The 72,089-nt window shown below is 45.3% G+C and overlaps 2 protein-coding genes across 2 annotated transcripts in view; both read right to left on the bottom strand.

Moving 5' to 3' along the window:
- Positions 1-24,512: 24,512 nt before the first annotated feature.
- On the bottom strand, positions 24,513-41,579 carry UNC119B (unc-119 lipid binding chaperone B). The gene is made up of 5 exons (XM_073582765.1): positions 41,299-41,579; positions 41,120-41,230; positions 35,961-36,069; positions 32,418-32,590; positions 24,513-29,589 (listed from the first exon to the last, which is right to left on the bottom strand). The coding sequence occupies exons 1-5, from the start codon at positions 41,495-41,497 to the stop codon at positions 29,477-29,479; spliced, it is 705 nt and encodes a 234-aa protein (XP_073438866.1). The 5' UTR covers positions 41,498-41,579; the 3' UTR covers positions 24,513-29,476.
- Positions 41,580-68,764: 27,185 nt separating this feature from the next.
- Positions 68,765-72,089, bottom strand: part of MLEC (malectin) — a 6,534-nt gene continuing 3,209 nt past the window's right edge. The window contains exon 5 of the mRNA XM_073582764.1: positions 68,765-72,032. Within this exon, the coding sequence (XP_073438865.1) occupies positions 71,809-72,032 (224 nt within the window). The 3' untranslated portion in view covers positions 68,765-71,808. The remainder of the gene's footprint in view (positions 72,033-72,089) is intronic.

Genomic DNA, 72,089 nt, shown 5'->3' with positions numbered 1-72,089 from the left:
CTAAAAGTCAATGTCGACCCTTTAACGAGCCTTGTTACATGACGTAGGATAAAAGCCAAGCCAGAATCTCAATTTGCAGACACTGTGTTTCGGGGTACTGCCCCTCGTCAGTGCAAAGTGTGAGATCTGGTTTGGCGGTGAGAGAGGCATCTGACCGATATCCAAGAAGTATCATTTCTCCCTGCGGTGAATAGACAATCTGCATAATTAGCATATTTCCCAGAGGAGCATTGCGGCTTTAAGTCTCCTCATCTCAACATACTTAGCATGTCATTCTCCGCAAGGAGAAATGATACTTCTTGGATACCATAGACACAGTAACGGGTATGCGACACTCTAAGAACGCAGTTGCGTCTCCGTTAAGCGGCCATGTTGTGGGCTCCCTTCGAGGACGCTGTTGCGTCACCGTTAAGCGGCCATGTTGGCTTCCGTAGAGGACGCTGTTGCGTCACCAATGGCGATGCACGGACGTCATGACGTCACAACGCTCTTGTGGGTGTCGTTGATGCGGCGTGGAGCACATAGGAGGAAGTATGGCAGCGATCATCACCATGGGGGGAGGCCGAAATGCGGTATCTGGTTCAGGAGATGGAGAGGCGGGATTATGGCTGTGAGCAAGTTCATCCGCATCCTTTGCGCCACAAGCGGGCTGTGTTGCGGAGGATCCGGCGCAGCTTGTCCCGCCGTTTTGGAGTGGAGCGAACAACTATGCAAATCAGAAAAAACTGGCGGAACTGCACTTCCGCTCCAGAGACTGCCTCGCCAGCCTCCAAGAACAAGTCAGAAGGGATCGTGGTGAGTGTTGTTGATTGTCTTTAATGAAGTTATTTTCATATTAGATGTGCATTATGTAAAAATACATTTTTATACCATTTTTTTTTATTTTTTTTGGCTGTAGTCAGGCTATACTGGTGGCGAAAAAAAAAAAAAATGTAAAAAATTTTTCCTTGGGAACATGAACATACAGGACCACTAAAAAAAAAAAAAAAAAAAACCTGCTCACCATTCTGTAACAATTTTTTTTTTTTTCTTTTGTTATCAGGCCCCTTTTTGTTTTTTTCAACTTTTACATGTGGACTCCAGCCAATAAAGTTCATTGTGACATTCAGCAAACCGCATAACACCAAACAGTTGAGCACGCTTATTAAAAATTTGCCCTTGGCCCATGTGAAAAAGCCCAACTCAAGATGAAGTAGTATTGCGCTCAATAATATTTGTTTTCACCAGGACCAATGGCTTCCTGCAGCACCACCAGCCCCAGCAGAACAGCCAAGTCCGCCCTCAGGACCATTGCCTGAACCAGGCCTCGCAAGGAACCCCTCGCCAGCTGCAACACCTCCACCTCAAATAGGCTCCTCAACATCTTCCCCCAAGGGATGCCTTCTCTCCGGCGTCACTCCGTGCAGACTCGACGAACATTATCTAAGTTTCCTACATGTTGGAAAGGATACTTGGTTGGATGGAGGGCTGTCGTGTAATATTAAATTTTTTTTTTCCCTAGTCGGTGGTGCCATAGGATCCGGCAGGGCTGTAATCGCCTCATCTGAGGAGCCAGAGGCGCCACAAAACCATAAGTGTTTGACCACTAACAAGTACCTTTTGTTCAATGTTGCAACAGAATTTGGCTATGTGCACACGCTGCGTATTCACCTGCGGATTTTCCTGTGCGGATCCGCAGGTAAAGTAAACTGTGGATTGGTCAGCGGGTTTGGCACCAGGACAATGGAATAGGTGTCAAACCGCAGCGGAATCCGCAGAAAGAATTGACATGTCAATTCTTTCTGCGGATTCTAAACCGCAGCTTTTCCGCAGTGAAAAACCGCAGCATGTGCACAGCGGATTGTAAATCCCATAGACTTAGGGTATGTGCACACGCTTAAGATTCTGCTGCGGATTTGTCCTCTATGGATCCGCAGCAGTTCTGCAGACAGTGTATAGTACCATGTAAGTCTATGGGATTTACAATCCGCTGTGCATATGCTGCGGTTTTTTCACTGCGGAAAAGCTGCGGTTTTGAATCCACACAAAGAATTGACATGTCAATTCTTTCTGCGGATGTCACTGCGGTTTGACACCTATTCCATTGTCCTGGTGCCAAACCGCAGGGGAAAACCGCTGGTCAATACGCAGATAAACCGCAGGTCAAATTCGCTGGTGAATCTGCAGCGTGTGCACCTAGCCTAACATGGTACTGTACACTGCAGAACTGCTGCGGATCCGCAGAGGCCAAACTCGCAGCGGATCCGCAGCAGAATTCGCAGCGTGTGCACATACACTTACAATGGATTTACTATTACCATTCCCTCAACAGAAATCCCAACCTTACCGAACCTGCTGGCAGCACACAGGAGGGCGATGGCTGCATTTAACACCTTTGGAGTGATGCTGGAGAGATTTGTGGCGGCCCAACCACAGGGTGACATGCCATAATAATTTTTATTTTATTTTTTGTATTTTTTTCTTATGTCTTTTTTTTTTATTATGTTTTATATAAAACATATTTTGACAAAAATGTTATTAAAAAAAAAAAAGTTTGAGAATGTGTGAGAATTCGGACCTCTTTGCCAGCCATACTCTGGTCCATTTAAAAAAAAAGGTTTTAAAACTATACAACTGCTGGTGTGTGTCACCTTTTTTAGATCTTAAGATATTAGATATTAATGTAATAAAACGACAATTTTATTAGGGCAGCTTTTGCGGCAGTTAAGCCCAAATGGCATCCTTTCCATGACAAAACCCCAGCCCATTAACCCCGCCTTTGTAGCCCTGCTAATAGCTTTTCCCAGTCCCAGAATAAATGGAAACAGGCATCAAGTTTAATTTAAAAATGACAATTTTATTACAGTATTTAAAAGTAACACCAAACCCAAAAAAGGGCATAAGTAATTAAACTAAAAAAAGAAAAAAAACCATAATTGTGTATAATAATAGAATCATTAAGTAGTTGCCTTGCTGGATTAAAGAATTGGGAAGCCTGATACTGGGGGGGCCCAAGGTTCATGTTTTGTGTAGGCTCAATCCCCCTTCTTGGTGTGCTCGTAACATGCTCTTGCATCGGCGGCCATGAGTTTTTGGAAACTGAATGGACCTCAAATACAGCCGACATGTCTGTCAGTCTACCGACTGCCGCTTTATTTAAAGTCTCAACCGCATGCAACCTTTGAGTTTGAACAAGTGCGAAGTCGGTCATCGACCATGTGTGCAAACCCGCCAATGGGTGGTTTGTCCTGCTGGATCAAAATTTTCTTAGCCAAATCCACAAAATCAGATAACGGCGGGGTGGTGGCCTTTCGTTTGCGACTAGATGTGAGTCGCCGAGGTACAGTGGAAGGTCCAGCTGGTTCACTGGCCTCCTCAGTACTGATTGGCATCCTAGGGATGTCCTGACTGCCACATGTTGGTGACAGATCTTCACTACGATCCTGCAAGAACAGAAAATGCATGTTAAAGCACAGAAAATAAACTTGTTTTCTATAAATCGATCACATAGAAAATAATGTGAGGGTGGGACTAGCGCTACAGGATATGAAATGGAATTCACCTTTGTTTAAAAAAGGGTGGGACAAAACAATTAAAGGTGTATACTTATCTGTAGTGGAAGGGATAAGTTTTTGAACCTGGAAAATGAATCATGTACTCATTTCTATTCAACTATGCCATGTACATAGTAATGTTAAATGCAATTTTGAGGGACGCAAAAAATACACTTACATCGGCGACAGGGGATTCAGGCTGTATCGCTGTTTCTTCTTCCTCTGGCTGCGACATCGAACTATACATCGGTCGTGGTACTTCTTGGTCGCGGGTGAACTCCATCAAGTGGTAGTACCACAACTTTGGTACATAGACGTCTTCGGTACCGGCCCCAGACATCGTTGACTTTTCAACCTTGTTAAGTTCTTTTTTGTACACAGTCCGTAGGGCCTGAATTTTTTTCTTAACAACTGTCTCATCAAACGTGTCACTGAGATTATGTTGCACAAGTAGCACAAGTTTTTCATAAGCCTCTTTTTTATCGGTCGTCCATGACAGCACCACCTGAGAGAGGGGATCCGCCCTTCAGGAACAGGAAACCTACAGATACAAAAGGGCGGCACCTCTCCCACGCATCAGTTGGTTTCCTGTTCCTAGAGGACGGGACTTCCTTCAGATCGTCCATCATGGAGTCGTCGAGGGATTCCCAGGCCGGCTGACCGACTCAGGTAGCGGGGGGGATCTACCTCGGTCAAGCTCGGGGTACCTGGAAGCGCCACTGTGGGGCCGGGTAGGTCGCCACGGCAGTGGTTAGAGCAGGCGGAGCAAAGGGTCCGGTGGACAGCTGTCTCCAGAATGCGGGCACCAGGTATGTATGCAGGCCCCTCCTGATGCGTCTCCCCCGGGGTCCGGTCTCAAACCCCCTCCGACCGGGTCGGCGGTTGCGTCCGGTCGGCAAGCGCAGGCTGGCGCGCATGGGGGCGGCGGGCATTCCGGAGCCGGGGGCGCCGTGCCGGCTCCTTTCCGCGCGCTCCCGCGGCCTCTGACGCGCGGAAGTGACGTGGCGGAAGGGGCGGGGCCGGGAACGCCAAAACCGGAAGTCGGGTGCCAGCCGCCTTCCTAGTGTGCGCCGCGTGTGCGCGGCGATCCGGGGGGACGCGCGGTACCCGAGGCGGTGGGGGGGGACGGATCATGCGGGGGAAGGTCGCGGGAGGGTTCCTGGGGGAGGTGCCGTGCCAGTGCCCTGCTGACCGGATACTGGGAGGCCTTAAAGGGCAGGAGGTGATGCTACCGGGGTGCTTCTGAAGGCCCAGCGATGGATATGACAGAACCCCCATAGAGCAGCAGGACGTGCAGGAGCGCCCACAGAAGGAGGCCTCGGTGAAGCCTCATACGAGTGGCCAGCAGAAAGCGGACGAGTGAGCAGAGCCGCAGAAGTTCCTCCAGTCTAAAGGATTCCCCCTGCCTCCCTCCGTGATCCGGTACCTGCCTCATCTGCATGGGTAAGAGATCTCCGTGAATGTACCCTGATGCAGTGTTCCCTTATGCTGGTTTCGCAGGGGAGGAAAGCTACGGTAAAGCAGAAGCACAGGGAATGTGCGCTCTGTAGTTGCCCCTTACCAGACGGCCACCCCAAAAGACTATGTCAGCCATGTGTGCGACAGACGGTAGGGGTTGGAAGGGGACGGGGGCCCAGGCATAGACTGACAGGCCCTTACACTCTCCCCCATCCTTACAGGGACAGAGATTAAAGCCCTATCTAAAAGGGACTCTTCTAGGGGGAGAGAATTTAGTTTCTCAGGGTCGGAGTCCTCAGCTGCCCCTAGGAACAATTACTCCTCGGATTCCCCGGCCTCCACTTCATCCTCTTCGGATGAAGACTCAAGCCGATTCTGCTTCCCATTAGACCAGATGGACAAGCTAGTTAAAGCAATAAGGTCCACCATGGCAGTAGCAGACTCAAAGCCAGAGCTTTCGGCACAGGTAATGTTCGGAGGTCTAGATCCCAGGAAACACAAAGCTTTTCCATTAAATGATAAGGTCCAGAGCCTGATAGAAAGGGAATGGAAGAGACCCGAAAAAAGGGGCTCCTTACCACCTGCCTTCAGACGGAGGTACCCATTTTATGACCCAGTGGTAAACAGATGGGATAAGGCCCCTAAGCTGGACGCGGCAGTAGCCAAAGCCTCCAAAAAGTCCTCCATACCGTTCGACGATATGGCCTCCTTAAAAGACCCGCTGGATAAAAAAGCGGATTCCTTTCTAAAGGGAACATGGGAGATGTCAGCAGGCGCCCTAAGACCAGCGATAGCTGCCACTTGTATAGCCAGATCCGTGATGGTCTGGCTAGATCAACTAGATTCCCATCTGAAGGACGGAGCCCCAAGAGCATCCATTCGGAAAACTCTACCGATCATCCAGAGTGCTGCGGCTTTCTTGGCTGATGCCTCAGCAGACTCGGCAAGGATGGCGGCTAGATCATCTGGGTTATCAAACGCAGCTCGAAGGGCCCTCTGGTTAAAATGCTGGCCAGGAGATATCCTGGCCAGGTCACGACTCTGCTCCATTCCATATGAGGGGAATATCTGTTTGGCCCCGTCCTGGATGAACTTTTAGAGAAAGCCGGGAACGATAAAAAGAAGTTCCCCAGCCTCCCTAATCCTTCTTATAGACGCCCCTTCACCAGGAAAAGATATTTCCATAGAAGGCCGTCCAGAGATCAGGGCAGATGGGACGACAAAAGAAGGAGAGGTACAGGTTTCATGTCCGGAGGAGGGGGGCGCCAGGAATGTCCATCACGTGACACTAAAAAACCGCCCCAATGACTAGATGCTGTGGGGGGAGACTAGCTGCCTTCTATCCAGCCTGGTCGCTGATCTCTAGCAGCAACTGGATACTGGGGGTGATAGCTGCGGGTTTACGACTAGAGTTCACCCGGGTTCCCCTAGATCGATTTAAGGTCACCCCTCTCAGGTCTTCCACATCAGAACAAGCTGCCCTGGAGGCCGAGGTTCATGAGCTTTGCCACAAGAAAGTCCTGACTATGGTTCCAGAGGGAGAAAGGGGGAAAGGTTTCTACTCCCCTCTGTTCCTGGTCCGCAAGCCAGACGGCTCCTTTAGGACTATAATTAATCTCAAGTCCCTCAAACGATTTCTTGGTTATACGGCCGTTCAAAATGGAAACAATCAATTCAACAATAAAGTTGTTGTTTCAAAACTGCTTTATGGTGGTGTTAGATTTAAAAGATGCATACTACCATATACCCATTCATACAGCCCATCAGCGCTTCCTCAGAGTAGCGGTTCAGTTAAATGGGTCAGTTGAACATTTCCAATATGCGGCCCTCCCCTTTGGGGTGGCAGTCGCTCCCCGGGTGTTTACTAAAGTGGTGGCGGAAGTTATGGCCCATCTACGTGAATCTAACATTCTAGTAGTCCCCTACTTAGATGACTTCCTGATTATAGGGAAAACGGCAAAACATTGTAAGGAACAGCTACAGAGGGCAATGTCGGCCCTAGAGCGGTTAGGTTGGCTGCTTAATATCAAAAAATCTCGGTTACAGCCGATGAGAATTCAGCAATTTTTAGGCCTGATTCTAGATTCTGAGAAACAGGAATGCCGTCTGCCTCCGGAGAAGCTTGTTCGCCTACACTATCAGATCCTAAACGCTGCCAATAACCCCACCATGTCCCTCAGGAAAGCCATGTCCCTTCTGGGTTCCCTTTCCTCCTGTATCCGGCAGTCCAGTGGGCCCAGTTTCATTTAAGAACACTACAGGGCGAGGTCTTACTGCATCAAAAAATCCTTGGAGGTTACTTGGAGGGCCAGCTAACCTTGTCCCGAAGCACAAGGGAGTCCCTAGAGTGGTGGCTAGAAAAGGATAATTTGTCCAGAGGGGTTCCCTGGGAGTGTGACATATCCCCCATAGTCACTACTGATGCTAGCCCTTCCGGTTGGGGGGCTCATATGGGTGAAGTCCTAGTCCAGGACCTATGGGACCATCACCAGATAAAAATGTCATCTAATTTGAAAGAACTGACAGCAGTAGAGCAGGCAGCTAAGAAGTTACTTATGTATCTGCAGGGCCATCATGTGTGAGTGTTCTCCGACAATCAGGTCACAGTGGCTTATGTCAACCACCAAGGTGGGACTCGTTCCAAACCCCTGAGGAATGTGGCAGAACGGTTGTTCCAACTAGCAGAGCAGCATTTTCTATCTTTGACAGCACTACACATAAAAGGGAAAGAAAATATGATGCCGCAACCTACTAAAACAAGGAGAATGGTCCCTAAACAATTCGATCTTCGACCTGATTATACAAAAATGGAGACAGCCAGAGGTAGATCTCTTCGCCACCAAGGAAAACAGGAAATTAAGACTATTCTCCCTAAATCCCAGAGAGAACCCCCTGGCGTTAGATGCCTTTCTGATAAAGTGGGACTTCAGGCTAGCATACGCCTTCCCTCCCCTATCGCTACTACCCTTGGTGTTGAGAAAAATCAAGAGAGACAGAGCAAGGGTCATAGTCATTGCTCCATTTTGGCCCAGGAGGGCATGGTTCTCATGCCTCAGGACCATGTCGGTGTCCGATCCTTGGGTTCTTCCGGACATCCCGGATCTCCTATCCCACGGCCCAGTCTTCCACCCTCAGGTGGCTGGCCTACATCTGACGGCGTGGAGTTTGAGCGGGCACTCTTAAAAGAAAAAGACTTCTCCCCAGACTTGATTAACACCCTACTTAAGAGTAAGAAGGCCATTACTACCAAGATCTATGCTAGAATTTGGAAGAAGTTCCTGCAGCGCTCTGAAATAGTTGCTGGGGGTTCAACTCCAATAAATCAGATCTTAGAGTTTCTTCAGAAAGGTCTGGATATGGGACTTTCCACTAGTACTCTTAAAGTACAAGTATCAGCTTTGGGGGCTCTCTTTAGCTGCAACATCGCAGGTAATTACTGGATCAGTAGGTTCATTAAGGCAGCAGGTAGGTCCAGGCCAGTAGTGAAGGATAGATTCATGCCATGGGACTTGAATCTAGTCCTTACGGCCATGACGGAAGCTCCATTCGAACCTATTTCATCAGCTTCCATTAAAAATCTGTCCCTCAAAGTAGCCTTCCTGGTAGCTCTAACCTCAGCTCGCAGAGTAAGCGACATCCAGGCATTATTTAGGCGTCCTCCTTATATACAGGTTAAGGACGGGTAATACTCAGACCTGATCCGGCGTACTTACCTAAAGTGGTTTCTAACTTTCATAGGACTCAGGAAATAGTCCTTCCATCCTTCCTCCCTAATCCAGCTAATGAGAAGGAAGAAAAACTACATACCCTGGATGTTAGGAAATGCCTCATAGAATATCTGGCAGCTACCGATCCTTGGAAGAAAGATAATGCCCTATTTATTTCCCACCAAGGCCCTAGGAAAGGTTGTAGAGTGTCAAAAAATACACTAGCCAGGTGGATTAGAGAAGCAATTCCTGTAGCATACACTTCAAAAGGCAGGTCGCCACCTGGGAAGCTGAGGGCGCATTCCACCAGAGCCATGGCGACCTCTTGAGCCGAGAGATCAGAAGTCTCCATCGACCAGATATGTAAGGCGGCTACTTGGTCCTCTCCGAGCACCTTTTATAGTCATTATAGGCTAGACCTGGGTGCTTCCACAGACCTCTCTTTTGGTATAAGGGTGCTGCAGGCTGTAGTCCCTCCCTAAATAGTTATTACTCTCTGTAATTCTCTCAGGTGGTGCTGTCATGGACGACCGATAAAGTCTTAGTTACTCACCGGTTAACGGTATTTTTCGGAGTCCATGACAGCACCCGTATATTCCCTCCCTTTTAGTCTATTTTGGGTGTGCACTTCTTCCTCTTATACGTACACGGGTAATTTAAATAGTTGTGTATAGTATTGTAGATAAGTTATGCTATTAACCATTGTGGTCCTCTGTGCTCTGTAATCCAACTGATGCGTGGGAGAGGTGCCGCCCTTTTGTATCTGTAGGTTTCCTGTTCCTGAAGGGCGGATCCCCTCTCTCAGGTGGTGCTGTCATGGACTCCGAAAAATACCGTTAACCGGTGAGTAACTAAGACTTTCTTATACTTGTTGCTATAGTCCACCGATTTGATCTTCCACAGGCATAGCATGGAGCGATACAACTATCAACTCGCGAATAAATTCTTGGCTATTGGATGACATCTTAAAAAAAAAAAAAAAAGGAAATGGTGAGAACGTTACATTACAGGCCAGAGCTAGAAAAGTAAACGCTACAAAATAGCAACAATGGGGGCGGGCGTGGCAGGAAAACTAAAATGGCTGCCCAGGCCATTGCGTATGGACACAATGTACATACAAAATGTAAAATAGAGTTATAATTGCAGATATATGATCACAGAGCTAGAAAAGTAAACGCTATAAAATAGCAACAATGGGGGCGGGCGCGGCAGGAAAACTAAAATGGCTGCCCAGGCCACTGCGTATGGACACAATGTACATACGAAATGTAAAATAGTTATAAATACAGATATATGATCGCAGAGCTAGAAAAGTAAACGCTATAAAATAGCGACAATGGGGGTGGGCGCGGCCAGAAAAATAAAATGGCTGCTAAGGCCACTGCGTATACAAAGATAATAATTTGACACACCAAACAAAGCCTACCTTAGATGGAGCCAAAAATGCAGAAGGTCTTGAGAAATAGCGCTGTTGCGTCTTCAACAGGGTCGCTGAAGAAGACAGAGTAGCAAAATCCACGAAAACTGCACTTGTGGCTCAAACGGGAACTATGCTGGTATACAAATAAACCACAGCGTTCGAGAGAAATGAACTGAAGCGCTAATACGTTCTCTTTTATGACACTGTCGACCAATGAGAGCACAGCAGTGACCACCAATTCGTGCTGGGGGCGTTGAAAAGGAAACGCTGAAGCACGCCAACCAAGGTCTGAATCGGTACAATAAAAGCAGTGTGACAAGGACCCAACGACCGAAGAGGTCGTTATACAGATCGCTGATTGTTGTTGCGTCGTTGAGATCTGACTGTTTGGAAGCTAACTAGCGACCATGTAGCGACGCACCAACGATCTTTGCCAGGTCAGATCGTTCTCGGGATCGCTGGTGCGTCGCTGTTACGTGTTACAGAACCACTCAGCACCCAGAATATGTTGTGCAGTTATATGTATGGATAATAGGTTCTATGTGAGATGCATGTCCCTAATGCATCAGCATTCCCCTTTTGTCCGCCCTCCCCCCACTTTTGGAATTCCCACAGTAAACATCGGCAGGCGCCGGCCACCTGCGGCTTTTGTAATGCATGTCTGACCTGCCGCTTTTCTATTGGCCGGCCCTCTGTATCTGTGTGATATATTCTGTGTCCTGTGAGTAAAGTGTTGTCAGACTGGAAATACATGGAGAAGCAGTGATCTTTTATATGCGCCCATGTAACCCAAGAATTCGAGCCAGCTTCATTCATTCAGACTCCAGCCAACGCAGAGCAGACCTCCAAAAACATGGGGTGGTACTGAAAGAGGTACCCCAGCTTGGTAGACCCCGTTACACTGGTGGCAGCCAGCGGGATATGATACCCCTTCTACAGGAGGAAAGGAATGAATGGAAAATAACTACCAGAAGTTAAAGAGGACTACATTAAAAGACTGGTGGAAGCCCGAGGTTTGATCGCCAGCAACAAAACAACAGCTTGTAGTTCCCAAGAAGTATAGGCAGGAGCTACTGTGAATCTCTCATGATATACCCTTGGCCGGGCACTTCGGCGTCAGTCGCACCAGGCATCGTCTGACACAAAACTTCTTTTGGCCGGGGGTAACCTATGATGTTCGTCAGTACTGCCAGACCTGTGACAGTTGTCAGCGCATTGGCAAGATGGGGGATCAATGCAAGGCCAAATTACACCCCCTCCCCATTGTGGAGGAACCATTTAGCCGAGTAGCGGTCGATCTGATAGGGCCGTTAGCCAAACCCAGTCCGTCCTGGAAAAAGTATATATTGACAGTGGTAGATTATGCCACACGATATCCAGAGGCGGTTGCGTTACCTAACATACTGGCAGAGACGGTGGCGGCTGCCCTGCTCCAGGTTTTCTCACGGGTCGGATTTCCCCGGGAGATTATCTCGGACCAGGGTACCCAGTTTACAGCAGAGGTGACCAACCAACTGTGGAAGCTGTGCGGCGTAAAGTCCATTAGAAGCGCCCCGTACCACCCGCAAACCAATGGGTTGTGTGAACGCTTTAACGGGACATTAAAACAGCTCATTGGGACTTTTACCAGGACCTACAGGGACTGGGAGAAATTCTTGCCACACCTCCTGTTTGCCTATCGGGAGGTGCCCCAAGAATCCACAGGGTTCTCCCCGTTCGAGCTGGTATACGGGAGACGGGTAAGGGGACCCCTAGACTTAGTGCTGGAACACTGGGAAGGGCCTCATAGAAGGGGTACCTATTGTACCCTATATGCTGGAATTCCGGGACCGCCTACAGGAGCTGACTCAGGCTGTACGTGAACATGCAGGCGACCCAGCGGCGCCAGCGCATATGGTACGATCGGAGGGCCAGAGAGCGCACTTTGGAAATAAGACAGAAGGTCCTGGTGTTAGAGCCCACTAAGCAGAATAAGTTTCAAGCTGCATGGCAGGGGCCCTACCAGGTAGTGGGGAAAATAGCCGACACAACCTATAATGTCGCCGATTGTGACGACCCCAGGGTTATCCGCATGTTCCACGTGAATATGCTGAAGCCCCACCGGGAGCGCCCTGAAGAGGTAGTGGCCATCTGTGCACCTGAAGCAGTGGATTTAGCCGGACTTCCCTTGCCGGATATCTTAGGGGAAAGGACTCAGTCTAAAACATGGGACCAGGTACACTTGGATGAAGACCTAGGCCCCCGGGAGAGACAGCAGGCGGAGGAGTTGTTGAGGCAGCGACAGAGGATGTTTTCGGGGAGACCAGGGTACACTCGCCTGGCACAACACAAGGTTGAGACCCAGGATCACACACCCCTACGACAAAACCCCTTCCGCGTCCCTGAGTCTGTACGAGAGGGGATGCGACAAGAGATGCTGCGTTTAGGGGTCATTGAAGAGTCAGATAGTCCCTGGGCATCCCCCGTAGTGTTAGTGCCCAAGAAGGATGGGACTACACGGTTTTGTGTAGACTATCGTAGGCTCAATGAGAAAACAGTGACGGATTCATACCCCATGCCGCGTGTGGATGAGTTGTTAGACCGGCTGGCGGGGGCAAAGTATTTGACCACCATCGATCTATGCAAAGGCTACTGGCAGATTCCCCTTAGTCCTGACGCTATTCCCAAGTCGGCATTTGTTACCCCGTTCTGCTTATTCCAGTTTCAAGTTATGCCATTCGGGATGAAGAATGCCCCGGCGACTTTCCAAAGGCTGGCTGACCAGCTTCTGGATGGTCTCCAGGACTATGCTTGTGCCTACCTGGTCGACATCGACATCTACAGTGCGACATGGGAAGAGCATCTAAATCACCTAGAGACAGTATTGGACAGGATCCACCAGGCCGGAATCACACTGAACCCAAACAAGTGTCACGTGGGCAAAGCAGAGGTTCAGTATTTAGGGCATTGGGTAGGAAGTGGGAAACAGCAACCAGAACCAGCCAAGATGGAGGCCATAGCCAAGTGGCCCATCCCACGCACTAAAACCCAGGTCATGGCGTTTCTAGGGACAGCGGGATATTACAGGAAATTCGTTCCCAATTACAGCAGCGTAGCCAAGCCCCTCACTGATCTGACCCGTAAGAACCAACCCCGCCAGGTAACCTGGACCTCAGAGTGTGAGGAAGCCTTCCGCCAACTAAAGGACGCCCTCACCAATACCCCTGTATTGGCCGCACCCGATCCAACTAAACGTTTCCTTGTTCATACAGACGCTTCTATGTTTGGATTGGGGCAGTACTGAGCCAAGTCGGGCCGGACAGCAAAGAACACCCGGTAGCTTACCTGAGTCGGAAACTACTGCCCCGTGAAGTAAGCTATGCGGCCATCGAGAAGGAGTGCCTGGCGGTAGTATGGGCACTCAAGAAGTTGCAACCATATTTGTATGGTCGACAGTCTTCCCTCCAAACGGACCATAATCCCCTAGTCTGGCTTAATCGGGTCTCCGGAGACAACGCCAGATTGCTGCGGTGGAGTTTAGCCCTACAACCTCTAGACTTCACCATCCACCACAGACCCGGCAAACAAAACGGTAACGCCGATGGACTAAGTCGACAAACGGAACTTGTACCAACCCCATGAACTTCGGTCATCCCCAAACCGATCCGTTGAGGATCAGACTGTGTATGCCGATCGCGTCGCTGAAAAGGGGAGCCATGTTACGTGTTACAGAACCACTCAGCACCCAGAATATGTTGTGCAGTTATATGTGTGGATAATAGTTTCTATGTGAGATGCATGTCCCTAATGCATCAGCATTCCCCTTTTGTCCGCCCTCCCCCCACCTTTGTAATTCCCACAGTAAACATCGGCAGGCGCCGGCCACCTGCGGCTTTTGTAATGCATGTCTGGCCTGCCGCTTTTCTATTGGCCGGCCCTCTGTATCTGTGTGATATATTCTGTGTCCTGTGAGTAAAGTGTTGTCAGACTGGAAATACATGGAGAAGCAGTGATCTTTTATATGCGCCCATGTAACCCAAGAATTCGAGCCAGCTTCATTCATTCAGACTCCAGCCAACGCAGAGCGGACCTCCGAAAACACGGGGTGGTACTGAAAGAGGTACCCCAGCTTGGTAGACCCCATTACAGTCGCTATGTGTAACGGGGCCTTTACTTGGAAGTGCTGGCAAGCCCCATGGTAAGTGTAATGTCGGAACGTGTGTTTATCACAGCGGGGGATGTAATCACACATAGGTGCATCCACCTGTTCAAAGCCAACGTGGGCACTAGGGTGACCGGATCTCATATGGGGGAAAAAATGTCAGAATCTTGTTCGTCTGGACCCCACAAAACGATTCCCCTTTCCAGATATTGAGAGAGCCAAAATTTGAGCTCGATCAAACGACGTTAACCCGTGCCGCTCGTCGCTCAAAGTTTGAAAAAAATCCAAATTGAGGTATTTTAAGATTTAGGTATTTTGCATAGTCTGTTAGACTATAAAGAATGTGACAACAACATTGCAGAAATAGCCCTGACCAAATTTTCGAACCATTTGTGGTATTTGAATGCAGAGTTGGTGGGATTATCGTTTTTTGATCCCACTATTACAGACAATGAAAAGTTGTTAATGGCTAATAAATTGCTCAGTAGCACAGATGAACCATCAGAGCACGCTAACCTACATGTGTTGATAATTTTACATAGTTATCTAATCTATTCTAGAGCTTTTGTTAAAGTAGTTTTTGAAACGTCAGAATATAATGCTCGGCATTTGCTTACAACTTGCAGGACATATTGCTTTTGTTCTTCATCTTTTGTCAGAAGGTCGTTAAAGTCGGTAACTTCCTACCTCTTTTAATTTTTCTTTCCTAACTTTTGGATTTACAACCCTAGCGTGCTCTGATGGTTCATCTGTGCTACTGAGCAATTTATTAGCCATTAACAACTTTTCATTGTCTGTAATAGTGGGATCAAAAAACGATAATCCCACCAACTCTGCATTCAAATACCACAAATGGTTCGAAAATTTGGTCAGGGCTATTTCTGCAATGTTGTTGTCACATTCTTTATAGTCTAACAGACTATGCAAAATACCTAAATCTTAAAATACCTCAATTTGGATTTTTTCAAACTTTGAGCGACGAGCGGCACGGGTTAACGTCGTTTGATCGAGCTCAAATTTTGGCTATCTCAATATCTGGAAAGGGGAATCGTTTTGTGGGGTCCAGACGGACAAAATTCCGACATCGATTTTTTGCGGTCACCCTAGTGGGCACTCTTGCATTCGTTAAAATAAACCAGGAGTGGAGCACACAGGACTTATCTGTACCTTTGGTTGACTAGACAAATGTACCATCTGCACCCAGACATTGCTATACTCTCTTTGCCATTCATTTTATTTTAGAGCCTCACCAAAAATGAAGAGAAAAAAATAAACAAAAATAATGTTGGATACCTTCTGCCCTGCCTCTTCCACCTACACCGCAATGTCCACCTACTTCTCGTCCACCTACACCACCTCCTCCTCCACTTGGACATCCGACTACTGTATCTACGTTGTTCTTTTTTATTTTATACTATGTTCTTTTAAGTGTTGTCACTAAAAGATAATTAAAAAACCCCACAAAAGCTGTGTTGGATACCTCATCCCCTGCCTCTTCCACCTTCTTCGCCACGTCCACCTCAAGCTTAGGCCTCTTTCACACTTCAGTTTTTTGCATCAGTCAAAATCCGCCAAAAGGACGGATGGCGGATCCGTTTTAGTACTGATGACAACGGATGCCACCCGTCCGTTTTTTTGTGATGGATCCGACAAATGAAGAATTTTAAAGGAATCGCAGCCTGTAAAAGGAGAGAGAGACCTTGCAAGCTCCGTTTTGAAATCTTTGAGGATGGTGACGGACAGCAACTTTTGGCGGATCCGCAAAAAAAACGGATGCAACGGACGGCAATCCATCACAATCCGCCAATAATGGAAGTCAATGGGGAAAAAAAACGGATCCTCAAAAGAAAATTGCGGATCTGTTTTTTTCAAAACCTGGCGGATTGTGACTGACTGTAAAAAACTGAAGTGTGAAAGAGGCCTTATCCACCTACTATACCTGCTCCTACATTTGGACCTACGCCACTTTTTTTCTAAATTATAATTTTTTTTCTATTCTCTTATTTTAAGAATATCCACATTTGTTTTCAGGGCTATTGTCCTGCTTACCCCCATTTTGTTCCCTTTTTCAGCTTTACCCCTTAATACCCCCATCTTACAGCACAAAAGTTCGAGACCACGTTGACTTCTATTGGCTGTGATCTGGTCTCATTATGCTGGGAATGGCCCAATAAACATGAACCTTTTCAGCCCATTAATCAGTCAACAGCTGTCTGATTTTTATTTGCTGGTTATTAAAAAAATGGATGGACTCCCCCAAAAAATTAATTAGGGTCCCCTCCATTTTTAATAAACTAAGGCAAAACAGACAACTAAGGCTAGTTTCACACTTGCTTTTTTTTGCAGCGCGTTTTTCCCGCAAAAAAACGCATTGAAAAAACGCATACAAAAGCATACAACTGCTGCGTTTTTTTCAAGCATTTTTATGAGCATGCATGAAAAAAACGCAGCGTTTTTATGCGTTTGTATGCGTTTTTAGTGCGTTTTTACCGCGTTTGCGTTTTTTTCCAACATTAGGTGGCCCCTCACACTAACCCAAACCATGACTTTACTAACCCTAACCCTGACCCTAACCCTGACCCTAACCCTGACCCTAAACCTTAACCAAACCATACTTAACCCTAACCCAAACCCTAAACCCTAACTAACCCTAACCCTGACCTTAACCCTGACCCTAACCCTTAACCAAACCATACTTAACCCTAACCCAAACCCTAAACCCTAACTAACCCTAACCCTGACCTTAACCCTGACCCTAACCCTAACCCTGACCCTAACCCTTAACCAAACTTAACCCTAACCCAAACCCTAACTAACCTTAACCCTAACCCTAACCCTTAACCAAACCATACTTAACCCTAACCCTAACTAACCTTAACCCTAACCCTAACCCTGACCCTAACCCTTAACCAAACCCTAACTAACCCTAACCCTGACCTTAACCCTTAACCAAACCATACTTAACCCTGACCCTGACCCTAAACCCCCTTAACTAACCCTAACTCTAACCCAAACCCCTAAATTCCATGGTTAACAAAAAAAAACGCATGTGCAAAAAAACGCATACATGAGCATGCCAGTGCGCACGTATGCGCATCCATAGGCTATAATGGCCATTTTTAGCGCAAAACGTGCGCATACGTGCGCATGCGCTTTTTTGCAGGGCCAAAAAATGCAACATGCTGCGTCTGGAAAATACAAACGCACACCCCAAAAAAACGCAGCGCATGAAAATCGCATACGTGCGCTTACCAGCGCGCAGGTATGCGCACCCATGTTAAATATAGGGGGAAAAACGCATGCGCACGTATGCGTTTTTTTCCAGCGCAAAAAAACGCAAATGTGAAACCAGCCTTAGGGCTGATATTAAAAAGCTGTGACAGGCCATGAATATTGGCCCCTTTCCACATTAATAAAACTAGTCTTCAGTTGCACGATAAATGGATCATCTGTTAGATGTGCTAATTCTTGTGCTTTGCCTCAGCACTTCCCGATTGCTTTTGTGCAGTGGCAATTGGGGTAATCTCCAAGTATAATTCCAGCTGTTATTTGTCAAAAATCACAGCTGACATCAAGCCCAGTGTTAGTAAGAGAGGTGTCTATGAAACACCCCGATTAATAAGACTAAGTAAAACTAAAGAAACACAAATTAAAAACATGTATTTTAAATATAAAAACAGACACCATCTTTCACCCATTTACCAAAAAAACCACCTGCAGGTCCAATGTAATACACAAGGTCTTGTGTAATCCATATCAATGTCCCAAGACAATCTCCCCGACTCCAATACATACAGAGGCCACAGAGACATCATAAAACGTGACCTCTACCCATGTCCGCCATACACACACTAAGGGTGGCATGGAAGCCGCCACCTAAGTCTGGTATTAAACTACTCCAATTGACCTGGTCCTTTAACCCAGGGTTCTCCAACTCCAGTCCTCAAGGCCCACCAACAGTTCGTGTTTTCAGGATTTCCTTAGTATTGCTCAGGTGATAATTGCTTCACCTGTGCAATACAAAGGGAATCCTGAAAACATGATCTGTTGGTGGGCCTTGACGACTTGAGTTGGGGAACCCTGCTTTAACCCACTGGGATTTGGCTTTCTCAGTGTGAGTCGGCTATTTCCAAGTGGGCAGAAGGACCAGATCCTTCTGGCCACTTGGATTTAGATTTCTCACGGTGAGCAGGCTAAATCCAAGTGGGCAGAAGAACCTGGTCTTTTAGCTTACCAAGTCTGGTATTAAACCACTCCAAGGGACCTGGTCCTTTAGCCCACTGGGATTTAGCTTTTCACAGTGAGCAGGCTAAAATCAAGTGGCCAGAGGGACCTGGTCCTTCTGCCCACTTGGAAATAGCCGACTCTCAGTGAGAACGCTAAATCCAAGTGGGCTAAAGGACCAGGTCCCTTGGAGTGGTTTAATACCAGACTTAGTGGACAAAAGGAACAGGTCCTTCTGCCCACTTGGATATAGCTTGCTCACTGAAAAAAAGCTAAATCCCAGTGGGTTAAAGGACCAGGTCCCTTAGAGTGGTTTAACACCAGACTTAGTAAGCTAAAAGACCAGGTCCTTCTGCCCTCTTGGATTTAGCCTGCTCACTGTGAGAAGGCTAAATTCAAGTGGCCAGAGGGACCTGGTCCTTCTGCCCACTTGGAAATAGCCGGCATACACTGAGAAAGCTAAATCCAAGTGGCTAGAGGGACCTGGTCCTTCGGCCCACTTGGAAATACCCGGCTCACACTGAGAAAACTAAATCCAAGTGGTTTAAAGGGCCAGGTCCCTTGGAGTGGTTTAATACTAGACTTAGTGGGCAAAAGGACCAGGTCCTTCTGCCCACTTGGATTTAGCCTGCTTACTATGAGAAAACTAAATCCAAGTGAGATAAAGGACCAGGTCCCTTGGAGTAGTATCATACAAGACTTAGTAAGCTAAAAGACCAGGTCCTTCTGCCCACTTGGATTTAGCATGCTCACTGTTGTGGCTAAATCCAAGTGGCCAGAGGGACCTGGTCCTTCTGCCCACTTGGAAATAGCTAACTCTTACTGAGAAAGCTAAATCCATGTGGGTTAAAGGACCAGGTCCCTTGGAGTGGTTTAATAACAGACTTAGTGCTTAGCGGGTCCTTCTGCCCACTTGGAAATAGCCAGCTCACACTGAAAACTAAATCCAAGTGGCCAGAGGGACCTGGTCCTTCTCCCCACTTGGAAATAGCCAGCTCACACTGAGAAAAATAAATACAAGTGGCCAGAGGGACCTAGTCCTTTAAACCACTTGGATTTAGCTTTTTCAGTGTGAGCTGGCTCTTTCCAAGTGGGCAGAAGGAACAGAGGTCCCTCTGGCCACTTGGATTTAGCTTTCTCAGTGAGGGTCGGCTATTTCCAAGTGGGCAGAAGGACCAGATCCTTTAGCTTACTAAGTCTGGTATTATACTACCCCAAGGGACTTGTTCCTTTAGCCCACTGGGATTTAGCTTTCTCACAGTGAGCAGGCTAAATCCAAGTGGATAGAAGGACCCGGTCCTTTTGCCCACCAAGTTCAGTACTAAAACACTCCTAGGGACATGGTCTTTTAGCCCACTAGTTATAGTATTAATCCATTACCGAAATATGACGCAGTTAAGTCAGATGTCAAATATATATATTATATATAATTTCAAATACACCTTTTGCGCCATTTAAAAAAAAAAAAAATCTGGTATTGCCGTGTTTAGAAATGTTCGATCCATCGAAATAGGAAATAAATCCAATTGGTAAACGGTGTAATGACAAAAAATATTGAAACGTGAGAATTACGTTTTTTTGGGCAGCCACAGCATTGCAATAAAATACAAGAGGCGATCAAATATTTGTATCTGCCCAAAATGGTGTCAGTATAACTGTTGCCCAGGGGTGAAGGAGGTGGGGGGCTGAAGGGAAAGATCTGCAGTAGTCTGATACACAAAAATGATTACTGGTAGATGAGAAAGGATTCGGATGTAACGAGTGCAGTGTATTCTACACCCTGATATCAGTTGGAAAATTTTGGTGTATAAAAGTACTAAACTTCTATCTAGTTGCTTACGCACTATTAATGCGAAAAAAAATGAACAGATTCATATATATATATTTATATACAATAAGTGTCCTATAGCCCCCTTGGAAATAGCCTGCTCACTGTGAGGCTATGTGCACACGCTGCAGATTCACCTGCGGGTTTTTCCGCGCGGATCCACAGGTAAAACCGCAGGTAAAGTTACCTGCGGTTTTCCTGCGGATTAGCCTGTGGTTTTGCCCTGCGGTTTCACACCTCTACTATATTAAAGGTGTGAAACCGCTGCGGAATCCGCCCAAACAATTGACATGCTGTGGTTTGTAAACCGCAGCAAAACCGCGCGGAAAAAAACGCAGCGTGAGCACAGCGGTTTTGAAATGCCATAGGATAACATGGTGCTGTACCATGTCTGCGGAACTGCTGCGATTCCGCAGGGCCAAAAACGCTGCAGAAACGCAACAGAATCCGCAACGTGTGCACTAGCCTGAGAAAGCTAAATCCAAATGGACAGAGGGACCTGGTCCTTTAACCCCTTCACCCCCAAGGGTGGTTTGCACGTTCATGACCGGGCCAATTTTTACAATTCTGACCACTGTACCTTTATGAGGTCATAACTCTGGAACGCTTCCATGGATCCTGGTGATTCTGACATTGTTTTCTCGTGACATATTGTACTTCATGTTAGTGGTAAAATTTCATTCAAATAACTTGCGTTTATTTGTGAGAAAAACGGAAATTTGGCGAAAATTTTGAAAATTTCGCAATTTTCCAACTTTGAATTTTTATGCCCTTAAATCACAGAGATACGGCACACAAAAAACTTGATAAGTAACATTTCCCACATGTTTACTTTACATCAGCACAATTTTGGAACCAAAATTTTTTTTTGTTAGGAAGTTATAAGGGTTAAAAGTTGACCAGCGATTTCTCATTTTTACCACACCATTTTATTTTTAGGACCACATCATATTTGAAGCCACTTTGAGGGGTCTATATGATAAAAAATACCCAAAAGTGACACCATTCTAAAAACTGCACCCCTTAAGGTGCTCAAAACCACATTCAAGAAGTTTATTAACCCTTTAGGTGCGTCACAGGAATTTTTTTGAATAGTTAAAAAAAAAAAATGAACATCTAACTTTTTTTCACAAAAAAATACTTCAGGTTCAATTTTTTTTATTTTACCAAGGGTAACAGGAGAAATTGGACTGCAAAAGTTATTGTGCAATTTGTCCTGAGTACGCTGATACCTGATATGTGGGGGGGGAAACGACTGTTTCGGCGCATGGCAGAGCTCAGAATGGAAGGAGCGCCGTTTGACTTTATCAATGCAAAATTGGCTGGAATTCAGATCGGACGCCATGTCACATTTGGAGAGTCCCTGATGTACCTAAACAGTGGAAACCCCCTACAAGTGACCCCATTTTGGAAACTAGACCCCCAAGGAACTTATCTAGATATGTGGTGAGAACTTTGAACCCACAAGGGTAACAGGACCCTAAAAGTTATTGTGCAATTTGTCCTGAGTACGCTGATACCCCACATGTGGGGGTAAACCACTATTTGGGCGCATGGCAGAGCTCGGAAGGGAAGCAGCGCCATTTGACGTTTTTGGCTGGAATTGAGATCGGACATCATGTCGCGATTGGAAAACCCCTGATGTACCTAAACAGTGGAAACCCCCCACAAATGACACTATTTTGTAAACTAGACCCCCCAAGGAACTTATCTAGATGTGTGGTGAGCACTTTGAACCCCCCCAGTGCTTCACAGAAGTTTATAATGCCAGGGCATGAAAATAAAAAAATCGTATTTTTTCCACAAACATGATCAATTAGTCCCCAATTTTTTCATTTTCCCAAGGGTAACAGGAGAAATTGGACTCCAAAAGTTGTTGTCCAATTTGTCATGAGTACGCTGACACCCCATATGTGGGAGAAAACTACTGTATGGACACACGTCTGGGCTCGGAAGGGAAGCAGTGACGTTTTGGAATGCAGACTTTGATGGAATGGTCTGCGGGTGTCATGTGCGTTTGGAGAGCCCCTGATATACCTAAGCTATTGAAACTCCCCACAAGTGACCCCATTTTGGACACTAGACCCCCCACGGAACTTATCTAGATGTGTGGTGAGCACTTTGAACCCCCAAGTGCTTCACAGAAGTTTATAACACTCGGACGTGAAAATAAAACAAAACATTTTTTTCCACAAAAATGATATTTTTGCCAATTTTTTATTTTCCTAAGGGTAACAGGAGAAATTGGACCCCAAAAATTGTTTTGCAATTTGTCCTGAGTAGGCTGATACCCTACATGTGGGGGTAAAACACTGTTTGGGCGCATGGCAGAGCTTGGAAGGGAATGCGCACCATTTGACTTTTTCAACTCAGAATTGGCTGGAATTGAGATCAGACGCCATGTTGCATTTGGAGAGCCCCTGATGTGCCCAAACAGTGGAAACCCCCAATTCTAACTCCAACCCGAACCCCAACACACCCCTAACCCTAATCTCAGCCCTAACCCTAACGGAAAAATGGAAATAAATACATTTTTTTAATTTTATTATTTTTCCCCAACTAAGGGGGTGATAACGGGGGGTTTGATTTACTATTTATGGCGGTTTTTATATTTGGCAGCTGTCGCACGCTAAAAGACGCTTTTTATTGTAAAAATAGTTTTTGCATCACCACATATTGAGAGCTATAATTTTTCCGTATTTTGACCCACCGAGTCATGTGAGGTCTTATTTTTTGCGGGACGAGTTGACGTTTTTATTGGTACCATTTTCGGGCACGTGACATTTTTTGATCGCTTTTTATTGCGATTTTTGGGACGCAGAATGAACAAAAACCAGCGTTTCATGAATTTCTTTTGGGGGGGGTGCGTTTACACCGTTCCGCGTGCGGTAAAATTGATAAAGCGGTTTTATTTTTCGGGTCAGTACGGTTACAGCGATACCTCATTTAGGTCGTTTTTTTATGTTTTGTCGGTTTTATGCAATGAAAACTATTTTATATAAAAAATTATTTTTGCATCGCTTTGTTCTGCGAGCTAGAACTTTTTTATTTTTTCGCTGATGATGCTGTGTGGTGGCTCGTTTTTTGCGGGACAAGATGACGTTTTCAGCGGTACCATGGATATTTACATGCGTCTTTTTGATCGCGCGTTATTACACTTTTTGTTTGGCGGTATGATAATCATTTTTTGCTTCGTTTTTTATTTTTATTTTTTAAGGGGTTCGCTAAAGGGGTTAACTAATGGGAGTTTTATAGGGCGGGTCGTTACGGACGCGGCGATACCTAATGTGTACTTTTTATTGTTTTTTTTTTTTTTTTTTATTTCCAAAAAATGGATTTGGGGGGGAATATTTTTTTTTTTTTTTCTAATTTATTTGGCGATTTTTTTAAAATTATTTTAACACTTTTTTTTAATCTTTATTAAATAGTCCCAGGTGGGACATCACTGTCCTGTGACAGGTCGCTGATCTGTCACATCACAGATCACTGTGACAGATCAGCGATCTGTCACAGGCAGTGCAAAAGGCTTCCTCATGCCTGCGCTTTGCAGGCACTGAGGAAGCCAGCTTCCTGCAGGCCCCCGTCGCCATCTTGGATTCGGGGGCCTGCAGGAAAGGAGCCCCCCACAGCAGCGCTGTACATTGCGCTGCCGTGGGGGGCTCAGGGAAGCACGGAGGGAGCCCCCTCCCTGCCGATGCTTCCCTTTAACCCCCGGTACACCGCGATCATGTTTGATCGCGGTGTGCAAGGGGTTAACGTGTCGGGGGCGGTCCGTGACCGCCCCTGACACATTGTGCCGGGTGTCAGCTGTGATAATCACCACGTGGGCGCCGCTGATCGCGGTAGACGTACTATCCCGTCCATGGGCATAGGGGCCCGGGTCCCATGGACGGGATAGTACGTCGGATGTCAGGAAGGGGTTAAACCACTTGGATTTACCTTTCTCAGTGTCAGCTGGCTGTTTCCAAGTGGGCAGAAGGACCAGGTCCCTCTGGCCACTTGGTTTTAGCCACAACCCCTACCAAACCTCTGACCAGCCATACCCAGGCTCCTGCCTGACGTCCCACAAGACCCCGCCTACCCCCAGACGTAGCGCATCCCAATCACGTGATGCATGTAAATACATACTGCGGGACTCGAATTCTAGGCATTCGATTGTTCAGGTCTTGCCACTTAATGAAAAGGTGACTCACAAATCAGCTTTGTTTTTCTCAAAATTACTTTATTTTTGACAAAAAAAATTACAAGTTCTTGTAACTTTACCCAAACTGTGGAAGTATCAGATGGTACAAACACACAGCTTAAAGGCACAGTGACCTCAAATAGGATTTGCATCCACTGGTTCAGTACTTTTGGCCACTTCTGTATTTGCTCCTGTAGTTGTCAGTGCTGTGGTGGCCATAGTGTCCGGATTACAGCGCAGAACCCCGCCTGTAGCCAGGACACGACACCATGCCCAATGTCACCCATGTAATGGCAGCTTGGAAATGGGACCAGACGCTGCATAGTGAAGAAATGATCACCCTCAGCACCACTGGGAGCAAAATACAGAATTAGGCTTATTTTACACTTACCGTGTCAATAGATTTCTATGGGGCCGCAAAATTAGCCCGCAAAAAAATCTACGGTGCGCCGTGTGGCTGTGACAAAAGATCAAGCTTGCTCAATCTTTTTCACGGCATACGAACACAGCCCCCATTGAAAATTAATGAGGCCGTAAAAAAAAACAAAACCCCAGAAGTTTGTTTTTACGGCACACCGTGACTTCCGGTGTTGCGGAACGCCGTTTTTTTTTATTTATTTCCAGTACTATTTCCATAGTATTGGAAAAACGTCGATCCGCAAGCTTTTTGCAGTCCGTTATTGCTACAGACCGTAAAAATTGCGGCGAATCAGCCCGCAAAAACGGGCCGCAAAAAGCGGTAAGTGTAAAAGTAGCCTTACAGTGAAAAATAATCCTTGTCCTATGTTCTACAAGACATACACAAAGGGACAATACAAAAGTACAGAGTCTCACCACCGTCAACTTTAAAGTATATATTTTAAACATTTTTTTTTTCATATCACAATGTTAAAAAACAAAACATTTTGCTATTCTCACACTGATCACTAGGGTTATTGTAGACTCCAATTCTAGTGATGATCGAGCGTAACAAACAGGCAATCCCTACAAGTGTTGTGGCTGTCTAACAGGCAATCCCTACAAGTGTTGTGCCTGTCTAACAGCCGCAGGAACCTGAGCATTTTTTTCACATACAGCAAGAACACTTGATTAGGACACAGCATGCTCGATCATCACTACCTCGTTCTGTTTTTTTTTCCCCCAGGGAATGAATACACATGTACATTAGTAGCAACACCGCAACTAACGAACAAGTAAAAAAAAATTATCATGGAAGGTGGGGGACCAGTATCAGCTTTGACACATTGTATTGTTAAAGGGAATCTGTCAGCAGGATTTTGATACGCCATTTGAGAGCAGTATAATATAGGGACACAGACTGTGATTTCGGTGATGTATCATTTACTGGGCTGCTTGCTGTCGTTTGGTAAAATCACTGCTTTATTCTCTGCAGATCTAGCAGCTCTCTGAATGTTTAGCTCTGTATAACCTCACCCACCCCACTGATTAGCCGCGTTCTGCCCATGGACAGTGTACACAGAAAACTGTCAATCAGTGGGGGGGAATACACAGCTCATGGAAATGGAGGACTTCCTGACACAGAGCTCATGAAAATGGAGGACTTCCTGGCATCAGGTTTACTAGTTCTCTAGTGATAAAGTAACTTTTATCAGCAGGAGATTATCAAAACTACAGCAAGCAGCCCAGTAAGTGACATCACTGGAATCGGGGTCTCTGCCACTTCATAATGCTGCTCTCAGATTAAGTGACAGAAACCTGCTGGCAGAATCCATTTAATAGTGGATCCTGTGTCATCACATGTATTTAGAGGCATTTCCTGTCATTGTAATCCTGTCTCTGATGATCACGAGACCGTTAAAAAGTCTTCTGTGCAGAAAGGGAAGCATAAGTCCAAAACAACCCCAGGGGCCAGCGTTAAAACCGCATGATTTCTATTGTGTTTTAATTAATATAAATTGTGATATGAAAAAAATGGAAAATTACATAACAAAAACCTGATTCAAACTATTGGTTAGTTTCTAATTATACACTTTTTTTTTTTTTTTTAAACAAAAACATTACATGTACCTGTCCCAGAGTCATAAATAAAAGGGAGCTTTAGATAAAGATTAAACTACTCATTTACAGTTTATGAATGTAATCCAGTAGATCCCAGGATTAGCAGCAGCATCTGCCGGCATCTACTAATATCCCTTTAACAACTGTAATTTGCATTTCTAACAGCCATGGCACAGAGCAAAAACCTTTTCAAGTCCATGTCACAAATTTCCCTTCAATTATCCTAGGAATTTGCTTGTGCAAAAGAGCAAGCTCAGATGGCGGGCAGCTGGGAGAAAATAAGGGTATGAGCTAGTAACAGACAAATTGATCATTTTTTATAAAACATTAAAAACAGGCAATTGCTAGCGCTCCAACATACAGCTCTAAGGACTCGGACTGAAAACACGGTTGTCTTCACGAGTGCGATTTGACAAAACATCAGATCGCACTTGTATCATTGATAGGCTGGGGTCAGACTTGCGGGAAACTCGTGCCGCACGCTACACTCCCGAGTGCCGGGTATTAACATGCGAGACTCGTCCGATTCTATGGGACTCGCATGTCGGGGAAAAAATAAAATCGCAGCATGCATGATTTGCATTAGATATTCAGATCATATGATTTGCATTTAGATCATACTCAACCATGCAAGTCAATGAGTCTGTGCAATATATCGGACTGCACTCGGATGACCTCCAAGTGGGCACAATTTTCACAGATTGAGAAAATAGAAGAAGTTTCTTTGCCCCATCTTCTCGAAACCTGAGAAAATTCCGTGGCATGAGCCTAGCCTAATAGCCAGCATTTAGGTGGGAGGGCTTCATGTGCCAGATGACAAGCTGAAAAGGACAGCTCAGACAGGAGGTGCAATCTGTTGTCAGAGGCTCTAAACTAGAATTGCTGCAAGTTTTTCCTAAAGCAGTTTACTCAACGTTCGCAGGATTACACCATTTGCTGCTTGATTGACAGTTCGGATGAGTGGTACCGCCGGCTCGAACTGTGTGCTCTCCATTGCTGCAAGCACAGCCAACTTTGTCTCTGCAGCATCAGAAGCGTACAGCTTCAAAGCTATACATATACATTACAAGCTATCTAGAAAGAACTTTAAGGCTATGTGCACACGTAGTTTGGAGAGCTGCGGATTTGTCCCCACGGATTTGTAAAAATCGCAGGTCAAAAGACCTGTGGTTTACCTGCGGTTTCACACATCACAATGGATAAGGTGTGAAACCGCAGCGGATTCCGCACAAAGAATTGACATGCTGCAGATTGTAACCCGCGGAAAAATCTGCAGCATGTGAACAGCGTTTTTGGTTTGACCACTGCAAAGAATGGTACTGTACAACGCAGCAGAAACTGCTGCGGACCCGCAGGGCCAGAAACGCTGCGGATCCGCAGCAGAATCCGCAGTGTGTGCACACAGCCTTAAGCATGGCGCTCCTGCCTAGGAGAGCAACCATGTCTGATAGAATGCGGAATGGCTGGTAACCTAGGAAACGGAGGTAAATCATAACATTAAAATCCCCTGTGCTCCAGAGAATGGAGAGGATTTTTAATATAAAGAAATTACAAAGTCACTTTTTTTTAATCATTTATGATAACCCTTTACGAAATAGTGTTTGGATGAGACAAGCTGATAGATGGAGCTATGCTCAAATCCTCCTATCGATTCTTTCAGATGAATTACAAAACGCAGAGCTTGTTCAGACGCTGCATTTTTCGTCACGGGGGAAAAACAAACGTAGGATCTGACAGTACAAGCAAAGTGAATGAGATTTCTGGAACCTTATGCACATGCTTAATTTTTTTTTCCTTTTGGATTTGAACCATCGGAGCATTTTTTTAAATCTGCATTTTTTGCACCCATTCAAATAGGGTGGGGCAAAAGTAAAAAACGCATGATTTTTCCACAGTGTTTTTCCTGAGAACGCTTTGCTTTTTACTGCAAAGAAATCTGCTGCAAATACTCAAGGTGTGCACATTCCCTAAGGGTTGTATAACGAGAAGTCTAGCCACTCGTTGCGTCACACGTTATAGAAGCAATCCCCATGTGAGAAGTTGTGATCAATGGAGTCCATAAAAATGTGGGGTTCTACCATGTACAGGGCATAGACTACATATTTCTCCTTTACACCAGTATGCCTTTTTAACAGTAAAGTTTCACATCATTGGTGCTTGTTAGTATTCAAAGACACATGAACAAGGACTGGTATGGACCCACTATCAGTATCTGAACAGTACAATCCTCAACCTGGACTCTGCAAATGGAAGACATTTATCTGTCCTGGCCCCCACTCCCTTGGTAGCAGGTAGACACAATACCTGGTATTTGGATAATAAATTATTGCTTACAGGTTTTTTTTGGAACAAATATGCCTTTAAAAGCTATTGAGGATGAAGAGAGAATAAAAATTAGACCTTACTAGCCAATCGTTAGCATAAAAAAGGACTATTTGTACATAATGATATGTTTGCGGGGTTTTTTTTTTTTAAGCAGATGCTACCGAAGCTTCCTTTGGGCAACACAGGAAACAAGATGCTATAGACATTTTACCAAACTTGATTTAAGAAATATATAAAAAAAATGTTAAGAACACTCTGTGGACTTTAAAAACAAATATCCTGAAAAAGGGGAAAAGGAGGTTATAGTATTGCACAAACTAAGAACCAAGTTATGGAAATCGCTTAACATTTCAAATATGTATATTTTCGTAACAGCGACTGTTCTTCTATAGCTTCCTCCACAGTGCAAAAGCCCAATAAAGGACGATCACACGGATATTATAAAAATAAATTAATATCTTTTGTACAAAGTCTTCAGTTCTGTATTGCAGCACAATATAAAAGGGAGAGAAAAAAAAAAAGAATGAAAATTAGAAATGTCCATAATATGTCAAGCACAGGATATATTATCCCCTAATCCTCTGCTCTTGTCAAGGAATGTTCTGTCTCAAAACAGAACAGTCCAAGGAAGCACAGCCCTACTGGCCACCATTGTAGGCATAATCCGCTTTATTGTGCATGATGAGCTTGTTATCCACGAAGTAGAAACTGTCAGATCTGGTCTCATATGGGTTATCAATCATCAAGTGAACTGTAGGAAAGAGAGAAAAAAAAATGTGAAAGTCATATAGAATTAAAAAAAAAATAAAAAAATGTCTAGATGTCTAGCATTTTTGCAATTATATCTTGCAATTTATAGTTATATTGCTGTATAGTTAAAAAAAAAAATAAAATAAAAACAAAGATAAACTACCCGTATATATTCGAGCATAAGCCAACCAGAGTATAAGCTGAGGCACCTAATTTTCCCACAGAAAACTGGGTAAGCTTATTGACTCGAGTATAAGCCAGGTATGCATTGTCCCCTCATCCATGTCCTGCTCTGTGTGGCTCCTCCCCGTCCTGTCCTGCTCTGTGTGGCTCCCCCCATCCCATCGTTGTATGCATGGCTGGGCTCCCCCCTTCCCATCCTTGTATGCATGGCTTGGCTCCCTGTTATGAGCTCATTTTCTGCTCCACCAGTTGAGAGTTCTCCTTCTGGTGGTGACAGGAGATAGTGAGGTTGGTTTAATTGGTAGTGATCTGCCACCTAAAGAGGAGGATAACTATTGGATCTCTGGAGTATCAGACTGGATATAAGACAGCCGATGCCCTATCCTGGTGCTGGTGATTTAGTCTGCTTCTCAGGTCTTGGACTCAGCTCTGTTCCAGTCTTCTCAAGTTAAGTTTGTTTTTGCTAATGTTCACACTTGCTCTTGTTGGTCAATTCAGTTTTTTGTGTGGTCAGCCAGCCTGTCTGGGCTGTGCTGAATTTCCACTCTTATTTATCTGTTTTTTCCAATTTGCTCTTTTTTTGTCCCTTATTAGATTGGCTTCTTTTTGCTCTGTCTCAGAATATTTCAGAGTGCTGATATAGTGCGAGAAGTCTAGTGACTTCAGGGTTAATTTTGCTATCGGATGTGTTGGACATTGTTTTTGGCAGATTGCAGACAGTGTCTTTCCTTTCCTGTCCTTTCTAGTTAGTTTGGCCCCATCGTTTGCTCAGCCTATTTTCCTGCCTTTGCATGTGTTTTCATCTTGTTTCACAGTCAATACATGTGGGGGGCTGTCTTTCCTTTGGGGTCTGCCCTGGGGCAGTTAATTTTCCTCTTTTCCTGCTTTAGGCTTATTTAGCTCTCCGGTTGTGACGAAGCGTCTAGGACCAACGTAGGAACGCTCCACGACTGCTGCTAGTTGTGTGGTTAGAATCAGGGATCTGCAGTCTGCATAGTTACCAACCTCTCTGGTTTGCTGAGACTTAGCTTGTGTTGTTTCTTTTCCTCGGTGACCCATTCATAACAGCTCCCCACCTTCCTCCTTGCACCGTCGCTACACGTCCCTGCATCTCTGTTGTCCCGGTGGCAGCTCTTCCTGTGCTCAGTGGTCACATGGTACCGCTCATTAAGGTAATGAATATGCGCTCCACGCCTATGGAAGTGGAGACACGTGCATATTCATTACCTTAATGAGTGGTACCATGTGAACGCTCAGCAAAGGGGAAGAGCTGCCGCACCGGGACAACAGAGATGCAGGCACGTTCAGCGATGGCGCGAGTATGATATCACAGCCACCGGCTCCTACCGCTGCTCCCCTCCCCCTCCGGCTTTCTGGACAATGACTTGTGTATAAGCTGAGGGGGGCAATTTCAGCACAAAAAAAAATGTACTGAAAATCTCGGCTTATACACGAATATATATGGTATGTACTATAAATAAAATTCTAACCAATGCGAAATAGAAAAAAAAATAAATTAAAATTCTCCATTCACATACCACATGAGTTTGGATAGCACTTCAGGAGCATTTTTTGAGGCGGAGGGGTGGAGGGTGAGAGAGTCCTTATGCAGAAATTATCTGGCACTGGATAATCCTTTTAAGGCTGTGTGCCCACGTTGCGTTTTTTTAAGCGTTTCCGCTGCGGAAACGCTTAAAAAAACTCTAATAAAACGCATCCCATGCAATCCTATGGGATTCTGCACTTGCTGTGCCAATGCTGAGGATTTTTCTGCTGCGGAATCGCATATCTGAAAAATCCACAGCATGTCCATTAATTTTGCGGAATATAGGATTGCATTGAAACCCTCACTTTACGCATGTGGCTATGCCCACCATGCGTAAAGTGAGCGCTTCATGTGCGGATGGTACCCAGGGTCTGGAGGAGAGGAGACTCTCCTCCAGGCCCTGGGTACCATATTCCTGTAAAAAATAGAATTAAAATAAAAAATAGAGATATACTTACCCTCTTTCGGCCCCCGGAGTTTTCAGCAGCGCTGCCGGCAAGTTCCTTTCCCAGGGATGCTTTACGAGAAGGCTACATCATCAGAGGTCATTCTCGCAAAGCACGCCTGGGAACGGAACTTGCCGGCAGCGATGTTGAGGACCGGGGTCGCGGCTGAGATCGGGGGCCGTCAGGAGGTGAGTATATCCATATTTTTTAAATTATTTTTAACATTGTATCTTTTACTATTGATGCTGCATAGGCAGCATCAATAGTAAAAAGTTGGTCACACTTGTCAAGCACTATGCTTGACAAGTGTGAACAACCTGTCAATCACTTTTCCAAGCGATGCTTCAAATCGCTTTGAAAAGCGCTAGCATTCTGCAAGCTAAAAACACTTGCCAATCGCTTGTTTTGCGGGAAAACGCATGCATGTTACCTGGACAATTCCGCAGCATTTTTGCAAAGTGGGCACATAGCCTTAGGCTTTCAACTTTTTCTTTCCCTTCTAAAACTTATTGCTAAGTAATGCTACATATATGTAAGAAAGCATGGAAGTAGGGGAGAAAATCAGCCCTGCAAACCATTCTTACACAACTATCATTACAGCAACTCTCAACATTGATTTCTATATTAAACTCATGTTAATAGAAAAACACTTACTCAGTTCTTCTGAAAGTTGTGGAAATTCATACATGTGTTCACATGTGTTACTACTGTTTGGAATGCAAAAGCCAAAGTCAAAATCAAAGCTTTTAAGTATTCGATCGCGGAAATAATGTCTCTCAATCATTCGGAAACTCTTCACCGGTTTATCTCCTACAGTAAACTCGACACTAAAATTTAAAAAAAAAAAAAAAAAAAAAATCAATTCAGTAAAACCTGTACAAATGCATTATTTTAGCAAAATAATTTATTTCATAGTTTATTAATTTACTACTTAGTGCCCCAAAACCAGGGCTGTGGAGTCGGAGCCCATTTTGGTGGAGTAAGAGTCGGTGTCATGGAAATTGAGAAGTGGAAGGTTTGGCTTACTGACTCCACAGCCCTGCCCAAAACCCCAACCAACTAGGCTCAGATTAATGAGTGCAGTACTTGTGTAGCTCACTGCACATGTATTTAATTAATAAAGTTCTGAAAAAAAGTCTTGGGATCCTGTGAAATTTTATTAATCAGCAGAGTGAAAGCAGACAGCTGGGGCAGATTTTTATAGCCTGGAAAGGAGGGGGGTTACCCATGGAGCTTCCCAGACTATTAATATAAACTCACAGTTGTATTCTTAGCCTTTACTGGTTATTAAGATGGGAGACCCCCTTCCTCTCCAAAAAAATGATAATGTAGGGTCTTCCATATAATAACCAGCAAAGGCTAGGCAGACAGCTGTGGGTTGATATTAACAGGCTAGGAAGGGGCCATGGATATTTGCACCATCCCAGACTTAATAACATCAGCTCACAGCCGCCCCAGAAAAGGCGCATCCATAAGATGTGCCAATTCTGGCACTTAGCCTCGCTATTCCCACTTGCTCTGGTGCATTGGCAAGTGGGATGATAGTACTGGCCGTTGACATCAAGCCCAGGGTTTAGTAATGGAGAGGCATCTATAAGACACCCTCATTACAAACCCCATAGTCGAACTGTAAAAAAAAAAAAAAAAAAACAGAATAAAGTCCTTTATTTGAAAAAATGACACAGACTCCTTTATTGAATAAAAATTAACCAAAAACACCTGCTCTTCTTTGCGTCCAATCCATTGAAGCCCATGTCCCCTTTGAGAGTAAAAAAAAAAAATATAGAGAACCATATTCCTGACCTCTCCGACAAGAATAATGCATTTGTTCTGCTACATCTAGACGGCAGGCTGAATTGTTGCATGATGCCATCCGGCAGACACTGATCTGTGCGTGCTTGTGCAACTCAGTGACATGATAAAGTTGAGCGAGGCTCGTAACCAATGAACTCCTTTCACTTCACTAACATCAACGCAAGCATGAGAAAGTTCATTGGCGTTCTGATCAAATTAACTCCTTTCACCTAAATTACGTCAGTGCAAGTGCAGTGGGAAAAGTTCTAACGGCGCTCGCGCTATTGAGATGAACGGAGTTCATTGGATATGAAGCCTGCTCATCTTTTTCCAGTCAACGCAAGGCTGCCTAGCCTTCGTTAAGTATTATATTACTTATAGGGGGACCCTACATTTTTTTTGGGTGGGTGATGATGTCCCCCATTTTAATAACCTCTAAAAGCTAAGTACACAGCTGTGAGCTGATTTTAAAAGCCTGGGGAGCTCCATGGGTATTTCCCCCTTCACAGGCTATAAACATCTGCCCCCAGCTGTCTGCTTTCCCTCTGCTGGTTAATAAAATTTTGGGGGATCCCATGCCATTTTTCTGAAATGTATTTAGTACTAAAATACATTTACATTAAGCTACACACGCAAAGAACTGATGTGACAAAAATTGCATTGTATTCGTATGACACTCATTCCACTTTTCAGGAACAATACTGGATCGTATTTTTTTTTTTTTACGGTGCTGGGTATGAGCCCACGATCAGGAAGAGCAGCGTTCTGAACGCAGCTCAACTTCGCTGTGTCCAAAACTATGCGTTCTACATTAAAAGCACAGTGGATGGGCTTTATAGAAACCCCAGGCCCACTGTGCTTTATTTAACACTGCGTAAACTCACCCCCCCCCCCGGCGTGGGTTTACAAGCAGCAGCATGTTAATTAACAGTCTGCATAGTTTCGCCCACAGCCATTGATTAGAGGTGGTAAATCGGCATAGTTCAATAAACACATGCAGATTTACTTGCGTGACTGGAACTCAATGTTTTGGAAACAGCGAAAATACGCTGCATCCAAAACGCTGCTATTTCCCGTTGCCTAAAGGTGTAAAAAAAAGTTGCAACTTTTTTTTTTTGCACAACTACGATGGTATCGCAGCCTGGTCGGTTACTTAAACAAGCTAAGTGGTGCATGTGTTTCTATTCAACTTTGCCGCTGGTTTTGGCTCACAAATACTGAGGTAGAATACGGAGAGTGTGAACGTGGCCTTATATACACCCAACAGCTAATTGTAGCTTACAGTTATAAGTAAGGCTCGCAGAAGGAGGCTAACTACTACAGATAACCAGCACCCGGTAGCAAGAAAGACACTCTGGGTGGGACCACAAGTCCCAGCCACACTAATGGAACAAATCCACAACAGCATCACCTAACGCCTCTACTCAGGAGCAACCCATTTTAACATTGCACAAGAAGCACAGCCACATTTAAAGTTGCTAAGTGATTCGAACCAGATTTGCACCAGTTTTACATACGGCGCTTAAACTTCTGGACTACACATGACATTTATTAATACTTGTAAGAAGTGCATATAAAAGGGAGCAGCATGAGTCTCGGAAATCACAAATTAAATGGATGATTTCCGACTACACTCTACTAAATAGGTCACTGATCACAACTGTGACCTTAATAGCAGCAGGGAAAGAAGTCGATCCAAAGTGAAGCACCACAACGGGGCTCCCGCCGCAATTCTGCTCTATGTTTTGTTAAAACTGATTACTTCCAACAGTTAGGGAGAAACATTCAATGGAATATATTGCTTTATTATGAGATTATACTGTGGGTTACAATTATAAAAAACATGGCATGCCCAGCGTGTGTAAAACTGTATGCTGTCATAAGGGTCCGAGGAGAAATGCCTGGCATGACACGAGTCCTACGTCAACTCCTGAAGGAATTTGCTCCGATTACGTACTGTACTTTAAATGGTGTGCCGATTTTTTATTTTAATTCACAAACTTTTTTTTTTTTTGAGGGGCAAGGGGGTAGCAGAATAACTTCATTGTAACAGATGAGGTATTATAGCGTCTCCTTAAATAGTGCATGCGTGCCGCAATAACGTCTACATGCAAAGATGATTTCAACCTGTTACAAAATTCTAGTTTGTCTTTTTTGTCAACCGCAATCTACAGCGGTCAGGCAAATTCTTGTGAAAGCAGAATAAAGGCTCCTGGCAGAACCACGGACTGAAAAATAGTCTATCAAACCCAGACCTCAGATTTCTAACAAAAAACATCAGGATCCTCCCATACCCATTATGTATGCCGCTATCGATCTAATGAGCCGCTTACAAAGAACAGCGACCAGGTCCATAAAGATGCCTGAGACGAGCTGTAGGAAGGGTTGCACTGGACTACTCACGTAGCTCCTACTTTTCGAAGTCTAAGAAACGCTGGTGTGAACTGATATCGGACAAACCGACCAGCGCTACTATCCCCGTGCCCTGCGTCTTCATCCTCATCGTCTTGGTCTATTACAAACCCAAAAGAAAGCACAAGAGAGAAACATTTAGAATTTCAGATTTATTTCATATTTAGAAGTTCATTCTGACTGTAAAAACATCCAGAGACCCCATGTGAGACACGACTATGGCCTTCATGGTTGGTTTGTTAAAGGGAACACTGATCATGTGGTTATTAATAAGCGAATTTCCGAATAATGGAAGGGCTGTGGGTGCAGTTGTACCACTAGTTCGATAGGATATGAAACCAATGTCCTTTGTTTAAAAAGATTTCTAGCAGTAAGTTTTCCTTCATGTACGTTTGGTGGTCAGTAACTATACAATAAAACAGACGGGAAGATCTGCTGCTCCGAGTGGGGCAAACTATTGTGGACATTTTCAGCAGATTTTCCCCTTTGCATGGACAAGAGTGTAATCCCTGATGAAAATCTGCAGCGCAAATGGACATGCTGTGGATATCTAAGGCTACTTTCACATTAGCGGTTTTTAGCGCAGTGCTTCGTGCGCAATAGAAACGCATGCAAAAAACGCATCATGCCTTTTGCATGTGGTTTTTTTTTTAGGTACATGCATTTTAACCAGTTTCTAGCCATGTTAACTCTTAAAACACGTGTTTTGTAACGCAGGCGTGCGCCTACCCTTGCGCACGCCTGCGTTCCCATAGACTGTAATGCGTTATTTTGTCGCATTCCGTGCGCAAGTGGTTTTTTTTTACGCCGTTGGACAGACCCAAAAATGCAACAGGTTGCATCTGGCGCGCCTAGGCGCACCCCTTAAAAAAACGCATGCGCACGAAAACGCATACGAACGCGTGAAGACGCTAGACCATGCGCACGCCATGTTAAACATAGGTGCGCATGACGCATACGATGCACAAAAAAACACTAATGTGAAACCAGCCTAACCTGCAGCACTGAACATGCCCTTTAAGCGTTGTCTGTGAAGAGGTACATTTAAATGAGTTATTCAGAACTCATATACTGAGGACATAGCCCAAGTATAGGTCATTAATATGGGGGTCTGACACTATATGATGCTACCACGATGGCTGGATGTAAACCGTGTATGGAGCATTACAGCACTGTACTCTGATCACTAGTCATTCTTTGGTACAGCAGATCAGCTCCTATTCACTTCAGTAAATGATGATCTGCAACGCCCCCCCACTCCTCCAAGAACCACTACACCACATATGTCAAGCTCTGGCCCACGGGCCGAGTTTGGCCAGCGACGCTGACATTGCACCTTCTTGGATGCCGATACAGATGAAGAAATTATGGATGGGGGGGGGGGGAGCCTGTCAGCTGACATTCCCTTTCGCCATCATTCTCCCTCTGTGTGTGATGTGTCAGCGTAGCGGGCATGATGATGCCACTATTTCGCATCCACTGTGTCGAGCAGTGAAGAGCCGCAGAAGACACATTGCAGAGACCAGTGCAGCGGGGGACTGGGGTAGGTTTTTTTTTTTTTTTTAAATGTGGGGCCCATTATTCTGTATGGAGGACTATGCTGGGCCCATTATACTGTATAGAGGAATATGTGTGGACGGTTATTCTGTAGAGAACTATGTGGGGCCCATTATTCTGTAAGCAGGATTAGGTGGGGCTCATTTTTCTGTATGCAGTGCTATGTAAGGGCCCATTATTCAGTATACAGGGATATGTAGGGCCCATTATTCTGTATGCAGGGCTATGTAGGGCCCATTATACTGTATGGAAGGCTATGTGGGGCCCATTATTCTGTATGGAGGACTATATGGGGCCCACTATACTGTATAAAGCACTATATGGGGCCCACTATACTGTATAAAGCACTATATGGGGCCCATTATACTGTATGGAGCACTATGTGGGGCAATTACTCTGTAAGGAAGGAGAAAAAACTTCCTGAATTGTAGACACGTTTTTTAATAAATATCAAAGGTCGGCCCTAGACTTTGTCCAAGTTTTTAGTTTTATCCCTGTGGGTATTTGAGTTTGACATTCTTGCACTACACCGTGTACAGCACAGTACTGTTCCGCTCTATACACTCTTCACACCTAGACACTGAGGAAGCTGGAAATAGTGGATCGTCGAGAGTGCCGGGTGTTGGCCTTGCACCATTCTGAGAAGTTATGGCAATATATAAAAGTATCACGTGGAGCACTGGATGGCATTCTCCCAGGTGGCTCTGTGCTTATATGATGCCTCTATGATGACGCGTTTGGAGGTGACAATTTAGTTTATATTTGGTGGTACTCATTGTATGACTATTATGGCACTGTATGCTGGTATTCATTATAATCATTTTATTTCTATAACGCTAACATATTTCTTACCACTTTTCAAATGAGAAGGGGGTGTGTGACAGTATTGTTGAATCATATTGGTGGTATTCATTATACACTTCAGAACAGTGAAATTACACCAAGAATGAGGAGTTGTGCAATTATGAAAATCAGAGGATCAAGAGACACGTTAGCGATAAGCAAATGATGAAACAAATTTTGTAAAAATATCTTGACTTATTCAGTATCAAGTGGCCTACAGCGATTTGGTGGTAGAACCTGTGGTACGCAATGTCTCCAGTGTCCCAGGAGCCAGATCACATGTGAGCAGTCTGTACGGCTGAACACGATACCATAGCCTGCTGTGGTTCCGGCCTTGTCTCTAATCGGGCACATCTGGGATGTTGTGGGTCGGCAATTACAAAGGGAGCTGCTGGCAGCGGATCTTGATGATTTGTCCAAGTGCATTCAGCGTGGCAAAACAACCATCAATAACCTGATAGCAGCCAAGGTGTGTAAACCTGTGTGTGGCGCTCATACTTCATACTGAATAAATTGAGACATTTGCATATGATTAGCATGTCTATCGATGCTGCGATTTCCATTATGCATTGGCATTTACTTATTGATTGTTGGAATCTCAATGCTGAGAAGAGTATGGCGGCATTGTCTTTGTGTGACGGCATTGTGGAACCTCCAATATGGCAGTATCGTGGCAGCGCCAGTGTGTGGCGGCATTGTGGCACCATTGGTGTGTGGTGGCATCATGGCACTACCAGTATGGCAGCACTGCCTGTGTGTGATGGCATCATAGCACCTCCAATATGGAGGCATCGTGGCATTGCCTGTGTGTGATGGCATTGTGGCACCTCCGATATGGAGGCATCGTGGCATTGCCTGTGTGTGATGGCATCGTGGCATTGCCTGTGTGTGATGGCATCGTGGCACCTCCGATATGGAGGCATCGTCTGTGTGGTGGCATTGTGGCACCTCCGATATGGAGGCATCGTCTGTGTGTGGTGGCATTGTGGCACCTCCGATATGGAGGCATCGTCTGTGTGTGGTGGCATTGTGGCACCTCCGATATGGAAGCATCGTCTGTGTGTGGTGGCATTGTGGTACCTCTGATACGGCGGCATCGTGGCATTGCCTGTGTGTGATGGCATTGTGGCACCTCCGTTATGGAGGCATCGTGGCATTGCCTGTGTGTGATGGCATCGTGGCATTGCCTGTATGTGATGGCATCGTGGCACCTCTGTTATGGAGGCATCGTCTGTGTGTGGTGGCATTGTGGCACCTCCGATATGGAGGCATCATCTGTGTGTGGTGGCATCGGGGCACCTCCGATATGGAGGCATCATCTGTGTGTGGTGGCATTGGGGCACCTCCGATATGGAGGCATCGTCTGTGTGTGGTGGCATTGGGGCACCTCCGATATGGAGGCATCGTCTGTGTGTGGTGGCATTGGGGCACCTCTGATACGGCGGCATCGTGGCATTGCCTGTGTGTGATGGCATTGTGGCACCTCCGTTATGGAGGCATCGTGGCATTGCCTGTGTGTGATGGCATCGTGGCACCTCCGTTATGGAGGAATCGTGGCATTGCCTGTGTGTGATGGCATCGTGGCACCTCTGATATGGCGGCATCGTGGCATTGCCTGTGTGTGTGATGGCATTGTGGCACCTCTGATATGGTGGCATTGCCTGTGTGTGATGGCATTGTGGCACCTCCGATATGAAGGCATCGTGGCATTGCCTGTGTGTGATGGCATCGTGGCACCTCTGTTATGGAGGCATCGTTTGTGTGTGGTGGCATTGTGGCACCTCCGATATGGAGGCATCATCTGTGTGTGGTGGCATCCGGGCACCTCCGATATGGAGGCATCATCTGTGTGTGGTGGCATCCGGGCACCTCCGATATGGAGGCATCGTGGCATTGCCTGTGTGTGATGGCATTGTGGCACCTCCGTTATGGAGGCATCGTGGCATTGCCTGTGTGTGATGGCATCGTGGCACCTCCGTTATGGAGGAATCGTGGCATTGCCTGTGTGTGATGGCATTGTGGCACCTCTGATATGGCGGCATCGTGGCATTGCCTGTTTGTGATGGCATCGTGGCACCTCTGATATGGCGGCATCGTGGCATTGCCTGTGTGTGATGGCATCGTGGCACCTCTGATATGGTGGCATTGCCTGTGTGTGATGGCATCGTGGCACCTCTGATATGGTGGCATTGCCTGTGTGTGATGGCATCGTGGCACCTCTGATATGGTGGCATTGCCTGTGTGTGATGGCATCGTGGCACCTCTGATATGGCGGCATCGTGGCATTGCCTGTGTGTGATGGCATCGTGGCACCTCTGATATGGTGGCATTGCCTGTGTGTGATGTCATCGTGGCACCTCTGATATGGTGGCATTGCCTGTGTGTGATGGCATCGTGGCACCTCTGATATGGTGGCATTGCCTGTGTGATGGCATCGTGGCACCTCTGATATGGCGGCATCGTGGCATTGCCTGTGTGTGATGGCATCGTGGCACCTCTGATATGGTGGCATTGCCTGTGTGTGATGTCATCGTGGCACCTCTGATATGGTGGCATTGCCTGTGTGTGATGGCATCGTGGCACCTCTGATATGGTGGCATTGCCTGTGTGATGGCATCGTGGCACCTCTGATATAGCGGCATCGTGGCATTGCCTGTGTGTGATGGCATCGTGGCACCTGGCCTGCACACCAGTTAGCTAGCACTGCCTCCATAGACCCACAGGCGCCAGGCAGCCGCCGCAGTCACTACCTGGGCACGGCTTGGAGATCTCGAACAGCACGGTGCCAGTCTCCAGGTCCCGGATCTTGAAGCGGGTGAAGTCAATGCCATAGACGTTCTCGTCCGGCTTACACAGATAATCTAGAGACGAGACCAAGAGCAATGAGAGGAGCCGTTACCGAGGAGGCGCCCGCCGCCCCCCAACTTACTGTCTGTGACTCTGCTCAGGCCCAGGACGTGCTCCGGTCTCAGCTCCTTGAGGCCCAACAACTCGTGCTCGGTGACCGGAGTCACACCCCGGTGGTCGGAGTCGCTGACTTCCCGGCCCTGCACCCTCCGAGCTTTCAGCCGGTTGATCACTCCGCCTCCGGCTTTTTTGCGTTCTGCCTCTCGGTTCGACCCGCTCATTTCTACAACAAGATGGCGGCTGCCACCTCCGCTAGTGCCGTAACTATGGAGAGTAGGCGGGCCCTACGGTTTCCAAGCAACATCGGGCACGTAAACGCATGAGGCGGGTCTCCACTGATGCTTCCACCAATGAGAACGCAGGGTTCCAGTGACGCGTGATGTGAGAGGACGGCGCAGAGCAGAGTCCTCAGTCTAGTAGTCGTGCATTCGCTGGGGCAGCGGCTTTGTTGAGTGGTGGCCTCTTCTTCCTGAGGGCGGTAGGGCAGCCCCCTCACTCACACGCTGGCCCCTCTGCCCTGCTGCTGATATATAGAACAGGGAGTGACACATCAAAACCAGGTCTCCCCAGCCTGGCCCAAATGAGTTCTGGGCACCAGAACTGGCATCAAAGTGGGCACACAGCTGATATTTCACAGATTCGAATATGTAACTGATGTTTTTAAGTGACTTTGGGCCACTGCTCTCACACATCTATAAGGCCGGGGTCACACTAACCGACGCAAAATACGGTCAGTATTTTACATGCGTAATACGGATGAATGGCCCCTAAACAGTGCTCCGTATGTCATCCGTAATCAAGGTGTGGTCGCGTATTTTGCGCATGTCAGCATCCGTATGTAATCCGTATGGCATCCGTATGGCGAGATTTTCTCGCAGGCTTGCAAAATGGACATATAATGGAGCCCTATGACAGGGTTTCTAACAGAAACCAAAGAATAGATATAGACACCTAGAATGCATATATATATATATATATATATGTGTATTCTATGTGTATATATCTATTCTTTCGTTTCTTTATTAAACCTGTCAGTGTGAGTTTACTGTATAGCGCACTGAATTGCCGGCTTTGCTAAAAGACACCGGGTGCGTATTTCTCGCAAGTCACATGTGTGGTCCGTGTGTAATCCGTATTTTTTACGCACCCATAGACTTGCATTGGCGTACTACGGGCGTAGTACGCTGACAATCGCAGCATGCTGCGATTGGCACGGACCGTAGAATACAGATGAGAAATATACGGCTGGTGAGAGGGACCCCATAGAGAATCATTGGTCCGTGTCTAATGCGGGCTTTTAGCGCCTCTCAATCGGCCGTATTCCTCGCCAGTGTGACCCCGGCCTTACATGCATACTCAGGGTCTGACTGGGGCCCACCAGGGGAATGGACTCTAGGGGCCCACCCTACAGCTATATGCAAATACCTGTCAGTCGTTATCCCCATTATAGTGGAGCTTTGGCTGTAAAACACAGGCGGCTCCTGCACATCTACTGTGCACCCCATAACTGGGATGTATAATTACGGTAGTTTACATTAATGGGGTTCTTTGGTTAAAACAAGTTATCACCGATCCATGGGCTCCACAGGATATGTGATCACTTAGGTCCGACCATTAGAAACTGCACCGATCGGAAGAATGAGGAAGTTTTATCCTTGATAGGACACATCCTCATTTTAAAATGGAACGGAAGGTGGGATATCTGACCGCAGCTCCATTCATTCTCTTTGGGGCTTCTAGAAAAAAACAAGTGCAGCCATGGAGGGAATGAATGGATCAGTGATCAAGTCAGACATGCCACTCCAGTCTAATGGGGATAAAAAGTTCCACATTTTGCCGAATGGATCCCAGCAGTCAGACCCCCCACCAATCAATACGTTATCACTTATCCTGTGGAGAGGTCATTACTTTTTTCACAGGAAAACCCCTGTAAGTGCATCTCTACCGCTGTATGCCAAGTATTTAATTATTAGAGAGAACAAATGACCACCATACACAACACAATCCACTATACCAAGACCAATAATACCACATACAGGGAACAAATTCCACCACACCATGACCAGACCACATAGTGACCAAATATTACCAGCATAGAGCGACCAAATAATACCACATACAAGGAGAAATACCACCGCACCATAACTAGACTACATATTCCACCACATGGTGACTGAATAATACCACATACTGAAAAGAAATACTACCACACCATGACCAGACCACTTAGTGACTGAATAATACTACATACAAGGGACAAATACCGCCACACCATGATCAGACCATATAGTGACTCAATCAGTAGCGTAGCTACCGTGGGGGGGGGGCCCGGGCCCCACACTCTGAGGGGGCCCACCGGAGCTACACTACACTACACCACACCACTAATCTGCGGCAGAGCAGGGAGAATCGATCTCCCTACTCTGCAGCCCCTGAGAAGGCGGTGGGGGGCCCCCACCTCTCAGCCAGCAATGTCATCCTGGGCTATTCTGTGCGCACATGACTTGTGATGAGGTCATAGGAGGGGCGGAGTCAGCGGTCACATGACCAGAGGCCTTCAGTGGCTGCAGGACTCTGCTGTGCTGGTTGTCATGGTGCTGACTGGATGAGGTGAAGTTTCTGTGTGGGGTCAGGAGGGGTTTACAGGGTGGATGTAGCAGAGCTATGTGTGTATGAGGTGTACAGAGCGGAGCCGTGTGTGTAGAAGGTGTACGGAGCAGAGCTATGCATGTATGAGGTGTACGGAGGAGCGGAGCCATGTGTGTAGAAGGTGTACGGAGCAGAGATATGCATGAATGAGGTGTATGGAGGAGCGGAGCCGTGTGTGTATGGGGTGAGCGGAGACGTTTGTGTACAAGGTGTACGCAACGGAGCTGTTTGTGTACAAGGTGTACGGAGCGGAGCCGTGTGTGTACGAGGTGTACAGAGACAGAGCGGAGCCGCGTGTGTACGGGGTGTACGGAGCGGAGCCGCGTGTGGGCGAGGTGTACGGAGCGGAGCCGCGTGTGTGCGAGGTGTACAGAGCGGAGCCGCGTGTGTGCGAGGTGTACAGAGCGGAGCCGTGTGTGTATGGGGTGTACGGCGTGGAGCAGAGTGTGTACGGATCGGAGCCGCGTGTGAACGGGGTGTACGGAGCAGAGCCGCGTGTGTACGGGGTGTACGGAGCGGAGCCGCGTGTGTACGGGGTGTACGGAGCGGAGCCGCGTGTGTACGGGGTGTACGGAGCGGAGCCGCGTGTGTACGGGGTGTACGGAGCGGAGCCGCGTGTGTACGGGGTGTACGGAGCGGAGCCGCGTGTGTACGGGGTGTACGGAGCGGAGCCGCGTGTGTACGGGGTGTACGGAGCGGAGCCGCGTGTGTACGGGGTGTACGGAGCGGAGCCGCGTGTGTACGGGGTGTACGGAGCGGAGCCGCGTGTGTACGGGGTGTACGGAGCGGAGCCGCGTGTGTACGGGGTGTACGGAGCGGAGCCATGTGTTTATGGGGTGTATGGAGCGGAGCCGTGTGTTTATAGGGGGTTTCGGGTACAGTAATAGTGACACATACGGCAGCAGCGGCTCAGTATTGGGGTATCAGGTGCAGTAATAGGGATACATACGGCAGCAGCGGCTCAGCATTGGGGTATCAGGTGCAGTAATAGGGACACATACGGCAGCAGCGGCTCAGCATTGGGGTATCAGGTGCAGTAATAGGGACACATACGGCAGCAGCGGCTCAGCATTGGGGTATCAGGTGCAGTAATAGGGACACATACGGCAGCAGCGGCTCAGCATTGGGGTATCCGGTGCAGTAATAGGGACACATACGGCAGCAGAGGCTCAGTATTGGAGTATCAGGTGCAGTAATAGGGACACATACGGCAGCAGCGGCTCAGTATTGGGCTATCAGGTGCAGTAATAGGGACACATACGGCAGCAGCGACTCAGTATTGGGGTAGCCGGTGCAGTAATAGGGACACATGGCAGCAGCGGCTCAGCATTGGGGTATCAGCAGGATGAGGGGTTTGTGCAGGTTGGGGATACATGGTGATGGAACTGGAATATGAGAAGTGAAACATGTGGTTGTTGTATTCTCTGTAGCAGAGTCGTGGCTGGAGGAGTTGTCATGTCGGTCTGGGCCAGATGGAGAAGACGTGAAAAGTGAACGATTCCATCAGAAAGATTGTAAGACACCAACTATAACTGTGCAGTAATCACTTATATGTTTTGTAGGACTGGTATTTACCACTGACTATATGATGGTAATATCAATATTGGTCTTTTTATAGGGATTATTTTCAGTAACAGCGCAGTCATCTCCTACATCCACTATTAGGGTGCGTCACCGAGTTGTAATCAAAGTTACCGAGTTAGGGGCCCACTCAGAGGTTTCGCCCCCCCCCCCCCCCTGAACTGAAACCCTAGCTACGCCACTCAATAATATGACATATTACCAGCATATAAGGACCAAATAATACCACATACAAGGAGAAATACTGCTATGCCGACATCAGACCACAAATTACCACCACATAATGACCAAATACTGCAATACTAATCATGAATACAACCCACAATACTAACACTGTTATTACCAGCAGTGATATTATACACAGGTGCTCTGTATATAGTGTCAGTGTACAGGTAATACAGTGATCACCAGTGACATTATTCACAGGAGCTCTGTATATAGTGTACAGGTAATACAGTGATCACCAGTGACATTATACACAGGAGCTCTGTATTTAGTGTCAATGTACAGGTAATACAGTGATCACCAATGGTATTATACACAGAACCTCTGTATATAGTGTACAGGTAATACAGTGATCACTGGTCTCCAACCTATCAAAGGCTGCAGGAGTCATATAACGTAACTGCTATGTGACGTCGATGCATGGCCTGTCGCAGAGCAGAATAATAATAATTTTATTTCTACAGTGCCAACATATTCCACAGCACTTTACATTATAGAGGGGACTTGTACAGACAATAGACATTACAACATAGCAATAAACACATGGTATCTGTTTTGATCTAAGAGGTATGAGGGCCCTGCTCGCAAGCTTACAATCTATAAGGGAAAAGGGGAGACACGAAAGGTGGATGGTAACAATTGCTTTTATTGTTTTTATGGTTTGGACCTTCCCTAGTGTAAGTGTGACGGCAGGTAGGTTACGTCCGAGAGTGGACCCTCTGGATCGCGGCACTGGAGCTCCCGGGGGTGAGCGCACCAGGTGGTGCCGACCCCTATACAGGGGCCGTTAGGGGCAGGCCCTCGGAAGACAGATGCCACAACTGCTACAACCAAGAGGGGTGGCTCAAAGGACTAAGTGAGGGGTACAGGACTGAGAACGAAATGCAGAACGGAGTAGGAAGTACAGAGTGGCGTGCAGGACGGAAACACGGAGTACAGGACCAGGCACAGAGAGCGGAGTACGGGACGGAGACACGGAGTACAGGACTGGGCACTGGAGTACAGGACAGAGACACGGAGTACAGGACTGGGCACTGGGGTGCAGGACGGAGAAACGGAGTACAAGACTGGGCACTGGAGTGCAGGACGGAGAAACGGAGTACAGGACTGGGCACTGGAGTGCAGGACGGAGAATCGGAGTACAGGACAGGGCACTGGGATGCAGGACGGAGACACAGAGTACAGGACTGGGCACTGGAGTGCAGGACGGGGACACGGAGTACAGGACTGGGCACTGGAGTGCAGGACGGAGAAACGGAGTACAGGACTGGGCACTGGAGTGCAGGACGGAGAATCGGAGTACAGGACAGGGCACTGGGATGCAGGACGGAGACACAGAGTACAGGACTGGGCCCTGGAGTGCAGGACGGGGACACGGAGTACAGGACAAAGGAGAGAGAGTGAGAAGGGGAAACCCCTAAACACTTGGCCAGGATACCGTAAGGAAAGGCACACGATAATCAGGCGTCTCCACCATGTTGGAGACGCCTGATATACCCCGTGCTGCTGGCTGATTGGGTGCTCAGGCTTCTGGGCGGGCGCTGCAGGGTTAAGAGACCTGCAGAGCGTGTGCCCGCGGCCTAAGGCGCCCGCATGAAGCAGGCACGCGCCGGACTGATGGGAACGAGGAGGAGGCGGGCACAGTGTGGTGTGGCGAGCGCCGGTGAGTATAGGCGGCGGCGGCGGGCTCCGCCGCTGCTGGGACGGCGGCGGCTACCGCCGCCGCCGACGTGACAGTAAGAATCGGGTGTTCCTGTTGCTACATGAACCAGTTAACAGTCTAAATATGTAACAGTTCAGACACAGAGGGCTATTAAATGCAAAAAGCATTTGAGAAAAATTTAGAAATGAGCCACACAGGGATATTTACTTTAATGCGTTGAGGCGATTGGCCAGTCTGAACAAATGAGTTTTTAAGGCACGCTTAAAACTGTGGGGTTTGGGGATTAATCGTACTAGCCTTTGTAGTGCATTCCAAAGAATTGGCGCGGCTCGTGAAAAGTCTTGGAGACGGGAGTGGGAGGTTCTGATTAATGAGGATGTTAACCTCAGGTCATTAGCAGAACGGAGGGCACGGGTAAGGTGGTAGGCTGAGACGAGAGAGGAGATGTAGGATGGTGTTGAGCCATGGAGGGTTTTGTGGGTGAGGGTAATAAGTTTATACTGAATTCTGGAGTGGATGGGTAGCCAGTGTAAGGACTGTCACAAGGTAGAGGCATCGGTATAACGATTGGTGAGGAATATGATCCTAACTGCTGCATTCAGGACAGATTGGAGAGGGGAGAGTTTGTTAAGAGGGAGACTGATTAGAAGAGAGTTACAATAGTCCAGACGAGAATGAATAAGAGAAACAGTAAGAGTTTTTGCAGAGTCAAAAGTAAGAAAGGGTCGAATTCTAGAAATGTTTTTGAGGTGCAGATAACAAGAGCGAGCCAATGTTCGGATGTGGGGGGGGGGGGGGTGGTGAATGAAAGCTCTGAATCAAGTATGACCCCAAGACAGCGGGCATGTTGCTGGGGAGTAATGGTGGAACCACACATGGAAATGGCAATGTCGGGCATAGGTAGGTTAATAGAGGGAGGAAACACAAGGAGTTCAGTTTTTGACAGGTTCAGTTTCAGATAGAGGGAGGACATGATGTTAGAGACAGCAGTAAGACAATCACTGGTGTTTTCCAAAAAGGCAGGCATGATATCAGGAGAAGAAGTGTATAATTGGGTGTCATCAGCATAGAGATGGGACTGGAACCCAAATCTGCTGATTGCTTGACCAATAGGGGCAGTATACAAAGAGAAGAGGAGGGGGCCTAGAACCAATCCTTGAGGAACCCCAACAGTAAGGGGAAGATTAGAGGAGGAGGAGCCAGCAAAAGATACAGTAAAGGAGCGGTCAGAGAGATAGGAGGAGAACCAAGAGAGAATGGTGTCCTTGAGGCCAATGGAACGGAGCATAGTGAGGAGGAGCTGATGATCCACAGTGTCGAATGCTGCAGAGAGATCCAAGAGAATTAGCGTGGAGTAGTGACCATTAGCTTTAGCTGTTAGAAGATCATTAGAGACTTTAGTGAGGGCCGTTTCAGTAGAGTGTAAGGAGTGGAAGCCGGATTGGAGAGGGTCGAGAAGAGAGTTATCTGAGAGATAGCGGATAAGACGGGTGTGGACCAGGCGTTCCAGGAGTTTAGAGATGAAGGGAAGATTTGAGACAGGTCTATAGTTCGCGGCACAGTTTTGGTCAAGGGATGGTTTTTTAAGTAATGGCTGTATGATGGCATGCTTAAAGAGGAAGGAAAGATACCAGAAGAGAGTGAGAGGTTGAATATTTTTGTTAGGTGAGTGGTGACAGCAGGGGAAAGGGACTGGAGGAGATGTGATGGGGTCACTGGTGCAAGTGGTAGGGTGAGAAGATGCAAGGAGCCTGATTACTTCATCTTCTGTGACTGGTTCAAAATCAGAGAGTGAGCTAGATGCAGTGGAGGAGGGATAGAATGCCCTGTCACAGCTGCAGCCAGCATTCATCTTGATGTGCGATGTCACCAGGGTCAGCTCCAGGTTTTCGTGGGCCTGCGAAAGTCTCAGTGGGCCCCTTTAATACATGCCACGATTAATGATGCACAGATAAAAAATACAGGTATAGTACAATATGGGCACCACATAGTCCTCCATACAGTATTATGGGCACCACATAGTCCGCCATACAGTATTATGGGCACCACATAGTCCGCCATACAGTATTATGGGCCCCATATAATGCTCATTCATACAGTATATCACAGGCTACTTATATTGCTCATCCATATAGCACATCACCGGCTGCATATACTGCTCCTCCATACAGCATTATGGGCCCCCTGCTCCTCCATACAGCATTATGGGCCGCCCTGCTCCTTCACACTGAATTATGGGCCGCCCTGCTCCTCCATACAGTATATTATGGGCCCCTGCTCCTCCATACAGTATTATGGGCCCCTGCTCCTCCATACAGTATTATGGGCCGCCCTGTTCCTTCACACAGAATTATGGGCCGCCCTGCTCCTCCATACAGTATATTATGGGCCCCTGCTCCTCCATACAGGATTCATAGAATCATAGAATAATAGAATCATAGAATCGTAGAGTTGGAAGGGACCTCCTGGGCCATCTGGTCCAACCTCCTACTCAAAGCAGGATTCGCTAAATCATCCCAGTCAGATGTCTGTACAGCCTCTGTTTGAAGACTTCCATTGAAGGAGAACTCACCACTTCTCGTGGCAGCTTGTTCCACTCATTGATCACTCTAACTGTCAAAAAGTTATTTCTAACATTTAATCTGTGTCTCCTCCCATTCAGTTTTATCCCATTGCTTCTAGTCTTTCCTTGTGCAAATGAGAATAAAGTTGATCCTTCTACAATGTGACAGCCCTTTAGATATTTGTAGACAGCTATTAAGTCTCCTCTCAGTCTTCTCTTTTGCAAACTAAACATTCCCAAATCATGCAACCTTTCCTCATAAGACAGGGTTTGCAGACCGGTCACCATTCTGGTCGCTCTTTTCTGAACTTGCTCCAGTTTGTTGATGTCTTTTTTAAAATGTGGTGCCCAAAACTGGACACAATATTCCAGATGAGGTCTGACCAAAGAGGAGTAGAGGGAAATAATAATTTCACGTGATCTAGACTGTATGCTTCTGTTAATACATCCTAGAATTGCATTTGCCTTTTTTGCTGCTGCATCACACTGTTGACTAATATTCAGTCTGTGATCTATTAGTATACCCAAGTCATTTTCACATGTGCTGTTGCTTAGCCCTATTCCTCCCATTCTGTATATGCTTTTTTCATTTTTTTATTGCCCAGATGTACCGTAGTACTTTGCATTTTTCCCTGTTAAAAACCATTCTGTCAGTTTATTTATATCTTTTTGAATCCTCTCTCTCTCTTCTCTAGTATTAGCTATCCCTCCTAGCTTTGTGTCATCAGCAAATTTAATCAGTTTACCCTCAATTCCTTCATCTAAATCATTGATAAAGATGTTGAACAATACAGGGCCCAGGACAGAGCCCTGTGGTACCCCACTTGAGACATTCTTCCAACTGGATGTGCAGCCATTTACGACCACTCTTTGGGTCCGATCACTAAGCCAGTTATGAATCCACCTAACAGTTGCCTTGTCCATTCCATACTTAGTCATTTTTTCAATAAGGATTGTATGAGATACTTTGTCAAATGCTTTGCTGAAGTCAAGATATACTATATCTACAGCATTTCCTTGATCCACCCAATCAGTGATTCCGTCATAGAAGGAAATTAAGTTAGTCTGACATGATTTATTAGTTACAAACCCATGCTGACTCTGTTTAATCACTTCATTCTTATCCAGGTACTGACATACATGTTGTTTAATAATAATTTGTTCAAAGATCTTTCCTGGTATAGAAGTCAGACTCACCGGCCTATAGTTGCCTGGGTCCACCTTCTTCCCCTTTTTGAAGATAGGAACAACATTTGCTCTTCTCCAGTCTTCTGGGACTTCTCCTGTTCTCCAAGAATTTTCAAAGATTATGGAGAGGGGTTCAAAAATTTCTTCTGCTTCAGTACTCTGGGGTGTAATTCATCTGGACCTGGAGACTTGAATTCATTTAGGTTAGCTAAGTGTTTCCTCACCATCTTTCTGTTCATAGATATCCTGGATTCTTCTATTCCCTTAATAGGACAGTGAAGAACAGTTGATGTTACATTTCCTTTCTGAGAGAAAACAGATGCAAAATAGGAATTTAAAAGTTCAGCCTTCTCAACATCCTGTCTTACCATTTCATCATTTTCATCCTGTAAAAATCCTATAGCATCTTTGACTTTTCTTTTACTTTTGACATATCCCCAAAATCTTTTATTATTGTTTTTGACATCTCTTGCAAGCCTCAATTCATTTTCAGCTTTAGCTAATCTGGGCCCCTGCTCCTCCATACAGTATTATGGGCCCCCATGCTCCTCCACACAATATATTATGGCTCCCTGCTCCTCCACACAATATATTAAGGGCCCCTGCTCCTCCACACAGTATTATGGCCCCTTCCTCCTCCACACAGTATTATGGCCCCCTGCTCCTCCTTACAGTATATTATGGCCCCCTGCTCCTCCATACAGCATTATGGGCCCCATGTAATGCTGCATAAATAAAAAAAAAATCAAATCCTCACCTCTCCCGTTCCACCGCAGGTCCCGTGCACTCAGCATCTCTCCCAGCTCTGCAGTGCTCAGGACAGAGAGGCTGAGCGCGCAGTGATGACGTCATCGCACTCTGCCCTGAGACACCACAGAGTCAGAGAGCGCTGAAGACCCTGCAGCTGCCGGAACGAGGAGAGGTGAGTATTAGAGGGGGCCCCGATGCTAGCGCTGGTGCCGGGGGGCCCCCGACTCACAGACCCTATGCTACGTCCTGCGTGTCCCACCCTGTTTGCCCAGGGCCCCCAGCCCTGGTCGGGACGGGACTGCGTGCACGGGACAGCATGCGTCCCGTGCACGCGCGTGCCTGGGCCTCCTTCAGTGTTAAAGGGCCCGCGTCCCATTTTTTTTTCTTTTCATTTTTTTTTCTTCTCTCTCCTCTCTGGGGCGGGGCCTACCGGGAATTTCCCCGGTGTTCCAGTGGGCCAGTCCGACCTTGTGCATATTCATTCTTCGCATCAAATTCAGTTCCCTCCAGCTTGGCCCAAATGAGTTCTGGGAATCAGAACTGACACTAAAGTGGGCAAACAGCTCATTTTCACAGATTTGAATAAGTAACTGATGTTTTTAACCCCTTCCCGACCCTCACCATACTAGTGCCGAGGTCTCATCTCTAAAGATATCACTCCGCCGCATGCGCCACATCCGGCAGCCATTTTCATGAAGCTCAGCTCATCATTACAGCAATGGAAGTGCGGGGGCTCTGGCCTATCACAAAATGCCGGCAGAGCCCTCGCACCACCGATCATCTGCAATAGTGCCGCGCATTAGCCTGGGATGGATGTGCGGGGGCTCCGGGATTTCCACCAATGCCGGAGGAGCCCCCGGACCATCGATCATCTGCCAAACTGCCGCGCATCAGCCTGGGATGGATGTTTGGGGGCTTTCACAAAATGGCAGAGCCCCCACACCACCAAACCTGCTGCACCAGCCTGGGATGAGCCAGACCACCGAACACTTCCTGTGACCCCACTCCACCAGCGCGCCATATTACATCCTACCCTCCAGGTAAGCTGAATAATTCGGGCTGTATGACGGACCTTCAGTTGACGCATTCATTTTTTTCCCTTTTTTTCTTCTGAAAATTTGAGGTGCATCTTATGGTCCGGTGCGTCTTATAGTCCGAAAAATACGGCAATTTTTTTTCTATAAAATAGTTTTTATTGTGTAAAAGCGTCAAAACATAAAAAACATTATATAAATGAGGTATTGCTGTAATCGTACTTTCCCAAAGAATAAAGCTGCCTTACTAATTTTACCACACGCGGAACAGTGTAAAAAAAAAAAAAACAATTCCTGAATTGCTGTTTTTTGTTAATTCTGTCTCCCAAAAATCGGAATAGGAAGCAATCAAAAAATGTCATGTGCCTGAAAATGGTACCAATAAAATTGTCAGCTCGTCCTACAAAAAACAAGACCTCACATGACTCTGTGGGTCAATATATGGTGATGCTAAAATAGTTTATGCAATAAAAAGCCCTGCTGTGCGCCGAAATAGTGGTTTTACCCCACATATGGCATATTGGCGTACTCAGGAGAAATTGCACAAGAAATCGTATGAAGCAATTTCTCGTTACCCTTATGAAAATGCAAAATATGGAGCTAAAAAAAGATTTATTTGGGAAAAATGTGATTTTTTTTTTTATTTCCACAGCTCTACTCTGCAAACTTCTGTAAAGCACCTGTGGGTTCAAGGTGCTCACCACGCATCTAGATAAGTTCCATAAGGGGTCTAAATTCCAAAATGGGGGTCATTTGTGAGCAGTTTCCACTTTTTAGGCACATCAGGGGCTCTTCAAATGCGACATGGCATCCGCTAATTATTCAATCAAATTTTACATTCATAAAGTCAAATGGCGCACCTTCCTTTCCAAGCCCTGCCGTGCGCCCAAACAGTAGATTTCCCCCACACATGGGGTATCGGCCTGCTCAGGAGAAATTGCACAACAAAATATATGGTCCATTTGTTCCTGTTAACCTTGCGAAAGTAAAAAAAAAAAAAAAAAATTAGGTTTAAAGGAAAATTTTTGTGATAGAAAAGTAAAATGTTAATTTTTTTCTTCCACATTCCAAAAATTCCTGTGAAGCACCTGAAGGGTTAATAAAATTCTTGAATGTGGTTTTGAGCACCTTGAGTGGTGCAGTTTTTAGGGTGTGTGCACACGTTGCGGATTTGGCTGCAGACTTCTCCATGCAGATTTTGCTGAAAATAAACTGCAGCAAATCTGCGCTGGATTTTCCGCAGCATGTGCACAGCGGATTTGGTTTTCCATAGGTTTACATGGTACTGTACACCACATGGAAAACTGCGGATCCGCAGGGCCAAACTCGCTGCGCATCTGCAACCAAATCCGCATCGTGTGCACATACAGTTAGAGCGATGTCACTTTTGGGGTATTTTCTGTCATGTACACCCCTCAAAGTCACTTCAAATGTGATGTACCTACTGTCTCCTTCCCCACCATCCTGTAGCATGTAAGCCCGAAAGGGCAGGGTCCTCTCCCCTCTCGCCCTCTCTATCAGTCTGTCATTGTTAGTTTGTTTACTGTAAGTGATATCTGTAACCCCTTCTCATGTACAGCACCATGGAATCAATGGTGCTAAATAAATAATAATCTCTAAAAAAAAAATAGTTTTGTAAAATTTGTTGTAAAAAATGAGAAATCGCTGGTCAACTTTTAACCCTTATAACTTCCCCCCAAAAAAGAAAGTTTGTTCTAAAATTGTGCTGATGTAAAGTAGACATGTGGGAAACGTTATTAACTATTTTGAGCGATATGACTCTCTGGTTTAAGGGCATAAAGATTAAAAGCTGGAAAATTGCAAAATTTTAAAAATATTTGCCAAATTTTCGTTTTTTTTCACAAATAAACGCAAGTCATATAGAAGAAATTTTACTGCTATCATGAAGTACAATAGGTGACGAAAAGACGAATGTCAGAATCACCGGGATCCGTTGAAGCGTTTCAGAGCTATTACCTCTTAAAAGGGACAGAGTGGTCAGAATTGTAAAACTTGGCCTGGTCAGAAAGGTGAAAACAGGCTGGGTCATGCAGGGGTTAAATGACTTTGGGCCACTGATCTCATACTAAGAATACACAGATAGTGATGCCTCGCATCAAACCCAGGTCCTTCTAGCCTGGCCCAAATGGGTTCTGGGCATCAGACTTGGCATCAAAGTGGGCACAAGTCTGTGTATTCTTAGGCTATGTGCACACGTACGGAATTGCCACGGAAATTTCCGTGGCAATTCCTCAACTCTCTGCCGCGGGAAACACACATGCGGAATTGGCATGCGTATTCCCGCTAAACACTAGTGTTTTCCAAGCGATCTGTAGCATCGCTTTGAGAACTGATTGACAAGTTGGTCACACTCGTCAAACAGTGTTTGACAAATGCAACCAACTTTTTACAAGATAGGATGTTAAAAATAATTTAAAAAAAATGGTTATTCTCACCTTCCGACGGCCCCCGATCTCCTCAGCAGCGCTCCCAGCATCTTCCGGTCCCAGTGATGCTTTGCAAGAAGGACCTTTGTGACGTCACACTCGCAAGAGCTCGACGTCATCTCAGGTGATTCGCGCAAGGCATCACTGGGACCGGAAGATGCTGGCAGCGTGGTGAGAGGTGGGAAGGCTCTTGTGGCTGGCAGAAGGTAAGAATATCACTAATTTTATTTTAATTCAATTTTTTACAGGATTATGGTACCCGGGGCATGCAGGAGAGGCCTCTTCTCCAGACCCTGGGTACCAGCCGCACATGAAGCGCTCACTTTACGCATGGTGGGCACAGCCACATGCGTAAAGTGAGCGTTTCAATGCATTCCTATGGGTGCGGAATCGCCGCGATTCTGTACAAAGAATGAACATGCTGCGTATTTTTCTGCTATGCGATTCCGCAGCGGAAAAATCTGCAGCATTAGCACAGTAATGTGGAATCGCATAGGATTGTATGGGATGCGTTTTCGCAGCGGAAAAACGCTAAAAAAAAAAAGCAACGTGTGCACACAGCCTAATAGTGAGATCAGTGGCCCAAAGTCATTAAACCCCTTAAAAACATCAGTTACTCGTGTATAAGCCGAGATTTTCAGCCCATTTTTTGGGTCTGAAAGTCCCCCTCTCGACTTATACATGAGTCATATACGGGGGTTGGTGGGGGGTGTCAGAGACCATACTCCCCCCTCCTGGCATGGTCTCTGCAGCCCCCCTGCTTCCCCCATGATCTCAGTGTCCCAGCTGTTTTTGCATTCAGCGGTCATGTGGTACCGCTCATTAAACTCATGAATATGCGCATATTTAATGAGCGGCTGCGGTACCTCGTTACCGCTGAATGCAGGAACAGCCTGGGACGCCGACATCATGCTGGAAGCAGGGGCTCTGGGCTGAAGAGACCGGGCGACAGGAGGGGGGTGGGGAGTATGACGGGGTAGCAGAGCAATACTTACCGCTCCCCGGTCCATCGCTGTCTCCGGTTCCTCTGGCTGTGACATTTAGCGGAGGACACGATGACGTAGTCAATGCGCACCCTCTGCTAACGTCACTGCACAGGACCCGGGAAACAGCGATGGAACCGGGAACGGTAAATGGGTATTTATGTATGGAGCTTCTACTTGGGCCACCATTAACCCTTGTGCAGCATATGGGGGATATTTATGTATGGAGCAATACTTGGGCCACCATTAACCCTTGTGCAGCATATGGGGGATATTTATGTACTGTATGTAGCATCTACTTGGGCCACCATTAACCCTTGTGCAGTATATAGGGGTATTTATGTATGGAGCAATACTTGGGCCTCCATTAACCCTTGTGCAGCATATGGGGGTATTGAGGTATGGAGCATCTACTTGGGCCACCATTAACCCTTGTGCAGCATATGGGGGTATTGATGTATGGAGCATCTACTTGGGACACCATTAACCCTTGTGCATAAATATATGGGGATATTTATCATTGGAGCATCTTGTTGGGCCACAATTAACCATTTTGCTGCATTTTATGGGGGGTATTTATCTATGGAGCAACTTTTTGGACCACCATTAACCCTTGTGCAGCACCACCCTCGGCTTATACATGAGTCAATAAGTTTTCCCAGTTTGTGTGGCAAAATTAGGGGGGGGGCTAATACACGAGTATATGCAGTACTTATTCAAATCTGTGAAAATTAGCAGTTTGCCCGCTTTGATGCCAAATCTGATGCCCAGAACCCATTTGAGCCAGGCTGTAAGGACCTGGGCGCAGTCTCACTGTGTATTCTTAGTGTGAAATCAGTAGTACAAAGTCATTTATCCCCTTAAAATCACGTTACTTATTCAAATGGCCAAAATCGACTGCCCACTTTGATGCCAATTCTGATACCTAGAACCCATTTGGGCCAGGCTGGAGAGACCTAGTTTTGATGTGGGGCGCCCTGTTCTATATGTTTGAAGTGAGATATCAGTGGCCCAAAGTCATTTAACCCTTTCATTAACGCCCTTCAGTGCCCACTTTGATGCCCATTTTTGTGCCAGTTTTATAATTTTTGTAGCTGTTTTTAAATGTATTCACATCAGGGCACTTCACTGCATTGTATGTTATTACTGTGATGCTTATTTTGTTGTTGTTAAACCTATAAAAAAAACACAGAAAAGAAGAAACCGACTTCAGCCTCGTCAGGATCACTAAGCTATAACTTGCCTACTTTGGACACATCATACGAAGAGAGCAATCACTGGAGAAGGACATCAATGTCAGAGAAATAGAATGAAGAAGGTAAAGAGGAAGACCAGTGACTTAATGGCTTGATGCATTCAAAATAATGGCAGAGAAGACCCATCTAGACTTGCCCAAGGTTGATTTTCCTACAGAGCGTTCCTCTATCAAGTTGCCATGGCTCAAGATAGAGCTGAAGGCAGATACAAATTAATATTATTAAGCCAGTAACTAAGCTCAGCGGCTCTGCCCGAGTTAGCACAAGTCGATCAGTGGCGGCTGCTGCACTGTCGAGGAATTAGTATTGTTGGGCAGGTAATAAAAACAACCGCTCTAACCATAGCTTGCACCTGTAGGAAACGTCAGGGTTAGCTTCCTCCAGAGACGTTGAAATAGTCAGTGGCTTGCATTGTTATGGTCACTTTCTGTTCATCTCAGCATTGTGTAATAGCTCAATATTATTTCTGCAGCATATTAAAAAAGGAATGTATCACAAATTGTTAAATATTTTAAAACAAACTGAATGCAGAAAAGGTTACGGTATATTTTTCATTAAATTTTTTTGTCACATACCCCTGGGGGGCTGATAATTTATTTGCTGCTGTGCAAGTGTCAGATCATGACAATTGCATACCGCAAGTATGGCGGAGCCAGACCATAGGAGGCTGCGCTCAGACTCTGACCGGCATCCTCTATGCTGTTGTCTTATCAACTGTGATTGAACACACCCCACCATGTGTAACTGACAGCTGTGGTGGAAAGCCCAGTGCTGGATTATTGTAGCAACTGTGATCTGGGCTGCTGTATTCCTATGTCACCACTACTTATAGCAGCAGTGACGTAACTACAAAGTTATGGGCCCCGGTGCGAACTTTCAAGTGCCCCCACCACCATGCCAAAATACACGCACATCGCTGCACACTTTGTACACACACGGCTCCACACACCTCGTACACACACAGTTCCGCCCACCTCGTACACAGCTCCGCCCACCTCGTACATACACCCCGTACACACACAGCTCCGCCCACCTCGTACATACACCCCGTACACCTGCGGCTCCACTCTGTACACCTCGTACACACACGGCTCTGCAACATTCACCCTGTAAACCCTTCCTGACCCCACACAAACTTACCCACATCCAGGACCATGGCAACCAGCACAGCAGAGTCCTGCAGACGAGGCCCCTGACTCCTCCCCTCCTGTGACCTCATCACAGGTCCCATGCGCACAGAAAAGAACAGCCTAGGACGTCATTGCTGGCTGTGAGTCTGCGGTTGGTCTATCTAGGAGGGCGAGGATGGGGTGCATGGGGGACATGGCAGCTCAGTGCAGGAAGACTAGACTCTCGGGTGGGATGCGCGGGGGGGGGGGGGGGGGTTAAAAAACAGACTGTTGGTAGATATCATGCTCTGACCTGCCGGGTCCGACTCCCCCTGGGCTCGGTCGGGCTGCGACCGTGATAGTTACTCCCGAGTGACAGGAGGCATGGACACCAAGCTGACATTGATTGTACTACCAAGACCAGGCCACCAACCTGTTCGCACCACTGGATCAAGTTACTGCCACAGTCCTGCTCGCACCAATATATTAGAGCAGTCCTCTTGTGGTAAATTATTCCAGCTGTGAGATCAAGTCAGTAGCCTGGTATTAGTAGGACAATGTCAGGCTGGTGACCAGCTCTCGCTGCCGCCGTCATTGCAGTGTTCAGAGCTCAGCAGTGTAATCACGCTACAGCGCTCTGAACATTGGTTCAGTGGATGCAAAGCCTCATTCAGATATGAACAGATATCTGATCGAGGCTTTACTGCTGCCTATGCAAAGCAAATTATGTGACAGTCATGGTCTACAACAGTCTATAATTCCAACTTCAGGCTACAGAGCGCAGTCATCTCTTCTGGGGCGATTTGCAGACGCACCAGTAAAGCCTCAGATGTCTTGCCATCAGACATCTGAATTAAGGTTTTACACTGACTGAGCAAAGCTGAGGCAGCCATGAATATTTAACTGCTGTACTCTATAAAAAAGAAGATTCACCCCGTTTTCCCCCCTAAAAACATTTCGCATTGCCACATCTGCAAAAGTCAGTCCCTCTAAATAGAAAAATTAAACCCCCAAATGTCTGCAACAGACAAACAAAAAAAAAAAAGTATTACATAATTTTTTTTTCTGAATGCTAGAGTTGTTTTTCAGTTGCCATACCCCACAATAAAAAAAAAAACAACAAAAAACAAAAACAGTGATCAAATGTACCCCCAGAAGGACAAAACTATATCAAGTCAAACATCTCTCCATGGAAAAAACAAGACGCATCACATCTCCATTGACTGGGAAATAAATACATAATGCCCCCCCCCCCCTCCCCCCAACATTAGAAAAAAAGATTTAAAAAAAAAAAAAATGTAATAATGAATAAAAGTTTGGTATCGATGTAATCCTGCTTACATGGAGAGTCATGTTGATGGATCATTGTTATCATACAATGAAATAAAGCCTCCACAGAGAAGGAAAAAAAAAAAAAAAAAAAAAAAAAAAAGATGTAGGGGTAGGAATTGCACTGCTGGGGAAGTTGCGCCATTTAAATTTTTTTCATCAAATAGCAGAAAACCCAGAATCTGCTTAGCCAGCCATCCTTGGTGACATGGTCTACATCTCAGTATCGCATGCAGCCACCATATCGCCCCACAGTGATCCCAAACTTAATCTTTCTCCCTCCTCCCCATCTGGGCATTTCCAAAAGAAGTGACATCACACACACGAACAGATCCCACCACTTACTACAGTCATAATGTGAAGCTGGATCAGCGGCTGCTCCCTCTATTTACAAACTTTTGATAATTTAACTTTTAAAAAAGAATTTCATATTTTCTACAGTAAAAAGGTATTTTTTCTAAAACATTAAATGATTTACTTTAAGATTAACACATTGGCGCCAGTCCACTTGGACAGAGAAGGAAGGTCCACTATTCCCAGATGCAGCTGGTGAATAACAGGCTCTGTGCTGGTGCCTGTTTAAAAGAGCTAAAGCTGATAAGAAAAGAAATACACCGTGCTATACTGGGAACTGAAAAAAATAATATAACTGAGTACTTACTTGCTGGTGTGTGAAAAAAATCACGTGGTGGTGGATGTATAGCAGTATTCTGAGACTATTCACCTTGTCATAGATGTATATATTTGGATGCCAAAACTGCTGAGTAGATAATATAGGGTTAAATGGGGGTGAGCCCGTTAGTGTGTTACAGAGGGAAAAAATAAAAAAAAAATAAATAAAATAAAATATGAACTAATCTTGATTTACTCACTTAAGGAAATCAGAACCATATAAAATATAGGCTGTAAATGTAGCCATTGCCAAGTATTAAGATTGGAATGTTGCAGCCTGTTTCTGATGTAAAAAATATAATAGTTGTATTTCTTTTCTTATCAGCTTTAGCTCTTTTAAACAGGCACCAGCACAGAGCCTGTTATTCACCAGCTGCATCTGGGAATAGTGGACCTTCCTTCTCTGTCCAAGTGGACTGGCGCCAGTGTGTTAGGCTGAGTTCACACGTGCCTTTTTTTCGCGTTTCCGCTGCGGTTTTAACCGCGCGATTTTGCCGCGAAAAATAAGCATCCCACGCATTCCTATGGGATTCCGCAATGCTGTGCTAATGCTGCGGTTTTTACCGCGGCGGAATCGCTTCGCGGTAAAAACCGCAGCATGCTCATTAATTTGCGGAATCGCGGCGATCCCGCACCCATAGGAATGCATTGTTCCGCTTATTTCCCGCATGTGGCTGTGCACACCATGCGGAAAGTAAGCAGAACAATTGCGGATGGTACCCATGGTCCGGAGGAGAGGAGACTGTCCTCCGGGCTTTGGGTACCATATCCCTGTAAAAAATAAAATTTAAAATAAAAAATATTGTTATTCTCACCCTCCGACGTCCCGTGCAGCCTTCCCGCTTCTCTCCACGCTCTCGTTCCCAGTAGTCCCTTGCGAAAATGCTCGCGATGACGTCCCTTCTCGCGGGATCGCGAAGTCTCGCGGTCATTCGCGCGACGTCATCGCGAATTACCGCAAGACATCGCGGGCATTTTCGCAAAGGATTACTGGGAACGGCTGCGCGGGACGTCGGAGGGTGAGAGAATAACACCGTTTTTTATTTTTTTTACATTCTATCTTTTACTACTGATGCTGCATAGGCGGCCTCAGTAGTAAAAAGTTGGTCACGCTCGTCAAACACTATGTTTGACGAGTGTGACCAACCTGTCAATCAGTTCTCCAAGCGATGCAACAGATCGCTTGGAAAACGCTAGCATTCTGCAAGCTAATTACGCTTGCAAAATGCTAGTTTTTCCGCGGGAAAGTTGCGGGAATTTAAAATGCGATTTTCCCGCGGACTGGAATTCCGGAATTCTCGCGGTAATTTCCGCGAGAGTTCCGGTAAGTGTGCACTTAGCCTAAATCTTAAACTAATCTATTACTTTTTATCTGTGCCTACACACTTTTGGCTGCGCCACTATGGCTTTTGAGGCTCTTAGACAGGACAGAGAACACCGAAGGTCCTTTTTGAGCACACAGTTTAATGAGCCCAGCAATTCCCTGGATGAATTCAATCAAACCAGGGCACTATTGAAATCTTTGGAGAAAGAACTAGTAAATGAGATGCGTGATATGTGGGAGATCGCATCTTTAGAAAAATATGCCCAAGCAGGAACCGTACCCAAGGGCCTGACCATCTATAAAACCTTAGCAGGGGACTTCGGCAACCCTGAAATTCAAACGGAATGGGATACCCTTTTTCCCAATTTCTCTAATCAGGTACTACACTTCATCATTGATAAACGGAAAGCTAATCTAAGACAGACCAGTCGTTCAATCAATACATTATTTGACCAACTAAGTGCTTATAATCATGTAGAAGGGCTGGAAAGCCTAACCTCAAACATTCTCTATAGGCTAAAAGAACAAGAAAAATAAAAAAATGTGCAAATTTGCAAGGGATAACATCCCCAGCTCTGATACGCGGAATACGGATATTTCAGAAATACAGGGGAGGCTGAATAGCTCCATTAATAATAATTTTATTACGTTGGATGAGTACGATGGATCCCCAACTGAGATTTCGGATACATCGCTAGTTTTTTCTACGTATTCCAATTCTACCCAGTATACACCAGTTTCAACTCGCACAGGTAATCACGGGAGATCTCAACCTAGTAATTCACCGAGGGAAGTGAATCCCCTTGAGGTTTCCCAATACACTGAAAGCCCACTGCCAACACCAGCAGTTCCAATAGAACAATCAACTATTCCTACCACCAACAGATATTCCCATCTCTCAACGTTGGTTGAGGAACCGATTGCTACCAGAGACTGGGAACAGTCGACTCCGTCGACCAATGCTCAGCCCCATAAACAAATTCCTAGCAGAAGAAATTCTGCTCTCCCTAATCTAATCAGACAGCCCAATTCGTATGCGAAACAGGTCCAAAAGACTAACCATGTACGGCCTAGGTTTCATAATCAATCAAATACCAATAAAATAACGAAACCTAGAACACAATTACCTATCAATAAGGATTTTTTTTGCATTCCAAACAAAAAACAAAAAGAGGTAAAAGAGGTGGGACATTCTCCCAAAAGAAAATAAATAAAGGTACTGACAACCAGCAACATGCACAAAAAATTTTTAAGTTAAGTTCTCATCAACTTACTCCAAATGAGGCATCACTACTTCAAAAGGGCCTCAAATTTGCCCCATCAGCTAATCCTAAGCCATTTAATCTATTTATTAGTATCAAAAAATACCTACGGAATCTGGCTCTTAAAAAGTATTTCCTTAAGAAGGGTGATAATCCTTCAACAACTACTTATACTATAGGTTCAGAATTCATTCATACCGGCCTTTCTTTACCCTCCTCATTCAATCCTTTGAATGAATATTCCAATTCATTCAAAACTTTCGAAACTCTGGTATCAACAGATATAAGGAAACTAGCTAACAAAAATAACCGCAAAATGCGATATATGACACACAACTTAACAGCTGGTGAAAAAGATTCTATTATTAGTCTGCAGGCAAACAAAAACTTGATCATTCGTCCTGCAGACAAAGGCGGGGGAATCGTAATTATGGATCACATTATGTATCACAATGAATCCATGAGGTTACTAGGTGATCTTGTCACTTATAAACAAATCTCCGCAGATCCAACAAAATCATTTCTTAATAAACTCAATTCTCTAGCTCTTAAAGGTAAATCTTTAGGCATTCTAACAAAAAAAGTGTATCAGTTTATTAATAACAAAACGCCATCAATAGCAGTATTTTATCACATTCCCAAAGTTCATAAAAATGCAGTAAATCCACCAGGCAGGCCTATTATATCAGGCATAAATTGCCTTACAGCCAACTTATCTAAATATGTGGATAACCATCTACAAAAATGTATGTCCTTGCTGCCAGCTTATTTAAAAGATACCACTCACACTTTGCATGTCCTGGAACCATTGGAGTGGAATGACAATTTTATTTTAGCAACTCTGGACATTAAATCATTATATACGGTCATTGACCCTTCTAAAGGTCAGGCGGCAGCACAATTTTTTCTTGACGCTTTAAAAACTTACAAACCTCTACAGATCCAATTCTTCCTTGACAGTATTGACTTTATCATGAAACACAACTATTTCACGTACGAAAACTAGTTCTATATTCAGACCCACGGCACCGCGATGGGCACGAGATTCGCGCCTAGTTTCGCAAACATCTATGTAGGCATGTGGGAACATGAACATATTTACAGCAATGGTACATTACATAAGAATATAAAATTATGGCGCCGTTTCATTGATGATATTTTGTTCATTTGGGACGGCCCATTATCAGACCTTAATTTATTCATTTCTAGATTAAACATCAATGATTTTGGTCTGGAGTTTACACCCACGGTTAGTAGATCCAACAAATTTTTTGGACTTAAGCATTTGTATTGAACAAGGCAAATTAATTACAAAAAGCTACCATAAAGAGGTAGACTCCAACAGTTATATTCATACTAGTAGTTGCCATCTACCCACATGGCTAATTAATATTCCAAAAAGCCAGTATATGCGAATTAGACGTAATTGTACAAACACTATTGACTATCAAAAGGAAACACAATATTTAACCAATCAATTTGTAGCCAAAGGGTATGATATAGAGCTTCTCAATAGGACCAGGCAGGAGGTAAAATCCATGCCAAGATCTCCTCTGATCCACAAACCTCCCACAGTTGATAACCCACCTACTATCCAAGAACAAATTCAAAATTTACCCATTATTACTCAGTTTCATGCAGGCCATAAGGTATTTAACAAAATCATATGTAAACATTGGTCACATTTACAGGGAGACAAGTATGTAGGCGACTTGCTTCCCAAAAGACCTCGGTTCGTGTACACTAAAGCGCAAAATTTAGGCCTATTATTGGCGCCCACGACTAAAATGCGCAGTTCTATTAATCATGTCCACCAATTAGCTCGGTCAAGTTCAAACCTACCAGGCTTTCAATCATGTGGGAAGTGTGTTTGTTGCATCAGAACAGCAACGTCTAAACAATTACATAATCATTTCACGGATTCATCTAACAATAATACTTATTATATCCAAGATAGCATTTCGTGTCAAACATCAGGCGTTATTTATATTTTAAAATGTCCCTGTGGTGAGATTTATGTAGGGAGAACTAAGAGACCCCTTCAGGTTAGGATTAAGGAGCATCTAGATAATATTAGAAAAGGCTATAAGGGACATCCATTATCCCGTCACTTTTTGGATACTCAATCGATCGTGCAAAGGAGTTTCCTTTTTGGGCATTCAAATAGTTCGGTCAAACCCAAGAAGGGGCGACTACCTTAAAGCAATGTCCCGGGTAGAATCCAGGTGGATCTACACTCTGGACAGTCTGGCCCCAAAGGGCCTCAATCATGAAATTGAGCTGTATGCATTCTAGCCCCCTCCTTTTTTTCCCTCCCCCCATATTATTATAGATCATAATTTTAGACATGGTTTTATACAATCCCCCAAGATGACAAATTTTTTTATCTTTTAGTACACTCAAATGGTGTTTTATTCACGTATAATTTTTTCAGTTCTTAGTGATCCATATTTTTTATATTTTATAAGATATATGGAAGGGAAAGAGGAAAAAGGATAGAAAGGAAAAAAGAAAGAAAAAGATGGAAATTGAAGAAAAGAAGAAAGAAGAAAGAAAGAAGAGGGAGAAAGAAAGGGAAAGGGGAGAAAGGAGAAAAAAAAAAAAAAAAAAAAAAAAAAAAGAGAAGGAGAAAAGGAAAGAAAAATCCCTGATACAATAAGAGCAGGAATTAAAACTTTTTTTTTTTTTTTTTGTATTAACACCTAAGTATATCTCATTTATTGGAATCAATTTGGTAGGAGGATATGGTACTAATCATAATCATGCCATTATGCTGAATAAAGACCCCAATATCGTGCATTTATTTGGCCATCATGTAAGCCTATGAACCCTTCGAGTATAATGAAACAAACATCTAAAGAGGCACCTCATCGGTAGATTTTGGGCTTTGGCACATTTTCATTGTCATTTTTTAAACTGATTTTTTATACACAATTTTAATAACACTTTTTATACATTTATATAAAGGTTATGTTTTATTTTTATTTTTTCACTTTTTAATTCTCATAAGGAATTTTTGGACCAAATAGGGTTAAAATTTAACCCATCTCTGTAGCACATTGGTAATGATAGGGTCCCGCAATCATGTAGTTACATGTAGACACACCAGTACTTTGTACTACATCTAATTAAGTCACTCAATCAGGCATTTGGGTCAGGTGATCACTTAATTCAGGCTCAGTCTGCTATAAATTGACGGTCTGCACACTAATAGGCACAACCCTGATGAAGAGAGTAGCTATCTCTCGAAACATGTCGGTATTGTGCTGCCTTTGAGCCACCGTCTTACCCCCAGTGTGACGTCACGCTAGCCCTGCCCCATCACACGCCGAGTCCCTCAGCGTTGCTCTCGGCCGGAGCACGCGAGGCAACGGCGGTCTCCACGTCCATACGGATTAGCAGCAGCAGCCCCAGCCCCCACGCTGAGCACCCAAGCCTGCCTCACTGAGCACTGGCCCTGCAAGTAAGTGCACCAGAATTAAACACCTTGTTCCACTAGTGGGCACATGCTGTCACTAACGCTCACTCACTTTGCAGGAACTGTGCCATCATTTGTTTTGCACAGGATTAATCATTCTGACCTCGCCTGTTGAAATTGGCATGCAGTAAGGTCAGCATTCAGTTATCATCTCAAACATCTATTTATCCCCCTCTTTTTTTTTTTCTTTTCAACTATTATATTTTTTACATCAGAAACAGGCTGCAACATTCCAATCTTAATACTTGGCAATGGCTACATTTACAGCATATATTTTATATGGTTCTGATATCCTTAAGTGAGTAAATCAAGATTAGTTCATATTTTATTTTATTTATTTTTTTTCCCTCTGTAACACACTAACGGGCTCACCCCCATTTAACCCTATATTATCTACTCAGCAGTTTTGGCATCCAAATATATACATCTATGACAAGGTGAATAGTCTCAGAATACTGCTATACATCCACCACCACGTGATTTTTTTCACACACCAGCAAGTAAGTACTCAGTTATATTATTTTTTTCAGTTCCCAGTATAGCGCGGTGTATTTCTTTTCTTATTAAATGATTTACATTTTTCAATAGTTGAGTTTTTTTGATGACACAGCCCCTTTAAAATCGAGAAAAAACTAGCAGAGCGAAATGGTTATCACTTCCCTCCTTAGGCCGGGGTCACACTTGCAACTGCAATGCGAGAAACTCGTGCGAGTCTCTCACATCAATACCCAGCACTGCCGCCGGCGGTTCGGACCAGAGCTGTCAGCTGCATAGAAATACATGCAGCCGCACATTCCGGTCCCGAGTGGCGGCAGTGCTGGGTATTGATGCGAGAGTTTCTTGCATTGCAGTTGCAAGTCTGACCGGGGTAACAGCGCATGCATCTCCGACAAAGGGTTAAGCAGACTTATTTATATAGCACCATTAATTCCATGGAGCTGTACATGAGAAGGGGTTACATAAAAAGTTATAGATATCCTTAACAGTAAACAAATTTACAATGACAGACTGGTACAGAGGGGAGGGGACCCTGTCCTTGCGGACTTACATTCTATGGGATAATGGGAGAAGAGAAAAGGTTGGGGGTGCAGCAGCTCGGGTGGTGGTGAGGCGGCAGAATGATTATTGCAGGCTTTCCTGAAAAGATGGGTTTTCAGGTTCCGTTTGAAGGATCCGAGGGTGGTAGATAACCGGACGTGTTGAGGCATGGCATTCCAGAGGATGGGTGATAGTCGGGAGAAATCTTGGAGGCGGTTGTGTGATGAACGAATAAGTGTGGAGGAGAGTAGGAGGTCTTAGGAGAATCGAAGAGTATGTGAGGGAAGATATTGGGAGATTAGTTCAGAGATATATGGAGGAGACGGTGTGGATGGCTTTGTAGGTCAGTGTTGGTAGTTTGAACTGGATTCGTTGGGGAATTGGGGGCCAGTGGAGGGATTTGCAGAGAGGAGGGACAGGGGAGTAGCAAGGAGAGAGGTGGATTAGTCAGGCAGCAGAGTTGAGGACAGACTGGAGTGGTGCAAGAGAGTTAGCACGGAGGCCACAGAGGAGAGTGTTGCAGTAGTCAAGGCGGGAGATTATGAGGACATGTACAAGAGTTTTAGTAGATTGAGGGCTGAGAAAGGGACGGATTCTGGAAATATTTTTGAGCTGGAGGCGACAGGAGGTGGCGAGAGTTTGGACGTGTGGTTTGAAGGACAGGGCAGAGTCGAGAGTTACTCTGAAGCAGCAGATTTCAGGTGCACGAGATCGTGATGCAGTTTACCATAATAGATAGGGTAGGGAAGATATGTGAGATGGAGGAAAGATAATGAGTTCAGTTTTGTCTACGTTGAGTTTTAGGAAGCGAGAAGTGAAAAAAGGAGGATATGGCTGATAGACACTCCGGGATTCTGGACAGCAGAGAGGTGACATCTGGGCCAGAGGTAGATTGTGGATTTAGTTCTTACACAGAAAATCAGCAAAAACACAAAAGTATAATATAAACTTTATTTTCTTTATAAACTGGTTGTAATTCCAGATTTCCAGATCAACAAACCCCCCCAAAAAAAAAGGAAAAAGAAAGGTGGGTTGGCAGTTGAACAATTTCTGCAGCAGCTCCTGGTTCAGGAGCGCATGGGGAATACTCCATAAGGACACTCACTCAAGGCATGAAAGCAAACCATACAGCAAGGCAGAGATGAAAACTGGAAAAATATATTGTTCATTAATGATGCATAAAAACTAAGCAATTAAAAATATTTTGTGTAAGTTACTTTAGACACTTACCATGGCTGATTGATGCAAAAAACCAAGCCAATGGAAGAAACGCTGTATATTAGAGCTATCATTGTAGGCTTCTTAATAGCTCATTGTGTGGCTTTATATCACAGTAGTATGGCCCCAGAGCAGGCCGCATTTTTGATAATCCAAATTAAAATTGACTGACTCACTACTGACCAAGTGGATGACAAATGGAGCTGATTATTGGCAAGTGACCCATAATGACCAAGCTTCAATCAGTGCCGAAGCCTGGACTCCAATTCATAGAGCCAAATATGAAACTAAATTAACCAAAATCCAAATTAAGGATTAGCTTATGTGTAGCTACACTAAAGTCAATTGTATAAACAGCAGAATAAGGCTGCAATATATTTTGAATCTGCATACAATAAAAAAAAAAAAAAAATGCAGTGAAACAAAAAAAAGCTACATACACAACCCTAAAGAAAAGGCAAATGGAAACAAAATCATTAAAAGTTCTGAAGCCTAAGAGACTGTACCGTTTTGTTACTTGACAGATACAAATAGAGTTCGAAAGGATTACACCTCAGATGCATGGTGGGGAAAGACATCACAAGCTCTAAAATAACGAAGGCTCCAATACCCTGCAGAAAACACCTCTCAGAAGTGAAGGTTTCACGTCGCCAACGTTATTTGAGTGCACACAGTACCATCATAAAATTAAAAAAAACAAAAAAACCATACCATAGAACTTCACAAAGCATGAAATTATTATTGTACCTGAAATCAAAGGTTGCAGCAAGCAATAATTCAAACATATTTCCTGTACTTCAGAATCAGGTGATCTAGAAATGTCCTATAAACCAATTTAAAGCAGAATTGCACAACTGGTGTCTGCGAAGTGGCCTACAACTGCCAGGTACCACTAATAAGTCATCCTCCATACAAAGGATTCTTTCATGTTCTGGAGGCCTCATGATGACAAAAGGTAGCATACAACACTTTTACATAGCATGGAAAAACTGAATTGACACCAAGTCAGTCTTCATAACTGGTGCCAACAGTCAGATCCTAGGGAACCTTGTGAGAGCACACCAATTCAACTAAAGTAAGACATAAAAGACAGAAGGGAGAAGAGAATCCTGGCTGTCCTCAGCACCACAGAAGCACTATATTGCAGTCAAGGTTCTTTGATGATCTTAAATCACAGAATCTGAAAAATATTAGCACAATTGGATGCCATATCTGATCTTCCTATGAACAAAAAGGGGAAAAAAAAAAAAAAGGGGGAAAGAAAAAAAACAAAAAACACCCATAACCATGTAAACCAAAGTGTGACACATTACCATTTTAAACCGTTTCAAAGGTGGCCTTACACCTTAACTATCCAACGGCTATTCTTGCTGACTCCCCAACTTAGCCAAGTATGCATGTATTATCAATGGGGAGAAATTAGTAAGCTGCTACCAATCTACTCTGACAGCAACTTCCTTTGACCGGGGTCACACTTGTTAAAGACTTGAACGAGTCTCGCGTCTCAATACCCGGCACTTCTGCCGGCAATCGGACCGGAGCGCTCAGCTGCATAGAAATACATGCAGCTGCACACTCCGGTCCAGAGTTCCGGCGGCAGTGCCGGGTATTGAGACGAGAGACTCGTGCAAGTTTCTCGCAAGTGTTGCCCAATCCTTTGCTCACTGAAAGGTCAGGGTATTTTGACATCAAAATGCCAGATTCTTTTACTCCCTGACATGAAGGGAGTACACATTAGTCAGCCATTCTTGGGGCAATCCCGAGTTCGGCAGATGCTCATTACCGTTAACGCCATCTGGTGATGAAGTGCTTCCGCAGTATCCGGCTTTATTCATACAGATGCATGAGTATTTTATGCGAAAAACCACAAATCGAATCCGAGCAGTAAAACCATTACCATGCTTTCCGCTGATCGGTTTCAGTTCTGTTCCAGGCATGAAATATTCAACGGTGTGACTGAAGCTTTTTTCCCTTAATTAAAAGGATAGCCATTAGTGGCACTGCTGTCAGCTAGCCGATAGAAAAGAGGATGCCGGTGGCCATAATTAAATTTTGGAGAAATATCTAAAGATTTTGCACACCAAGAAGTTACAACCTCCTAAAATTGGCAGGTCATTGGGGCTAAAGGCAATTATTAGTGAGTCACTTCATGGTATAAACAATCACAAAAATTAAAAACACACTAAAACAATATGTTTGCAAATCAAATATTCCCCATTGTGTGCATAGCAGACAGACACAGCTCATAGCCACCACCAGAGTACTCAGATGAAGCCAAAGTGAACTTTAGATCTCCTGCTACCACACACACAGCACACACATAGATTTGGCAGGAGTTGAAGAATTTTGAGAGCTGGAACCCATTTTCTTGTCGGACATAAAAATATTTAGAGTATGCAGAAATCGTACCCTGGAAAACTCCATGCAAAACTCTAGGCTGTGTCCTTGGTTCCATAGCTCATCCAGGTGAGAAATCGTCATTTAGCAGCACGTTCATTCTACTCCAGTTCTCCTTAACGCATGTAATAGAAGTCTAAAACCATTTAGGAGCAAAAGCGTTATAGTTCTGATATTTTATTGGCTGCGGCTCCGTATTCATTTACCATGTAAACATGAAAATGTCAGGCAATGATCTGCTGCTTGTACGGGGCCACTTATCTCCATTATAGGAAATGTTCTGCTTCATTGTCAAAAAATTCTGAAAAATTACCAGGGAGAAAAAAAAGGAAAAACCAAAAAAAAAAAAGATTGGCATAAGGCCTTCTATAGCCGGCACAAGCAGAAGAGTGTGGGGATAAACACTCCAAAGGCCACCAGTATTGGAAACATGAGGCTGCTGTTGTCTGAGGCATAAGGGTTAGGAGTGCGAGGACCAGACTGCACACTTTTCTTGGTGTTCTTCCTTGTACTAGGACTTTCCTCCTCTTCATCTTCCTCATCCTCTTCTTTTTTCTCTAGACCAGGATGAGGCTCCAGCTTTGGAACGTCTAAGAACATTAAAGAAAAAAACGAAAAGATACATTAGTTTATATGATCAAAGAGGA

The sequence above is a fragment of the Dendrobates tinctorius genome, unplaced genomic scaffold, assembly GCF_039654945.1.
Source record: "Dendrobates tinctorius isolate UK_male_01 unplaced genomic scaffold, ASM3965494v1 ptg000073l, whole genome shotgun sequence".
In the NCBI taxonomy this organism is placed as follows: domain Eukaryota; kingdom Metazoa; phylum Chordata; class Amphibia; order Anura; family Dendrobatidae; genus Dendrobates; species Dendrobates tinctorius.
This window is presented reverse-complemented; position numbering and strand designations above follow the sequence as displayed.

Excerpts from the sequence above, each read along its gene's own strand:
- UNC119B (XM_073582765.1), bottom strand. The coding sequence starts at position 41,497 with ATGAGCGGGTCGAACCGAGAGGCAGAACGCAAAAAAGCCGGAGGCGGA. Across the intron at positions 41,231-41,298 it reads CCTGAGCAGAGTCACAGACA|ATTATCTGTGTAAGCCGGAC; the intron begins GTAAGTTGGGGG and ends TCTCGTCTCTAG. Across the intron at positions 36,070-41,119 it reads GATCTCCAAGCCGTGCCCAG|ACCAAGACGATGAGGATGAA; the intron begins GTAGTGACTGCG and ends GGTTTGTAATAG.